The sequence below is a fragment of the Calonectris borealis genome, chromosome 1 (genome assembly GCF_964195595.1).
Source record: "Calonectris borealis chromosome 1, bCalBor7.hap1.2, whole genome shotgun sequence".
In the NCBI taxonomy this organism is placed as follows: domain Eukaryota; kingdom Metazoa; phylum Chordata; class Aves; order Procellariiformes; family Procellariidae; genus Calonectris; species Calonectris borealis.
In genome coordinates this window covers 202,601,551-202,668,545 of record NC_134312.1, presented here as the reverse complement: position 1 = coordinate 202,668,545, position 66,995 = coordinate 202,601,551, and the positions used below count along the sequence as shown (strand labels likewise).

The 66,995-nt window shown below is 39.5% G+C and overlaps 2 protein-coding genes across 10 annotated transcripts; both read left to right on the top strand.

The window, feature by feature from the left end:
• Nucleotides 1–8,558: 8,558 nt before the first annotated feature.
• On the top strand, nt 8,559–42,320 carry CUL5 (cullin 5). 7 transcript variants are annotated; one of them, XM_075140042.1, is made up of 21 exons: nt 8,564–8,874; nt 15,612–15,721; nt 18,040–18,139; nt 19,506–19,682; nt 22,770–22,911; nt 23,997–24,142; nt 24,219–24,299; nt 25,499–25,592; nt 28,970–29,100; nt 29,869–29,976; nt 30,583–30,647; nt 32,807–32,939; nt 33,469–33,600; nt 34,250–34,373; nt 35,118–35,293; nt 35,412–35,573; nt 36,276–36,394; nt 37,701–37,824; nt 38,632–39,615; nt 40,081–40,185; nt 41,721–42,320. In XM_075140042.1, exons 1-19 carry the CDS (start codon nt 8,851–8,853, stop codon nt 38,824–38,826), a joined length of 2,343 nt encoding a protein of 780 aa, XP_074996143.1. In that variant the 5' UTR covers nt 8,564–8,850; the 3' UTR covers nt 38,827–39,615; nt 40,081–40,185; nt 41,721–42,320. The 7 variants fall into 7 exon arrangements, with proteins under 7 accessions (XP_074996145.1, XP_074996147.1, XP_074996143.1 ...); XM_075140041.1 differs by having other exon boundaries at nt 40,084–42,320; XM_075140040.1 differs by having other exon boundaries at nt 40,081–42,320.
• Nucleotides 40,095–66,307, top strand: ACAT1 (acetyl-CoA acetyltransferase 1). 3 transcript variants are annotated; one of them, XM_075140049.1, is made up of 13 exons: nt 40,095–40,185; nt 45,761–45,894; nt 50,467–50,514; nt 53,662–53,779; nt 54,740–54,835; nt 56,146–56,246; nt 58,645–58,788; nt 61,739–61,889; nt 62,467–62,562; nt 63,243–63,356; nt 63,760–63,824; nt 64,454–64,611; nt 65,924–66,307. In XM_075140049.1, exons 5-13 carry the CDS (start codon nt 54,772–54,774, stop codon nt 66,042–66,044), a joined length of 1,014 nt encoding a protein of 337 aa, XP_074996150.1. In that variant the 5' UTR covers nt 40,095–40,185; nt 45,761–45,894; nt 50,467–50,514; nt 53,662–53,779; nt 54,740–54,771; the 3' UTR covers nt 66,045–66,307. The 3 variants fall into 3 exon arrangements, with proteins under 3 accessions (XP_074996150.1, XP_074996149.1, XP_074996151.1); XM_075140050.1 differs by lacking the exons at nt 40,095–40,185; nt 45,761–45,894 and adding exons at nt 48,551–48,648; nt 49,293–49,381; XM_075140048.1 differs by lacking the exons at nt 40,095–40,185; nt 45,761–45,894 and adding an exon at nt 48,538–48,648.
• Nucleotides 66,308–66,995: the final 688 nt, after the last annotated feature.

Genomic DNA, 66,995 nt, shown 5'->3' with positions numbered 1-66,995 from the left:
GTATCTCAGAAGATCTTCTCTTAGTCGTTTAAGAGGACAGAATGGGCCAATGAATAAATCGGTGGCTGGGGAATAAACAGACCCAAAGTCTACCACTGGTTCACTGTGTGTTTCTGAGCAAGACATTTACATTTTCTGTGCCTCATCTTCTGTATCTCAAAAGTAGAGATGATCGTTCTTCCTCGAACTCACAAAGACTGCTGAGACCCAATCTGACTGTATGATCTGCAGTCTGGACTCTTTTCTCTGTGTGCTACCTGTTGTAGAGTGTTTAGCACCATGGGATGTGGATACTGGTTTCTTCTGCCATACCAAAAAAAAAAAAAAATTAAAACAGCTTTATAAGTACCAGGTATTGCTCTTACTATGAATCTACATTGCATTACACGTTTCATTACTTTCAGGTTTAAATCTTTTGTCTCATACTTTTCTTCCTGAATACTCTGGAGCCAATGAGCTTTTCTTTCTCTATCAAAAAAATTGTGTGTGTCGGGGGGAAAGGGACTGGGAGAAGAGGGTAGTGGAGGGGAGGTATGCACAGAGAAATAAACAATCATCAGAACAGAGCCTTAATGATATCTGCTGTCAATGTTGTACATGTAGCGTCACATTTATTACACTGGGAATAGAGCTTTTAACCAGATTAAGCTGTGTAAGGAACTGGTACTGTCAATGCAACTAGAGAAGTTCACTGCATTTTAAAGTACTGTGCACATAGTTGTCTTATTTGTAATTCCTAAAAATGTAGATTAACATGTACATTCAAACATTATCTATCTTGATGATATATTAAACCACTACTGTACCTTCTCACTACACACTTGCGGTTAATAGAAATGTCTGATAAATAGATGATGTGCTGAAATACCTCATTTTGTTTTCAGATGCTTTGCAGTACAGTATATAAGTAACAGCTTGAATAGGCTGTAGAACGGATTATAGTTCAGTGCATGTATATTCTTTTTTTCTCCCAAGGAAGGGCAAATATGACGCTTACTATTGATACCAGAAGGAAATTTCCAGAAATTACAGAAATTAGAGAAATCTCATTTGGCAGCCAAATTAATAAGTAGAAATTCTTTATTAAGAAAACCCCACAACTTTTGCAAATTAAAGTTCAGTAAATCCCAGTTAGGAAAAGGAAAAGCTGTTGAAATAGTAAACTGTTTGTATTTGGATTCATAGGCCTGGCAAATGAATGGATATGAAGTGTTGTTTTGGAATCCTAAAATGTTTAAATTTTCATTGCTTTTATTTTAAGTTTGATAAAGAAGAATAAAAACTTTCCTCTACTCATTTAAATATTTTACACATGAATTCTTCAGATATTTTGGCTTGCTTATAATTGCATCTGTCCTGTGTAAGAAGCAGAACCTAGCCGTGCACCCTAGGAATCAACCAAGGAAAAAATTTTGAGGTAGCATATGTTCATACTATTCATTTATGCCTTCGGTATGGAATAGACTTGCCAATCTAACTTCAAGCCAGATGACTCAATTCCTGGTGACTGTCCTGTGCTCACAGAAAATAATACAGGCTTGACTGAGCACCCAAGTACACTGCAGTTGACCTGTGCCCACAGCCAAACAGTGACTGGCACCCAAGCTGCCTCACTTAAAGCAAAGACAGGTGGATGCTCCATGCTCACAGATACGTCAGTCTCAGTGTTTCAGCTCCCTTATAGAATACATGCTTCATTGCCCTCTTTTTACATAATTATCATCCAGGGAGAGCGCTTTCCCCCCAGCTGTGGACCCCAGCACATGACATCAGCTCCTCCAAGCCTCCACCCTTGCCTTTTGCCCAGAGCTAGCACAGCAATCTCAGCAGCCTTTATTCAGCCTTGGAGAGAAAGAAGGAGGGCTGAGGGTTTGTTTTCTACATGGGCATGGAACCATACCACAAACATGCTGGACTGTTTAAGAAATCATTAAATATCAAAACACAACTGTCAATAGCAAACATTTGCATTGCTCATTTCCCAGTGTCCAAAGACAATCTTTTAAATAAGTGAATGAAATTAAAAGAGGAATCTGTAAAATATATATCTCTCTAAAAAGCCTAATGGATAGGATTGCACGACAAAATAAACAGATTCTAAAAAAAAAGTCCAAATATTTGTGAAATGATCCTTTGCTCTAGTACTTAACTGTATGCGGTAGCACTCACAATGCCTAGGTTTCTTAAGGATAATGATGGTATCATTGAAGGTATTTAAAACTAGAAGAATTCAACCAAAAATTCATCTGCCTGATCCTCAGAGAAAAAAAAAGACCATATCTCATGAATGCATGTATACTTATTTCCCAGCTCATTTCTAGTAGTAATTCATTTGGGTTTAGTGCTATGTTGCGTGAGGCTCCCTTCTGAAAACCGACTACCTACATATGCTGTCATTTTACTCAGCAATATTTCTTCCTCTGTGAAGCGAATACAGCTGTGGAAAAGCTGAATTTTACTTTTGAGTATGGCAGAGTTGTTTATCGCGTTTCACTGAAAGGGCAAATCTGATGAAAGTAATGCGACTGAGATGTGCCAGTTGAGCATAATATAAAGACTATGAAGTTGTACAGGCTCCTGAAGACAATTTGCCTTGCATTATAGTTAATTAGTGGGAGTGTAGCATACATGAAAAGAAAACTAAGTTGGTTCTACGAACCCAAAAATATTTTGCTAAGCAGAACTTGTGACGTGGAAGAGCCGGCTCTATAGGCACAGGACTCCACAGAGCAATCATTTTTCTTCATAGAGTTGCTGCTCCCACAAGCAACCAGTGGAACAGCAAACACATGGCTAAAATGCTTCCAGGGAAAGAACTTGATAGCACAAATCCCCCAAAATACAATATTCATACTGTGGGCTTTTTACTTCTGGGGAGACAGGGAACAGTTGTTCGGCAGCCAACGCCATCGTAGCACTTGCACAGCATCTCCTCCCATGACTGCCCATCGCCCACAGAGGTCAGACAGGAATGGGGAGTAGCAGGCTCTTTATGTAGGGGTACGTGAATCTTCATTTAAACTCAAATTGAGGAATCCAAGATCCCAATCCCAAGCTGCTAGAATGGATCACCACATTCGAAAGTATTTCATTCACTCCTTTCTCAGAGAAAGTCACGTTTTAGGCTAGGCCTGAGCTACTCAGGGGTGGGCACTCAGTGTGTAATCTGCTGAGAGACTACTACTCCGTGGGAACCGTGCTGTAAACCAGCTGACACCAACCTTCAGCAGCCTCACAGGCTACAAGGGCAGCCCAAACTAAGAATAACCCTGATTACCTTCACAGGCTGCTAAAGGCCCACCTTGCAGCTAAAGAGCTTCTAAAGAAATTTAAGAGTAGAAGTAACAAAAAGAAAATGTATGCATTTTAAATAAAATTAATGCTTAGGTAAACAAGCTGAAGTTTCAGCTATAGTTCAATTACTGTGATTCCTCATTGCTGCGGCTTCAAATCTGCTTGTGTGCAAACTGATTTTTCCTGCTCCATGAAAATTGTGGAGGGACGGACTGAGCCTGCTGTAGCAATAAACTGAGCCTCCTGTAGCAATAAATTCAGTCACCAGGGAAATAAATGCACAAGATAAGGATGGAAAGGAAGACACAGGTCATTTCTTCCATCCCTGCACAGCCCCAGGGGAGCAGTGAGACTAACCACTGCCAGAGCCCTTAAGATCCTACAGGAATTTCCATCACTGTTATGGGACTTGCAGGATGAAGGAAAGTGCCGAAGACTCGGAGTCGGCACAGAGATCATAGAATCATAGAACAGTTTGGGTTGGAAGGGACCTTTAAAGGTTATCTAGTCCAAGCCCCCTGCCATGGGCAAGGACAGAGGGTTGCTCAGAGCCCCATCCAACCTGACCTTGATTGTTTCCAGGGATGGGGCATTTACCACTTCTCTGGGCAACCTGTGCCAGTGTTTCCCCACCCTCATTGTAAAAAATTTCTTCCATATATCTAGTCTAAATCTACCCTCTTTTAGTTTAAAACCATTCCCCCTTGTCCTGTCGCAACAGGCCCTGCTAAAAAGTTTGTCCCCATCTTTCTTGTAAGCCCACTTTAAGTCGTGAAAGACTGCAATAAGGTCTGCCTGGAGCCTTCTCTTCTCCAGGCTGAACAGAGATGCAGATTATTGACCCCCCAACTCCAGCGGCTCCCTAAGGATCGGGAGGGCTAATCCCTAATTCTGTGGGACAGCTGCCCAAGAGGAACTATAACTATGCCGGCACTACATCTATGTTGCAGGCTTCTTCCCCTTTCACCTTCTCCCCTGCATGGTTTCTTTGCAGGAAGGAACTGCCAGAAGCCGTATTTGGCACCAAGGTCTGACAGTGAGCGGGGCGACAGTTTAAAATGTTAGTGGTAGTTGCTAAGTATTAAGGTACTAACACTGAGGGGAGGAATTGTGGAAAATATTTCAGTCATAATCTTAGTAATAAAAACCTTGCAGGGCTGGCACTGCTCTGCAGCACTTTCGAGAATTGTCCATTTTGGTTAAGTTTTCAATGCCAAGCGAATAGTTTAGCTATTTAGTCATAATTTATATTACTTTGCTATTTTAAAATAATTACTGCTTATTATTCAGGGGAAAAAGTCTCCTCTGTGCAGATCATTTTTCTCATTTCCCTGACATATACCTGGTATTACATGCATTAAAAGAGCAAGCTATGCCAGGACATAAGTTTTGAAGACTTAAGTCTCAATTCTGGTCAGTCAGACCATTGAAATTCACAGTAACGCTGTTCATTTTATTGGGATTTTTCTCTGCCCAGTTCTCTGTGGAAAACAGAGTCTGATTCTCAGAGAAACATTTAAAACAAAAGAGAGCAAAGCTTACTGAGCACTGAAAAAGAGCTGCATATGTGAACAAGTGTCAGAAAAGCAGAACATGAAATTGTAATTTTTCATGTTGTATCCTCTTTCACTCTACCATGCTTCGCAGACCAACTATAACTCCCTGAGTACACAGAGTGAATGGAACAGTAAATTTCTAGGTGTTCGGAAAAGGCTAGGAGAGGAAAAATTAGATCAGATGTAATTCCCCCCCGTGGTTCACTGCAACTCTGTGCCTGGGCATGGAACAATGGCCACACTTTGCCTAACGCATGCCACGTGCTTCTCCGCGTCCCAGGAGGAATTCGGCCTCAGCAAAAACCCTCCTGCAAGTTCTGCCTGCAAACGTCGCTCTGCACCGCCCCATGTCATCCTCAGTGTAACTCAGGGCAAAAAGTGCAAAGTTTTCCAGCAAGGAAACTGTGAGGGAATAGCACTGTTGTCTAAAAATACATCAGAGAAGAATAAACATGAGGGAGAGAGAAGTTATTTAAGCTAAAGGACAATGTTGGCGTAAGAACAAAGAGGTCATCCTGAGATGCACAGGATAGGTGGTTCTGGCGATGCTAAGATACCAAAATCTTAAACAACTTTAAGTGAAAGCAACAGTAATCTTTACTCCCACACACAGGCAATTTCTCCAGAACATTATTGTATTAACTGAAAGGGTGACATGAAGCCCGTATAGTAAGCACCAGAAATAAAAGTGTTTGGTTTCTTGTTGAAATAAAAACAAACATAGAAGTTGTTTCATGTGAAAAGTTTGGTCACTGACGGTGTTTCTTTTTGCAGCTACAGGTAGGTGTCCGTGTGTCCTTGCCCTTTTAAACGGATTGTCTTCAGAGACTCTCATGGCACGGTTTGTGCATAGGGTCATCGTGACTGTCCACGGCAGTGATAAACGAGGCTTTCCCACTGGAGGAAAAAACCCAAGTTTTAGTATCCCTACTGAATATATCTAGTTTGATTGAAGAGGAGTCTACAACTGACTAATCAACCATCACATGCTTTTTTCCATCATGGGCTAAGTGAAGATTAGAAGAAACTATGTACGTCTTATTTGTACCATGTGTTTCAGGACATTAGAATAGAACATAGCAGCGCATACTTCTCTCTGGTGCAACTCATTCAAAGTCAACAGATTTGTGCCTGGAATCAATTCACTCTGAGACATCTAGGTATTAATTTCACTGATCATCCAAATTTTAATAAGCTGTTGCTTGCAAATCAGTTTGAACCCATGGACAGCTCTGGGATTAAGTGTCATTCACTTTGTCTTTTACAATCCATGCAAAGGATATAAAACTGTAGGCCAATGTAGTACTATATACTAATCAATAATTAATATCTTCATTACCATCAGAATTTAGTAATAGTCCATTTGCAACAGAATTAAAGCAAATAAAACAAGATTATGTAAACTGTGTACTTTCAAAGCACCCTGAAGTGGTACTAAAATATCGCAAAACCTTGAGGCTCATAGACGTCTTCCCGGAAAATTAGTGCACAGATCTTTAGAAAAAAATTACAGTCATTATGTAAGCCATGCAAAATGAGATGCACGTTATTTTTAATATCAGTAAAATATCAGGCTACCGGGTACCTAAGGATACTTAGAACACACAAGACCATGGAAGGTACTCAGATACTGCTGCATGCTTGTGTACTCTTACATTTTTGTGGCAACGTTTGGTAGGTTTGCATGAAAAATGCAAATATAGAGAAATCCATCATTTCAAAACATAGCATGTTAAAGCACAGCCCCACTTCATTTAGCTTAAATGCTGGCTAAGCAAAATTTGCAATTATAACATTCTAATGATTTGCATTGTGATTTTGTACTCTAAGCTTTGCATTGAAGGGAACTGATATTAAGTTCTCTATAGTTAATTTTCTGGTTGAATGATGTCTACATTATTTCTCAAAAGCAGTTTAAAAACATCACTGAATTGTGGCATTAATAGCAAGCATATATTAAAAAAAATCAATAGATGCAATAGAAATTGAAAAGAACAGAAAATCTCAAGTAATTGGAAATAATCACATTTTAAAAGATTTTGGGGAAAAGAGGATAAATCAGTTCATGGAGCAGTGGCTCCCAGAAATGACTGCCTCCGTATCACAGCCTACAGAATATTTGCCTGTAACTCAGCTTCTCTGGTAGTTACATACCTGTAACGTAATATGCAGACTGTGGAGGCGGAGTGGCTGGCGCGCAAATATGCAATGCACACATTTTACTGACCCTGCTGGAGGCCTCGTAACTTCAGCACTGTTGTAGAATATATATGCAATATATATATGTATGTAATACAATTTGACGGTATGTAATACAATTTGATCTATATTGCATAATTATATACTATACATACAACTGTATAACTGCATGTGTTATATGTGCAATGAATACTGTATACTTAATCACAATATATAATAATGGCAAAGAAAAAAATTATAGATTAATTGAAGCATTCAGAAGCTGGAAACTTTGTCAAAATAGGTAATTATTCAGTACCTCCTTTTTACTTGTCAGTTAAGAGAAGGCCTGAATATGGCTGTCTTAATTTATTAAGCTAATAAGGCTGCAGGCCATATTTAGTCAGCATTATCAACACTTGCATAGCGTAGATTTGTTGAGTATTTTATTACACCTTTCCTAGCACTTCAGGGTCCCAATGTTCTATAATATGAATTTATTTCCCAATCACGTCCCTCGCCCAACGCCCCAGGAAAGGCGACGGGAGCACTGTCGTCCCCCGCGGCGGCTGATGCGGCCGTCCACGCAGGGGATGTGCTGCAGGCCAGGCTGAACGGAGGGCATCAACGCTCAGGTTTCCTAATCTGCAAGAACAGCTCGCTGAGATTTTCTTCAAGACACATTTTAGATGAAAGCTAAACTTTTTAATAGAAAAGTAAAATTCTGCTTTCTATAAATAAAACCTGAAAGTTTCCAAATCCCTCCTAAAAGGTACCTAAACCCAAACATTTCTTACTAAATATAAAGCTTGTGAGGTGAAAACAGTTTGGCAGGAAGAGTCACCGCTTAGCCGGACATCTGGGCGTAGGGAAGTGACCCGGCTTCGCGAAATACGGGTTCCTGCCGGTAACCGTGCGGTGCTTTCCCCCTAAGCGCGCCCACCGGCCAGGCGTGCAGGAGGCCGGCGCGGCGCCACCCGCGGCCTCGGCGGGACGGGAGGGTGAGCCGGGATGGAGGCCCACGCTCGCCAACCTCCGTCAAGTAAGAAATAGATTTATGTCTCTGCTTACAAACCACGTTATTCAGCCACGCTGAATTTGCTCCTCTGTTTAGGTGGCTCAGCTTCATGGGGGTGTGTCAGGGGCATTGGGAGGGAGAGGGAGGGGGTTTGGGCGGGGGGTGTCTGAGGCGGGGGTGGCCGCGGGGCAGCCAAGGAGAGCAGCCGCGCACAGCCGCCGCCCGCTGGCTGCCCGGCGGCCGCCCCTGTCGAAGGGGCTTTCCGCCAGGGCCCAGCCCCGCGGAGCTGTGAAGGCAAAGGCCTCGCCGCGACGGGGCGGCCGGGCCACGGCAGGGGCGAGCTCGGCAACGAGCGGGAGCGCGGGGCGGGACGGGGCGAGGCTCCCCGAGCGCGGCGCAGCGGCGGCGGCGGGCCGCCAGGGGGCGCTGCTGGCGGAGCCGGCAGCCCGAGCGCCCGCGCTTGGCGGCGGGGCCGGCTCCTCAGAGCCGCATCATGTGGGCCGGCCCCTTCCATGGAGCCGGGGCTGCTGCCGAGCGCCTCCTGCGCGGACGCCGCCATGAGGCTCTGAGGGGCGGCTGCGTGCCGAGGACCCAGCCGGTCGCGCTGCGGAGCGCCCCGAGCCTGGCGCCGGCCTCGCCCCCGGGCAGGGGAGCCCAGCGCTGCGGCCGCTGCTACTGCCGCCGCCGCGGGTCCGGCCGGGCGGGCGGGCGGCCAGGGGCCATGTAAAGCGGCAGCGGCCGGGGGGAGCCGAGCCGAGCTCGGGGAGAGGAGCCGCCGGCCGTGGAGGCCCCGCGGGGGGGATCATGGCGACGTCTAATCTCTTAAAGGTGAGAGCGGGGCCTGGCCAGGCCCAGCGTGAGGAGAGAGGCGGCGGGGGCCGGGCGGCCGGGACTGCCCCGCCGCCGGCTGGGCCCTGCGGGTGGCTGAGGCGGCCGGGCCGGGCGGCCGGCGGGGGCAGGCCGCGGGCGCCGCTCCCCGAAATTGCCGTTCCCCGGGCGCGGGGGGGCCGGCGGCCCTCCCTCAGGTGAACGGCCTTGGCGCCGCGCTGGGCGCGGGACCGCTGGCCTCGGCCCGGCCCGGCCGGTGGCCTCTTGGGTGCCAGCACCCCCCTCCCCCCGGGCTCTCCTTTCCCAAACACGCGTCGTTGGGAAACAGCGTTGCGTCGTGCTGTTAGACAGGGCACGGTGTCGTCCCTTTGTTTATTTAAGAGGACCTAGGTGTGCGGAAAATGAGTTTCAAGTTAAACAAAGAGTTGAAAAATCTCTTTGCGGTGGGCAGGTGTCGTTATTTGGGTTGCCACCGTATTCCAGCTTTTTTGTTGACTACAGTTTTTCTGCAAAGAAAAACTCCTGGAGGCCTTTCGCCTACGTTAAGCAGCTTTGCTTTTGTAGTCAGATGTTTTCAAGCACTTTCCCGGTGTTTGATGACAGATGTCAGTCGCCCCAAGCTGCTGCAGATTTGAACAGAAGTTTTCAGTGTGACAGTCCAGTATTTGAGCTCAGGACTGTCTGTCCTGATATTTGCGGCATGTGTGTGGAGAAGACTGTATGTGGCCTTTGAGGCCGTGCCAGCACACGGAAGACGGGCCTACTTTAAACAACTGTTACTAATGCCTCCAGTGTGTGTTTCTAGAACATCAGTGTAGTTAGGTTGAAAGGCCTGGGGAAGGCTGTCTGCTCAACTTTATCAGTTAGAAATTTAAAATATATATAAATACAGAAGTATACATGTGTTCAGCACTATGTATTGTAGTTAATAGTTAATTAATTATGTATTGTAGTTAAACGTGGTTCTGAAGAAGTGCTGCTTACATTTTAGCAATCTGACCTATTTTGCATGTATAGATTTGGCCCAAAACTGCTGGTTGTACTACTCTGAGACACTCAGTGTGTAGAAATGAGAAATAATTGATAGACTTGTTTCTTCCTGGTATCCAAAAAAAGGTTTTAGTATTAAAAAGATAATTTTTCTTTTTGAAATCTTTCTTGAAATTGAAATGTAATTGAAATGAATTTTAATTCATTTCTCTATATTTTTTATGCCTAAGTGGGTAGTTAGATTTTTAAGCAGATGAGACTTAAATAAAAATCTAAAATCGAAGAATCCAAGTACACTGGTGAAAAAGTAATGTCTTTTTGTGGAAGAGCGTGGTTTTAGACCAGGGCTCAGACAATTTATCTACTTGTTAATGTTTTAGTCCATCTCTGCTGTATGTTTAAGGATCTCTGGAAAGACCAGTGCATGCTTTGATGAGAAATGTGGTTGTAAAGCCCATAGTAGATAGAAGAAACATAGGCCTATGAGATTTGTCAGCATTCCACTTTAGCGGTTTTGAAAGAATAATAGGTGTACAGTAAGTGAAAATAGAGTCAAAGGCCTTGATTCTGCGAGATGACTCTTGCTGAACTGAAGCCTTTGTGTTGGCTAGTGATGTTTTTGCAACTGCCCTTTGAATCGTTAATATTTTATATTGACAACAAGATACATATGCACAGTGTGTTTTAGGAAAAATGCTACAGAGATACCTATTCTAAAATAGGCTTTTCTGGTGACTTGGAGTGTTTTTAAGCACTATAACTTACTAATTAGTGAGTTTTCTAAAGACAATAAAGTATGAATCCTGCATTATAAAAGCAAAGATTATTCAGTGATTTGACTTTGGTTTATAATGACACAATAAACCAATGCAAGAATTGGAACTAGATAAGGTCTTTTGTTCCCCAATTTTGCTCATCAGAGTGCTCTCAGAGAAGCAAACCGTTGATTCCAGGTTAGTGTTGGTTGGCAGTGTGTTTGAGGCTGTGAAACGTACTTCTGCTTTAATGTTTAGGGAAACAAAAGCAATGTCTCGGCACAGTAAAAATCCCTGGTTAAGAAAGGAGAGGTGTTAAAATCTGTAAGGTTTTTCCATATCTTTTCCAAGTAAGCCTGCATAATCAAAACTAAGTTGGGTTTAGGCAGGTCTTGGTTTTGCTAGGATAAACAGGAACTAAGAGTTTTCTCTGTTTTTTCCCCGTCCTCGTTCGAATTTCTACATAGTTGAGAAAATGAAGTGAAATATTCTTTTCTTATTCTAGTAACAGATACTAGCTGAATCCAAATCTGACTGACTGTCATAATTTTAAAGGGCATCGTTTAAACTCCACTAGTGCATAGTTTTCCTAATTGCAAATTAATTTTTTAGTGAGAAGCATATTCTCAGCCTTCTTTAAATGCGAAATTAGAATTGTACATGGACCAATTGTATATGGAATCCTGGTGAGATACAACAAATTGTAATGTGATGAAAATATCGAAGTACTTAGTGACAGACAGCCGTTATGTGGTAAGCTAGTGTGTACCCTACTTGTAGCAGACTGCTCTGCCACGTTGAGGCCATGGCTTTCCTGTAGGTGACTGAGACATTACTAGCTGAGTCTCCTAGAGTTTTTTCTCTCAACGTACATGTGACTCTGGCACTTTTAAAGTGGTGCTTTGTTTCAGGGGTGTGTTGGACTTGTAACCTGTTCACTTTGCAGTGACAAGGTAGTCTAAACCAATTCACTCACATGAAATGAAGATACATGAGTTTTTCTGCAGTTTCTGGAACAGAAAGCACCTCAGCTTATTGCAGCACAAAGAAAACCTCTAGCTGTATCCATGCTAGCAGATCTTGACACTTCTGTAGAGCTTTACTGGAGCTGCCAGCAAATGCAAGAGTCCGTCCTTGCACGATGAATTGCAACTTGAGTCTGGTGTTAGGAAGGAAGAAGCAAAGAAAGCAGCAGATTTTCCGTAGATGTAGGTAAAATGAGAACCGTTATTTTTCTTTGCATTGGTTTCAACTTTTTTTTGATCTCGCGTCTCTGTCACTGACAACTGGAAATATATCTGAAGTTTTTGAATTCTTCGACTCAAAGTACATATTTCCAGATCTGTATTTTAAGTTTGTCTGTTTCTTCCTGGCTATTTCCAATTAGGATATCCTTAAGAAGTTAGGGAATGTTGCACACTAGTTAGTTACATAGCAAAGCTTTTCCTGCGGCTACTTTTCTGCTTTGTGTAGTAACTTTGCTATAATCATTACACTGATTTTTTAGAGCTGCTGGTAGCAGAGATTAATCAGACAGTGAATTTTCAAGCTTATTTCAGTCTAGGACCTCATATTTTGTGCTTCATCCCTCTGTGAACTAGCCTTAATATATATAGTGTCTGAAAAGGGTGAAGTAGTAAAGATGAAGATGTTACTCATATGTAGATAAGATGTACAATAAGATATAGAGGATGTTGTTTTTTTACAGAACTGTTTAAAGCATCTGTCAGAGATCAGGGCTGAATTTGTAGAGTAAATATATAGAGTACACAGTAAGGAGAGCTGAATGTCTAAATAGACGTTTCAAGGTTCAGAGGGACAGTAGCGTGGAGGTCTTGTTATATTGCCTTGCCTTGTTATATTCCATGTTTATTTAGGCTCTTATACCATATTCTGTGCCTGCTTCTGCTGTTCTTTTCTTACACTTGCTTACTGTTAAGGAGAGGAATTTCGTGTATGTGATAATACCCAAAATCAGGAAAACTGGTTAGTGGAACAATTCCACTTGCATCATTGTACTAATTTTACATAATATCCACCAACATAGTCTGGGAGGCTTTTTACCTGCTAAATTATTGCGTTTATGTGCTTATGCATAGAAGTGAAGAACAGGAAAAAGTAAGTTTGAAGAGTAAAGTTGTAGTATATATTTCAGTATAGTGTGTGAAGTAGTATATATTTCAAGTAAAGTTTAGTGTTAAAATGGAACTTTAAATCTCTGTGGACAACTGTAGTGAAGTGACTTTCAAAATGTAAAATATTTCATAAGTGGAGTTATTTTTCAAAGCATTAAATTTTAAACTCCTAGAATGGTCACTTAGGGTATGGCTATCAATCATAATCCATGTTTTCTGGGAAGATTTGGTAAGTGGAGTAATTTTATTTCATCAAAGGTGTGACTTTCCCTCCTACTTACCTTTCCTTGGGATCTGTGGTTTGAGGCAACAAGATCAGAAAGAAAAGTTACCCAGGAAATACTGCTCAGAAATTGCATAGGTTTGTGGGTGGCTCAACAAAGTGGGAAATGGGTTCCTCGTGTTGTCTGGGTCACTGGTGTATGTGTGACTTTGGTAACAACTAAGAATTACCACTGTTTGACCTCCTCTTCTACTATAAAATTTGATTTTCTCATGCATTAGTAGGCGTAGAATTAATGAATGTGAATGAGACACAGTAAGTGGTATTATGCACCCTTTCTTCTTGTAATTTCAGTGCAAGAGCATAAGATTAATGGTCATGGAAATCTGAATCTATCTAGAAGATGTTGAATTGTTTATTGAAATTAAAGAATAGTTTAATTGAGTGGAATTTTTAATCCATTAATTTTATTTCCTCTTCTGCTTAATTAAGGAATAAATGAGGAAGTGTGGGGGTTAAAAAAAAAAAAGTTTTACTCCTATATATAGGAAACAAAGTTCTAAACTTCCCTAATGGCATTTTCTGTCAAGCTTTATTTGGGGAATTCTTTTTAAGTCAGTACATGTTCGTTACAAGTGGATATGCAGTTTTTACAACTGAAATGGAGTTTTACATTAGCACAAATTAGGTAATCACAACCTAAATCATATAAACACCAGTGTTTGCAATTTCTCCCTCACCCTGTTTTACAGGGAAACTAATCTTATTCACAAAGTTAGAGCATTTGGTTTTTTATCTTCAACTGTTTTCAGCAAAGGGCTGAATTGCACTTCTCCAGAATTGCAGAATAGGCTTTTTACCTTTTCCAGAAAACTTATGGGATATACTCTGAAGTTTCACCCCAAAGGAAAATTTTTAAGGAAGTTGGTTTTACTTACTTTATAATGCCTTTTCTGGAACTTCTAACTGTTCAGCAGCTGGTCTTTCAAGTTCATTATCCTGCAAAGAGGGACTGGGAACAGAAATATCTGCAAGTAGAAACTAATCTTTTTCACAGGAATAGGAAAGATTAGAGCAACTCATCAAAGTTTAGGGAGTAATTGTAAAGCTAGCTCTATGTGGGGGAAGCATGTAGTTGATGATTTTCAAAGATGATGCATTCAAATTTTTTTTTATTTATTTTTTTCTTTACAGTGGAAGAGAACAGGCAAAACTGGCTGTCTGAATTGGAAAACAATTTCTTTTTCTATTTTTTCTTTTTTATGTTGAAAGAATTCTAAACTGTATCAAACAGGGTCTGCTTCCGTGAAACCCATATTCAGTACCTACCACAGTGGTTTGATAATGCTGTGAGGCCTCCAGGTGCTGTTGCTGTAAAAATAGTTACTGTGATGCCTGTTGCATCTTTATAACTTGAAGATGAGACATCTTTGCACTTAAGAGCAGCAGGGGATACAGTTTCCAAACTGTGCTTATTCTGAATATTAAATAACAGATTTAACTGTAAATTTCCATGTAGAAATTAATCAGAGGAGATGGTTGAGAGAACATGGCATGCTGCTTGTGCTTGTTTATCTGTAGAGATGTTAGTGGCAGAACAGTGCACCTGTCAGAATTTCAATTTGCTGTATTTGAAGTGAATTGCATCAAATGTAGTATTACTAGCCGAAACAATGATCTGTTCAAAAGTAAACAGTGCCAGTGCATTGGAACATAACACTGCAGATAACCAGTAATCTTTCTTCCACAGAACTCTCAATCAACATTTTTTTTAATTGTGGGTTTTCCTTTTTAAAATGTGGAGCTGTAAGCAAATAGGATTACAACATATGCAATAGAACAGTTATTTTTCTCTCTTTTTTTTTTTTTTTTTTTAATAATGGAAGTCAGCCTGTATCCTATAGTGAGATTTTTCAGAATAATCAGAATGATATGGGAGCACTTAATTTCTTTAGTTTTCCTCTTAATTTGTATCATAAGTTTGAAAAAATTCACCTTGGATTAGATTTTTCAGCACGATGTAAATCATTTTTATCTGCACCAACTGTAGTCTCGGCCGTCAAACTGCCTATGGTCAGTTAACCCACAGGAAGGGAGTCTGTGATACATTACTCTGCTTCCTTCCTCCCTCTTTGTTGCTGATGCCAAATGCACAGTGGGGAAAAAAAAAAGGTATGTGGCAGCATCCACAGGTACTATTCCTGATTCCTGGCTGCCATTTTGGTAATGGTAATTTATTCAAGATGGGTTTGCAACTCTGCCTCGTGACTTTCATTGCATGTATCTTGGCTGGGGTGGTGAAGCTGACCGAGCATCATTCGTGTTGTCCATGTATAACTCCATTAACAGGTGAAGAACACTTGCTAGAACTTGTTGCATTGTAACTAATGTAGTGAATAAAGGAAGAAGTTGTCAATCTGCTTCTCTAAGAAACAAGTAATAGCTCTGTCACTTTTTAAAATAATACTTACTGTGAAAAGTGTTGTTCAGCTATGGTGTTGTAGCTCAAATGCTAGCTTATGAGACAACTCTGAGAAGAAGATATTTTTACGTTAACCGCAGAAACTGCAATCCTTAAAGATAACTTTAAATAAGAAACTGTTTTATTGACAATAATTTTTTTGTTCATTTTAGAATAAAGGTTCACTTCAGTTTGAAGACAAATGGGATTTCATGCGCCCTATCGTTCTGAAACTTCTTCGTCAGGAGTCTGTCACAAAACAGCAATGGTTTGATCTGTTTTCGTAAGTAATTTTTTAGTATCTTACATCCTTCTGCATAATGGGAATACCGTTATGGTACTACTTCTGATATGACAATGACTATGTGAGAACACACAGAACAAAAGTACTAGTTGAAGTTTTAAGTGGTGAGTGTGCCTACATCGCTGTAAATGTGCAAAAGTAGAGTTTTGCTGAGATTCAGATCTTTGCAAATAGGATGGAGAAAGAACAGCAGAGCTTTTGACTTCAGCTGATCATTATAGACAAGTTTTGTACCTGCACAAAGCTTTTGTTAGAATTGGGGAGAAAATGTTGTTTACTGGTTTGGCAGTAAGTTCATTGAAAGGCAGTTTGCTGAATGTTACATTATTCTGATTTGAATGGCTTTCTTCTAAAATAACTTAAGAATGCTACTGAAGTAACAGGGTAATGCAGTTTAACTGGTATAATTTGAATAGTTTTATACCCTACGAATAATATATATACTATTTTTCAGACAGTGTTTGCATTATTGTACTTTCTAAAAACCCAGCCATTTTCCTTCTTCCAAAAAGCCGGAAGTTGCTTCCTGTTAGGTGATTTTTTTTTTTTTTTCCTAAAACGTATCGTGTGACCTTTGCCAATGTAATATGGAAGTGAGTTACAACATATATATTGAAAGTATATCTAAAATAATCTTTGTCTCAACATAGTTATTTTCCCTCAAATTGTAGCTTAAATCTGCAGCGTCTCCTTCTGCTTTTTAAAATCTGTCGCAAAAGTGTTTTTTATTTAAACACAGTGTTGTTGCAGTCTGTATCTTTATTGCTCTCTTCGATAAGGACAGTGCAATGATTCTTTTTACACCCATCTTACCTGTCACACTTTTCTGCCAACCGAAAGGAAAGGTAGTTTATCATGTAATGAGTTTTAATATCTTATGATGTCACGGCTGTAGTAGTTGCCAGAAACATGGTGTAGTTAAGGTACAAATTCAGTTCTGAGTCATTGCTTTCATTTTTAATAATTAGTTCAATAAATCTGCATTGGTATTGAATTTTTCCATTTATTATTTTTCTTGTAGCTGAATTATTGAATAGAACTTAAGTAACTTTATGGCTAAATTGTGAGGATATTGAGGGAAAGGAACCCACTCTCCTAGGTGCCTATTTTTGGACAGTGCTCTTTGTTAAGCTTTTTAATAAAAATTTAAAATCTGTAGGTGTCTTCTGCCTGCCCTCTGGGTATAATTATCCAGTATTGCTTTTTTCACTGCTGTCAGGAAACAGTGGCATTTTAAATACAGTAACACCTTTTCTGCATGTGAAAGTTGTGTAAGTCTCACAAGTTAGGTAGACCTCTGTAAGTCCTGGGCCAGCACCTTTGATCTGTGTCAAAGGAACTTTTTACCTTTTAAGGTTTGCTTTTTCAGTTAAACTAAAAAAGAAGCTTTTGTATTGAAATAACTGTATTGATTTAATAGGAACAAAGTCATACATTTAGATTATATAGTTGCTTTCCTGCAAAGATGTGGCCTTATTATTGAAAGGAGGAAGAAGAACCAGAAGAAGGTAATGAGTCAAAAAAAGGCTTGCTAGGCCATATTATATATGATGTATGGTTAGGAGTGTAACTTGTTTTATTTAGTCTTTAGTATGGACGGAAAATAGGAATTAAGTTACACTTGCTGGTCTGCTAGGAAAAACAGGAATTCATTTAAATGATGATTAAAACTCCTTAATACAATTTTGCTTTGCGATGCTGTTTGGTAGCTTTTCTGCAGTGGGGTTTCAATTTAAAATGCTACCACTGTCATGAAACATTTAAGTGATCTTATTAAACTAATTAAAATGTCTTTTAAATTACCTGATGCCCCTAAGCTCACATTTCTCACAAGGAAGGTCTGTTTCTGTTGTAGTGCTTGGATTCTGAAACTGTGAGTGAAGGCTGCATATTAATGAAAGTATTTTAGAATAATATGGTCTGAGTAGTAATGCTTCTACTGGCAAGTGATTTCTGTCTTTGTCAAAGAAAAGCTTTAAAAATTGTCCTTATGCAATAAGGATTATTGAATAGATACTGAAAACAGAATGGGCTTCTGCATCTCCTTCTTGACTATAGCCTTTTCCTAGATAGGTTGCTGTTACTTCCTTCCAAGACTTTCTTACAGCTTCGTTCTCTTCTCCAAACATGTTTTCTTGCATGTGTCACTGGCATCTAGCTGTGTATTGTTTGACAACGATGGATAAAAAGTGTATTAATTTCTTAAATGTACTTAAATTATGACTGTTTAAACCTCATACATTACAGAATTAAACTTTGAGTAGCTGTTTCTAAAAGATGAATAAATTGTTTTCTAGAGATGTACATGCAGTTTGCTTGTGGGATGATAAAGGTCCAGCAAAAATCCATCAGGCTCTGAAGGAAGACATCCTTGATTTTATTAAACAGGCACAAGCAGTAAGTTTTTAACGTTTCATAACTTCTATTCATATCGTTAGGAAAATAACCAAATAGTTCTGACTTTCATTGGATCTAAATGGATTGCTTTTATGTTTGAGATTCTGTGATGTTCTGGAGATCATAATTACCCTGTGAACTTCTATTGACAAAAAGAAGACTTAGCCTTGAGCATTTGCTCATTGTTTTCTCACAGTCCTTGAAACAGGATTGGGCAATGATTTTTGTGTTATGTTAAAAAAAAAAAACAGAACAAAACACAGCATTATTTTTGTTTATCCAACAGTACTTATGGAATCTTCTTCCACTTGAAAACTTCTTGAGGCAAAATTTTCTATACGAAATTACTGTCTGAAAAAAAATGGTTTGTCTAGCTTCAGTGCTATGCTGACATGTTCATGGATGGCTTTAAAATAAGCCATATGTATGGCATACTAGAAATATCCGTGCTATCGACTCAGCAAGCTTAGCTGTCCAGTTCTATGGGCTTCCCCCCAAACATTGAAATCACCAATAGATTCAAAGGAAATTTTTGTGTTTACACAAAAAGATGTTTTCTGTAATAAGACGTTTAAAAGAGGGGGTGGTTGTGAGATTAAAAAAAAAATTCTGAAATCCCACAACAAAGGTTTGGAAAGGAGAAAATGAAAGTCTCTAAAATCTTTTTTTAGTGAAGAGGTCTACACCGCTTAAAGGAAAATAGTTTCTTATATAGGCCTTTGTATAACCAGGCATATAAAGGCTGATTTTTAAGTTCTATCAGCTTGTTTGCTTATATGCATAAATGCTATGCTGAACTGAGGCCTTCGATATGGTCTGTGTTGGCTGTTCTTTGAGGAGCACCTTCTTAGGCACTATGATAGCCATTGTACAGTATAGTTGTAGTTTCCAGGCATTAATAAAATATACATGTTAACTAGCTGTCTGGATCTAATGGAAGGTTAGTAGATGCCACTGAATTAAACTTTTCACTGTATAGAATATAACATAGTCCTTACATAGTCCTTTTTTTTTAGATATGGTTGTACCAGTACATGCCTTTGGACCAAAGGTTTTAATCTTTTTGACTTGCACATGGCTTAAAAGAAAAAAAAATGGTTCATTTGGAAAATTTAAACGTACTGACTACTTGTTTGCTATTACTTTTGTTTGCTATTTCTTTACCCTTTAGAAATGGTCCATATGCCATGGGTTGATAACTACTGCCCTAAACTAAATGGCACTTAAATATGTAGACTTTCTTATTCTGATATATCTATATATTTGAATTTTATATGGGGAGTTATTTTCAGTATAAGCAAAGTCAATCCATATTTTGTGCAGAAACTTTTTATAAATGACTTCCTCTTCTCCCTCCCTCCTCCAGAGAGTGCTGAGTCATCAAGATGATACAGCTTTACTAAAAGCATATATAGTGGAGTGGCGCAAGTTCTTCACACAGTGTGATATTTTGCCCAAGCCATTTTGTCAATTAGAGATTACTTTAATGGGCAAGCAGGGCAGCAACAAGAAGTCTAATGTAGAAGACAGTATTGTTCGAAAGGTAAGTGATAGGTACTAAGAGTTCTGTTGCACACTGTTCTACCTACAGTAATAGTATGGGTGGGATTCTGTAGCTGAAGATAAAATTGCACCAATCATGTAATACGACGCATCACTTGGCTTCAGTGTGAGGGTCAGAACAACCCTGCAACTTTTTTTTTTCTCTCCACAATAATTTCACTCTGTTTCTCCAGTTTTGCTTTGGCTATTAACAGTTTTGTTCAAGTGATTAAAGCACTTCTTTGTCAGGCTTTGGGTTTGTTTGGGGGTGTTTTTTGTTGGGTTGTTTTTTTTTTTTTTTTTTAAATTATGACTTGAATCCTGGGGTAGGAGGCAGTTGTAAATTCGCCTACTGTTTCTGTACTTGTGAGTAGCAAGTGTACTTGTATATATAAGTGAATAGTTTTTCTACTCCTAGTTTATTTCCCTAGGCCAAGATCTTAACTGGGGCACATCTCTGCATTTTACAAATGACCAATTAAATACTGTCATCTGAAGTTAAATATGGCTATTGATCTCCTAATTTCCCCTTTTTCCTCCAAACTGTCAGTCATATCAATGAAAAGATTGGACATGTAGAATCTTGTGAATATGATCTTTTTACTATTTCATATCAAACACCTAGAGAAAGTCTAAAGTTTTGAGTATGGAGTGCTCAGTGTTCTGAGTCCCATGAATAATGGTCCTTGAAATTGCTTTAGTCTTTTATTGTAAGAATAACAGAGCATATCGGTTGTAAAGTGTTAAGTCCTGTAGTTTAATGTCATTTTATCCCTTTTCATTGCAGAAAGTATCTATAGGGAAATGAAATTTCTTTAGCAGTCTTTCATTTGGTACTGAAGACCATTTTAACTGTCTCCCCATCTCCAGGATGGGAAGAACAAAATAGGTCGAATGCATTACTTTGGGCAAAGTTTTTTTTCTTCACCCTCCTATTTTGACATCTGATCCTCTATACCTCTTGAAGCAAGGAAGAGAGAACAGCAGTGAAGAGAGGGATCACCACCTCAAGTTACCTTTTTTGTTCTCATTGTTTGTTGGAGAAAGCATGTGATCTTATTAGGCTCTCCATGATCTGGCAAACTTGAACTCTTAACTCTGCTGTATGTAGAAGGCAGGAGAACTAAGAAATGAAAGAAGAAACAAGGTGGAGTGCAGAAACTAGTGAGGAGAAACTGGGAGAAAGAACTGGTGTCTAACAATTCAGATTTTGTGCAGGACTGAAGCTGATGGAGATGTGTCATATCTCTCATGCAGTCCAGTTAGGACCATCTCATGATTGGGACATCAAAGCCCAGGGTCCCCAATCTATCTTACTATTTCATATTCACTGCTGAAGGTCATTTCCTGTTTCTGGTATCAATCTCTGTAGTTTTCTAAAAACCGCCTTGTGAAAACTTTTCCCATGCTTGAGAAGTTCTTCATATAGTCACCCAAAATGATACGTGTGTTTTCCTTCAAATATCTCCATAAAACTTCCTTATCCATAATGTCTAAAAGCAGTTTGACCGTGATAAAGCTGTTAATGTGCCTGCCAGGTTGTTTGACATTATCTCACTGTTTTCTTCTCCATTTTTCACTCGTTTCACCTCTTGTAAACCAATTCTGTAATTGTACAGTGCAACCATAATGTGCATATCAGTAATGTTAAAATAATGAAAAAAGTAATTGAGGAAGCATAATCAAATAAAGCTTTGCTTTGGAATGTTCCAATGTTTTGAACAATAGTTCCCTTCTAACACATATGACTTCAGTGTCAGAAATAGAAATTTAGCTGAAATTGAGAGACAGTTATGGAGAAATTAAGAATAAAGGATGGTAAACTTAACTCTCCTGAAAGCATATCTGACTTTCATTAGGTGCTTGCTGTGTTAAAATCTAAAAGCAAGAATGGAATAAGACCATCTATCTTTACTATTAACTTTGCCATACAACTGTGTCAAGTCGTCCTAAGCTCATTTTTAGTAAGCTTATTCACAATCATGAGGTAAAGTTTCAATTGGTAAATTTTACGATTCCAACCTGCTTTCCACTCCAGTGCAGACTGGCAGTTGGCATGCTTAAATTACATTCATAGCAGTTACTACCAAGTTTGAAGATATTGCAAGTTTGAGCTTTCTTCTAAAGCAACGAAATGGCATGAGTTGGAGAGAAAAAATAAAAATTATCTTTTAAGCTTTGGCATAATCTCATTAGGTATTCAGTGGCCTATAGAAAGAACCAGATCTACTGTCTAAGGGCAAAAAAAAATGACCATGGTAACTTGAATTCTAAAACAAATTAAAATCTTTAACAAACATGTAGCACGCTTTGAGTATTTACTACTGAACAGCTGGTGGAACTTAGGTGGACATAAGTATGGCCTGGCCTGCCAGTAAGCTTTTCATGTTGTTCAGCTGCAGCACATAGGGTCTGTTAATGAGGTCTAATGCAACACATTTGCAGCAGTGCCAGTAGCAATCAGCAAAAAAAAAGATAAAAATCACACAATGGAATATGAAGGGACCCTTTGAGTGATGAGGATTTTGTTAGGAACCTCCATAACTAATTTTAAAACTTTGCAGTTCTTAGATGAGGTTTGGAGTTTTTATAAATTACATATGCATTACTTGCATATTGAACTTTCATGTTAGATAAATCCAACACCATCAGGTTTTTTTCTTTACATAACTGTGGTGTTAATTGAATTTTTGGTTTTGTTTAAGACTGAGCCTGCCAAATAGTGAACTATATTTAGATGTTTGGCTCAAAAGTACCCCCTGATATTGCAACTCCTGACACATGGAAAAGTTACTTGACTGATTACTGAGAACTGCAGAAATAATACAGAATTATGGAATTAATACCTGAATGAAATACTGCTTCCCCTAGCTGTCCAGTTACATAAAGTAAGCTTAGAATGTAAGCTGAATATTATTTCTATAACAAGTTCAGAGCAAGGTCAAGTTCTAAGGTAGTTGAACTGCTGTATATAACCTGAAAATTATAAGTTGCTTGATTTCTGTTTCTGATCTCTTGTATTTTGCACAAACTTAGGTCTGCGTGTACCTTTCTGACAGGATATTTTTTTTTTCTTCCTGATGCACAGCTCATGCTAGATACGTGGAATGAATCCATATTTTCAAATATAAAAAATAGACTTCAGGATAGTGCAATGAAGCTAGTTCATGCTGAAAGACTAGGAGAAGCTTTCGACTCTCAGCTTGTTATTGGAGTTCGAGAATCATATGGTATGTGTTGCACAGACCAATCTCTGTTGCCTCCTCACTTTAATAAATGAATTTTCATCATACAAAGTTGACAGTTACGGTGGTAGGGTTGGAATTATTATCTCAGCATTTTATATTGATTTTGTTGTTGTTGTTGATATGTGATACCAATTAAGTTCTGTTTAAAATCTTTAACTTCTAAGTGATTTAGCTACCTATCAGTTACTGCAAAATCAGTGTTTTCAAAGAGCAAACTACTTTTTGACCTTTTAGGGTTGCAGATATAACCTTATGTCTGTGCTCCTTTCCATACTGTTTCTGATTGTTCAGACAGTTTGAAGAAGAAATGCTGAACATGCTGCATCTAAGACTCCCAGTCTTTTTCTTCTTTGCAAAACAGATTGGTGGGTCTGAAACTTCTTATGACATTTCACCATTGCCTGCCTCTTCTTCAAAGCTCTGCAAGCCTGTTGAATTTAACTTGTGGCTAATACTCTTTCAGATGGCTTTATAGATGTCCAATTCTAATTTTTTTTTAAAGCATATTCCATTTAAGGACTTTATTTATTTCTCTGTAACAGTTGAGAGGAAGGTGGAATCTTTTTTCCAAATAGTGCAAAGCACTGCTGAGTAGCAGGAAGCTCACTGTCTCCTTTCTTGTAAAACAGAAAAAACCCAATGCAAAAAAAAAATGTCTAAAGTGAAGACATTGGAATTCGAAGAACAGTGTCTAAGAAAAGCTGTTTGCTCAGTCAGGCGGAGAAGTTTTCACTTTATTAGGCATTATGCTGAGCTTTTTTTTTCTTTTTTTCTCTTTTTTTTTTTTCTTTCCAATTTTGCAGTTGTACGTGTATTTCTGGTTACCATGTTTGAATGTCGAAAATGCTGGAGATGAGTACGCAGTTCTTTCCAGTTCCTTATAGTTAATCTAACTGTTTTTGGAGCAAAGATGGACAATTTTAGGGATCAGAGTGCATTTACAGGATACTTCAAATTGTTCAATGCAACCTTTTAATACAAGACTCGCTTTAATGAGAGAGATTTGCTTATTATTAGCCACATAAGTTTCCAAGACTTGAGAGTAAGTTTGGGCTTTCTTTTTGCAGTTAACCTTTGTTCTAATCCTGAAGATAAGCTTCAGATATATCGGGATAACTTTGAAAAGGCCTATTTGGATTCAACAGAGAGATTTTATAGAACACAGGCTCCTTCTTATTTACAACAAAATGGTGTACAGAATTATATGAAATATGTAAGTAAAAATTATGTTGTAACTTTGTTCTGAAAGTGTTAGTACTTAAAATGATTGCTGTTCTACTTTCGCACAGGCAGATGCTAAACTAAAAGAAGAAGAGAAAAGAGCACTACGATATTTAGAGACAAGGCGTGAATGTAACTCTGTAGAAGCAGTAAGTATAATGTGTAGAAAAATTGATGTATTTTATATTTATATAATACTACTACATTGCAGGTTTGATTTTTGTGTGTGTTATTTGGTAGCAGTAGGTTGATATGAAACTGTTGATTTTATGGTTTTTAATCATCCCATTATATTTTTTCTTGCAAAAATCTGTATTACTTTCCAGTCTGGCAATTTACAATTTCTATGGATGTTTTAATAGTAAATGTAAATCAAAAGTTCAGATTGAAGGGCAGGTTTTTACTCAAGTTGATTTTTATTCTTCCATTTTTAGTCAGGTATGATTTTTTTTTTTTCCTATGCTTAATGATGAGAATGATGTTTGAAAATAAGCTGGCCAATCTAGTAGGTGGAGGGTTTCTCGGTGCTCATTTAGAATACCTGAAAGACTTATTGTTCATTGCAATTAAAATGAGCAATAGAAATTTCATTAAAACTGTTCTAGATTTCCTCTTAGGCTGAAATATGACCATTTAATATAAAGGATGGTTTTTTCGGTTTTTCCTTCTCCCCCTTGACCAGTATTTTACACAGTTCAGATTCTGGAGGAAGATTTAACTCCAATGAATAGTTCATAATTGTCTGTGTTGAAATTACTTCAGGAAACAGATTATTTTAAATAAATGCCTTTTAAATCTGAATTTTCTGCAGTGGATCAAAATGTATTTTATGTCTTTTGTTAGGTTGTAAGTTGCTCATTTTGCACAGCTATAAATTGTAACCTGTATCAAAACCCATAACAAAAGAGAGATGGTCGTGACACGTACAAGCAGTTTCTGTTCTAGATCTAGCCATACTGTCCTGTTCAAGCCAACCAGCCTGGTCCAAATAGGGTATGCTGGAATGAGAACTATTCTTAGCTCTTAGATGTATACTTGGAAACTAAGTAGGGTAGTTGGTGTTCCAAAAGTGATGGCTCCCTTGAGAGAAAAGAGGCGACAGAAACATTAAGCTCATTACTGGTTTGGAAGAGAGTTTACCACGTTTACTAACCTACACATTTTTAAGAAATATGGTTTCCTGTACAGATTTTATTCAAACTACACAAACTTTTATGAATCAGTGGATGAATTAATTACCAACAGTTGTTGAGAAAGGCTAGATTTTGTGTCATGGCAAACTTGAGACAGATCAGACTTTGGTGTTCAGATGGCTAAATGAGCTAATTCTGTGTTTAATATATTTCAGCTAATGGAGTGCTGCGTCAATGCTCTGGTGACATCTTTTAAAGAGACTATTTTAGCTGAATGCCAAGGCATGATCAAACGAAATGAAACAGAAAGTAAGTGAAGCTTCAAGAATAGTGCAGGATGAACTCAGCATCAACTGCATAAAAATAGATTTCTTTGTAGATATATCAAATTACTGTTCTTAATAGATGGTGGCAGTGTTTCATAGATAAAATATTACTGCATGTGGGCAATTTTATCACACACAAAATGACCATCATTGGTTAGTATTTTTTAATACTGCTTCCGAAATCTGTATGTACAATACCGTAATTTGAATGACTGGGTAGCTCTCATCTTACTTGAAAGAAAAGAATATTTTGTGCTCTGTTTTCTTTATTTTTCCTACAACTTATTTTCGTTGTGTTGACCAATTCTGGTAAAGGTTGCATGTGTCTTATTTTCTATTTGAATAGTTCAGATACAAACACTCCCCCTTCATTCCACCCTCACTTCCCCCTGGAAAAAAGTGAAGCATCTCTTTACAAAGTTGTTTTTCTGAAAAGTAGGGAGAAATTTTTCTTATTCTGATTATTAGTGCAGGACCAATAGGCCAATGAACAAATTCTCTGCAAGTTTTTTATCTGGTTTTATAGCCAGTATGTCACCGTGAGTATCGAATGTTAGCTCTGCGTGCCTTTTTAAAGTTTTCAAAAATTTTTTTTAATTCTGCTGACATAAATTGAGAGGTTAGTGTGATTCAGAAGCCTTGTGTTGGTCCTGTATGATAAACCAAAGTAGGTAAGTCATTAAAATGTCATAATTCAAGTAGGGAATTTGAAAAAAATAAAAGCTGAAATCACAGGTTAATTATTTTTTTTGAAGTCTCAGTATCCTGAAGCCAAGGAATATTTACTAATGTCTATATGAAGTTTTCATTTCTATGCAAATGTGAAAACTGTTTTATGACTTAGAACAGTGTAGAAAATACTCACTTCTAAAGCTGGCATTTCAGAAAATATTTGACCTTGAAACTATGTCATACTGATCTGTTCATCTGCATGATGAACTGGCAGTTCAGCAGCATAATTTCTGGCAGTAGTCCAGAGCTAAATCTAGAAAGCCACCAGACTTCTTATGAGTATATATTACAGCCTTTGGGAGAATCCAGGAGGCTTATTTAAATGCAGAGCTTCAGAAGGGTTCCATCTATAGCATCCAAAGCATCTTTCATTAGAAACTTGTTGAAGTATTCACACAGTCTCCTTCCTTGTGGCTGCGTCTGTCCTGTGATAACTGCTTGGTTGCAAAATACTTCCATTTAATATATAAGAACTCGAGATCTCTTTCAAATCTTTTTTTTCCCTCCCCCCTGCTAGACTTACCTATGCTGTTTAAAATGTTTTAATGAAGGATGCAGGTGCAGATGATTAAAAATTTATTTTCAGACTGGAGCTATACATAGTAATATATACATCTGATAGTATCCTCTGCTGTACTTCGCTTATGCATGTCTCTTTCTGATATTATTCACCCCAAAGAATTTCATTATGTTATCTTTATTAAACAGTATCTGACAAAAAAGGGCTGGGTTTTTTGGCTATAAGCTGGGCACTACTGTAAAATACTCTATTACATTAAGTACTTAATATTTACATGCTGTGCAAAGGAAGAAAGGCATAATGTTTTCCAACTAAAAACTATCAAAGATGTCATAACTTGCAAACGCTCTTCAGAATTGGCTTAATGTGTTTTTGTTTGCTTACTGTATTGGGGATCGGAGGCCTAAATTTTATTCTTGAAATACTTCATAACAGAAATAAAAAGTAAACTTGGCTTTTGTGAATATAAAATGAAAACAGAACTTGTTTAAGTGCCTCAAGAACTACAATAAGGATTTCTTTGTCTTTCAGTGTCATAACATGTTTTGAGAGAAGTTGCAGTGAAATGTTCCTTTTGGTTTTGGTTACTTTGAAATCTCTTTGAAGAATCTGGTTTTTTTGGGTTCCTACAGTTTTAGGGATGCACCTGAAGTCTTCCTTTACCAGGTTTATTAGGAGAAACCACTGTAATTTTTTTTTCTTGAATTACTCATGCCATCACTAGGTTACAGAAACAGCTGTAGAACTCTTTAATTTTGTTTCCTTTTTTCTGCCATCTCTTCCTCCCTCTCACCCTGTTTTAAAGTAAAATGAAAAGATCCAGTAAAAGTTGAGTGAGCTTTTTGGACTTGCCCTATGTAAAACAGTGCTTCCATCACTTACAGTATATCTAAATTGCACTGAGAATACCTCTGACTCCATTTTTTTCTGGTTCCTGAAATCCCATCGTTTAGCCCATTGTGAGTTGTCTGTAGTAGCATTGCAAGTTCTTGTTGAAGGTTGTTCGTAGTTTCCATTCTTTAATTTGCATTGTTATGTTCTGAAAGGACTTTTTTCTTCTCTGCGCATTGCTTTTCTATTTGGTTCTGCAACAGTTGTTAGGATACAGAAGTTGATAACATATATTTCATCCTCAGTGGTGACAGGACCTTGGTGTTGCTGACAGACGTATTGCAGAGAAGAAAACAAAGACAGGGCCTCTGGCTTTTGTCCCCTTTCATAGTAGATCTAGCATTGAGGAACTAAGTGCATCTATCAATTTTTTTTCTATCAAAAAAAGAATCAGAGTCCATGATCAGTTTGTTCTACTTCATTAAACAGAGTCCTTTGCTGTGTTTAGTTCAAACCTCTGTGGTCTCTTTAAAACAATCTGGTGGCCTTAATCCAGGTGTTCCTTTGTGGACAGCTTTGTCGAGATGATTATTCATGTTTCAGTACCCCCCCTTTTTTTTTTTTTTTTTAGCAGTGTTGAAATACCTTCACAAAAAGTAGACAAATAAACATATCGGTTCTTAAAGTTTTTGAAGTGGTAACTTTCAGAAAAACTAAATAAACTCTTTGGGAAGACAGAAAGGAAAAAATACTGTTTACCTTAGTCAGCTTTGGTTACTTTAGAATTTGGCATGCTTTTAATTAAAACAAAACATTGTAGATGATATTGGAAGATACACAAAGACAGCTCTGTTTGGCTTTAATTTAAAAAAAAAAAGTATCTTGAATCCATACAACTTCCTGCATAAACTCCTGTAGGCTTCCAACTGAAATTGGAATCCCATTTTTGCCAGGGATTTTAAGGCAGTTGTACTGAGAACCTGGACTTAATCCAAATTGCCATTGACTTTAGGGGGTTTTATTCAAGCTTGTGATTTTATACACATAAGCAAGTATTACGTTGCAGTAAATATCTCTTTTTGCCTTCAGAAGAATCTCCTTGTGGGACCAGAATTAGAACAGTATTCAAAACATCTATCCTTTTAAGTGATGAACTGGATTATCTGTTCTTTACATATTCAGCATTCCATTGAGATATCCCTAGCAGAAATGCAGTATATTTGTTTTTTATACAGGTCTTTGACTGGTGGCGCTTTATCAGTATTTGTATCTTTCAGAGTTGCATTTAATGTTTTCACTGATGGATAAAGTTCCGAATGGCATAGAGCCTATGCTAAAAGACTTGGAAGAACATATTGTTAGTGCTGGACTTGCAGATATGGTAGCAGCTGCTGAAACTATTACTACTGTAAGTGTATTGTTTTTTAATAAAATAACAACGAAAAAACAACCTTGCAGAAGTTAAATACTCCCTAGTTGTGGGACATACATGTGAATGGAAATAATTTTGAAGATTTTATATTTAAACATCAAATTTTGATCCACTGAAAGTTTTAAATGTCTTTAGAATAATTTTTTATTCCTTACGTTTTCAGTTGTAGCTTTAAAACGTGAATCCAATTTGCAGTAAAGAAAAGATTAGAAATTAAGTGCCTGGGATATTTATACGGTAGGATTGTGTTAGAATCTTAATTAAAAAGGCATAATCAATTTTTTCAGAATTCTAACTTCCTAGTGAAATTTGAAATTTGCTTTCAATCTAAGAATGGTTGTTCAGTGTGGAAATTAAAACTTTTTTCCCCCACTGTTCTTTTTCAGCTTTTTATCATCTTTTTCTCTGGGTCTAGGAGGCCTGAGTATCTGCAGCAATTAGGATGTGCCTCTTATTGGTCCTTGAAAACTTTTTTTTTTATTACAGAATATTTGAAAGTTTTTTTTTTTTAATATGTGTGTGTGTATATATGTTTGTATATTGGAAATACTATCCTGAAAGTCTTGTGTTGAGGCTTACATGCTGTAGAGCTCTTCAGTGTAGAGAATAAAGATAAAATGCTCATTCATAGTATGCAGGCTTGAGGATACTACATTATTACGGATTAGGGAATTACATGAAAGCTCACACTGAATTCTGTGGAGCCTTGGTTTTTTATTTGATTTTTTGCCTCTTTAACTTTAGGATTCTGAGAAATACGTAGAGCAATTGCTCACGCTATTTAATCGATTTAGTAAGTTGGTTAAAGAAGCTTTTCAAGATGATCCAAGATTTCTTACTGCAAGAGATAAGGTATGTGTTTCTGTTGATCCGTTGTTTTCAGTTTAAGAATTGTTGTAATTCATATTATGACGTCTCTGAAATCTTTGTGCCCATTCACTGTTAAATCTAGAAGCTGCTCATACTCTAGTAAATACGCAGACTAAAATATTGATGAAACTTACTACCAACTGATTAGCTTTTAATTTGTGTTGTAGTCATGCATAAAGTTGCATTTGTGTTCAGCTTTTTAATGTTATAGAGCACATCAGAAGATGATCTTTGTGTTAAGCACCTTAACGTCTGATTCAGCAATATACTTATGTTTAAATGTATTACATATTTGGGTGTAGTATCATGAAGATATGCAACCTGCTCTATGCAATCCCTTCCTAAGTTGTTGTTTAGAGGAAAGTAGTATGTTAATGGAAAAGAGGAAAATGCAAAACATCAGTTAATGGGAGATTGAGTCATAGGATTTGAACTCTCATATTGAAAATCAAATCTGCAAACTTTGGGCTAATAAAAAAAATTGGATTAATTTCATGTTACAGTAATATAAAAAGAGAGATAAACCTTTGTGATTCATATGTTAAAGAGAGAAATTGAGTGAAGCACTAATAATCTGTAATTTTTCAGGCGTACAAAGCAGTTGTGAATGATGCTACAATATTTAAACTTGAATTGCCATTGAAGCAAAAGGGGTAAGCCGTATAGAATTTATATGAATCAAGGTTTTTAAATTGTTAAAGATTGAGCTTCTCTTTTAAAGTATCTTTTTGTGTTCTTTGCATTATGGAATTTCAGATTGCTTATCAACCTCTGGTGGGACACTCTTCACATGGCAGTGGATCAGTGAATAACAGCTTGTTTAAACTCAAATTTATTTGTAGTAATTGGGGATCTATTCTTTTATAGTAGAATAGTGAGTCAATTTGTTAGCTGAATTTAATAATACCTTCCTGCGTTATTAATTCCAAAAACCTGAGTTGTATAACTCTGCCGCAACTTCAGTAAAAGTCCTGGGGAAAACTGAGGCAGTAATCTTTATGGGAATAACTGTGGCTGATTAAGGTGTAACCATCCACAAGCTGTTTACCACCTCCTCTTGTGCCAGCTGTGAGTGTGACCTGTCTGGGTGTTACATTTTTGTTTCAGTGCAGGATTAACCAGATTAGTTTAAACAATTTCCAGTAGATTAAGCAGACCTGTGTGACTCAAGAAGAAAAACCATGCTTACAGTAGCCACTCTACTAACTCAGCCAAGAGAAGGTAGCAGTCAGTTAATTGATCGTTAACATTTAACACGTGATGTGCTACTTGAGTAGGAATCTGTATATATTTAGGTGGTTGGGATTGTTTATATATAATTTGTAGTCTGATTTACTATGGAAACAAAGCTTATGTAGCTGGGCTGCCAGCTTGCCTTTCCAATTACTTCTAGTTAGGGGTGGATGGGTATAAATATCTGTTCAGCATTCTGGTTTGTTTGGTTTTGGACTAATGGTAAGCCTGGACAGCCTTGCTGGTTTTATGTTGTTGGAGGAACACCTACACAAAAGACTGGATCCCTGCTTTGTATACTTTGTATAGATGTAGGCAAGGTAGAGGAGTTTTCTAGGTCTCTGCTAATGTTTTCATTTCCCCTGGGAGCATCCCAATCAATACCTCATTCAAACTGTGTTTCACTCCTAAAGCTAAACCTGCCTAGTGATTTCTTAGAAACCACCATGATGGCGATGGTCTTCTGTTCAGTGTTCTTCTTCCCAAGCTCTTTCAAGTTGTCTACGTATGCAGCCTGGTTTAAGTAAAATGAAACTTCATCCTGCTTAACTTGTGCCATTAAATTCAGCCTGAGAACATGGGATTTGGTTCAATTTTTCACTGCTGTCAGGATCTTGAAGACTCCTGTTCAGAAATACCTGGGAACACATTGATTAAGTAAGGGTTCTGTCTTGTAATAACCAAAAGACTAGTGGTCTGCTTTTACTCCAAATGGTCTTTAGGAGGGCAGAAGAGACTAGCCTGCGAGCTGCTTCATGAATTAAAAAGGACAAGTTGTCTGAACAGAGTTTTAGCACTGTCTGCACTAGTTGATGAGAAGGTGAGAGAATGAGCAAGAACACTGGATTCCTGAGAATCCCCACAGCTTGTTACCTGCTATCTTACTCGCTGCCTTTGTTTTGGGCCCTTGAGACCAGCAATCAATTTGGTGCCATCTGACTCTAGAAATAGGGTTTGGTCCTTGGCACTATTTTATTCACCAGTTTAGACACAGGTTCGGAACGCGACCTTGTGCTTGCATGCTTTTGGAGAACCACAGTCTGTCTACTGTAGCATCTTCTTGTTCAACTTTAATCTGCTTTTAATTCCAAGCTGTTTATACCTGTTATAAAATAATTTTAATGTGTTACTATGCGACAGATGTGTCAGGTTTTGCAGTCTGTGAAATGCAGTGCAGGAGGCTGTTCTTGAAACTTTCATTAGAGCATACTGACAAGATGAGTGAAATGTTTCATGCAGCAGTTGTTAATTCCTTACTGGAATACTTACTGCCATGCAACATTTAGTTGTTTCAAACTGTAGTTTGAACGTAATCTTTCATTGTTAGAGTTCTAAAATTAAAAGCAGTTGGAATGATCAACTGTAGAAGCTGCCTGAAAATGTTTGGTAGTATTTATTCTTTCAAGAAGAAAAGTGAGTTATCCCTAATTTTTTATTAGTTTAACAAGGGTATGAATTCTCCACCAGGATCCTTGCCAAGGGGATCAGGAAAGAGTGGTCTGTCTTGTTAACTGTGTGACTACTCCAGAATAGTAGGATTCTATACGGTTTGAAGATACGTTGTTCTTCTTTTATTTAGTGTTGGACTGAAAACACAGCCTGAATCCAAATGCCCTGAGCTTCTTGCTAATTACTGTGACATGTTGCTAAGAAAAACACCACTAAGCAAAAAACTAACCTCTGAAGAAATTGAAGCAAAGCTTAAAGAAGTGGTATGTTTTTGCTTTCTACTTCTCGATTATTCTGAAGAATGAATTTGTTTGTTTTATTTCCTTATGTGGGTCGAGGCCTTGATCTTCAAAAACAGTTATGCAAGGTGTAATAATAGAGAAAAGAGTTTATTATGTCAAGTGTGTGTGTGTTTAAATCTTGTAAACCATGCAGTGTTTCATGTCTGTGTCAGTTCACAAAATTAGTATGCAAATTAATGCCTATATCAGACTATAATGTATTACAGTAACTAATGTTAGTCTAGAAAATAATACAGGAGACTTTTACATACCGGTGTCAATGTCTTTTCTGATTTAAGAGAAGATTCTTGATGGTTGACAAAGAAATTGAAGGTGCAATATTATGAAAGATTCATAGCTGATGCCTGTGATAGTATTAACATGGTTGCTCTTAAGGCAATGTAAAGTAGCCTTTTTCTACCTCATAGTCTAGAGTGGCATTAGATCAGCATTCAAAGACTTGTCTGATTGACAATGCAAATAAAAATATTAAAATCTACTTTTTTGACAGCTTTTGGTACTTAAATACGTACAGAATAAAGATGTTTTCATGCGATACCACAAAGCTCACTTAACAAGACGCCTGATATTAGATATATCAGCTGATAGTGAAATTGAGGAGAATATGGTGGAATGGCTCAGAGTAAGTAGCCTGACATCTTTCTTTGTTTGGTTATGCCTCTTGCTTGTGGTATGTATTCCCACTCTTAAATTTAGATATCCTTCTTGCTTAGGTGAGTTCTATCTTAAATTGCAGGCCACTCAGGACATCTTATACTTCAATTTTATTGCAATACTTTGTGCAAATAAAACAGTTTAGCTCTTTTCTAAGAGAAATGTTGATCCTAATAGTGGCAGTGATAGATTGTAAAATATTTCACATATGATTATCTGAAGGCTTCATATATTCCATATGCAAATGAGCAAAATGCAGTGTACTAGTTGTTTAGGTATGTAAATAATTTGACATGTGTTCTAATTGTGAAATTTTATGTAGATTGGAATATTATTTGCATGCCTTAAACATCCTTCAAATCTCAGAACTCATTGATTCCTTAATGCATGCATGTGTTCTTCAGCACCTGGATTTCTTTAAAAGAATCATCATATGCCCTTAAGGGATAACTATTTATGATCCATGCAAAAAACCTTTATATTGCATTGCGGATTAACTGTTATTGTAAAGTGATGATACCTGTGCTCTTCATTTTTTTGAGTTTATTATTTTAAAAATAAAGCTTTTTGTTCATAGTTATCTGTGTCATGGTTTAGTGTTGTGTCTGTTTATACAGGAAGTAGGAATGCCAGCAGACTATGTAAACAAGCTGGCTAGAATGTTCCAGGATATCAAAGTGTCTGAAGACTTGAACCAGGCCTTCAAAGAAATGCACAAAAATAATAAACTTGCTTTACCAGGTATTGTTTTCAAATTATTTGCTATTTTTCATTTCTCTTAGTGAAAAATAATTCTGTTGAATCTTGAGTTAAAAATTATATCAGCTGCAGGTTGAACGTAGCCTTCAGGGCATTGTTACCGCTAGATTGGAAGTGTCTGTAGACTCTACTTTCTCTTACAGTTGACACTGGAGCTTTATCATTCTGTAAGTTATTGTGGGTTTTCATCATAAGCAATCTTGTAGATACAGACTCCCTACTCTTGTAGTTAAATTCCAGGCAGGGGCTTGAATTAGTATCAATCAGGTGAATGCCTGAACTACCCCCTTCTTTTATGCCCTCATTCTTCATGAGTGCTTCATGCTGTGCTTCTCCTTCACCTGCCAACAGGAGAGCTGGATGCACGCTATGAAGAGCCCAAATCACATTTCTGAGATTAAATTTCACTGATGAGAGAGACTGAGGAACATCCAGACCTGTTGTTGCTGAAAACCCTTGAGTAGTGCTTACAAGCATCAGCTATAAAGCTGCGTCAGGGCTTAAGGAGCTCTGCAGAGGCAAGCCAAAAAAACAGAGGTTTCAATCAGTGTTGCTGGCAGAAAGCCAGTGATGCATAGAGTACCTTAATGTTTAAATAGGTAGACACCCTGCTACCTTCTGAAAATTCAGTCCTCCATAATTGTATTTCGAGTAGAAACAAAAAAGGCATATTGTTTATCTATCTGTTATACCTGGAGATTCGTATAATCCAATATTGTCTTACAGCTGACTCTGTGAATATTAAAATTTTAAATGCTGGTGCCTGGTCCCGAAGTTCTGAAAAGGTGTTTGTCTCGCTGCCCACGGAATTAGAAGATCTCATCCCAGAAGTCGAAGAATTTTATAAAAAGAATCACAGTGGTAGAAAATTGCACTGGCACCACCTCATGTCCAATGGAATTGTAAGTGTATAGTTTTTGGTGTATCAATCTCAATGACTGTACTTTCTGTGTATTCATAATAGTAAGAAAGCTTGTGATCCAGAAAGGCTTGTAAGTAAAATTGTCACTCTATTCACAGATAACATTTAAGAACGAGGTTGGCCAGTATGACTTGGAGGTGACAACATTTCAGCTAGCTGTGCTGTTTGCGTGGAACCAAAGACCCAGAGAGAAAATCAGCTTTGAAAATCTTAAACTGGCAACCGAACTCCCTGATGCAGAACTTAGGAGGACTTTATGGGTATTTCCCTTTCTCTTGAAACAGATTTCTTCTTGATTTTTATACTCTGAAATACTGGATTAATATTTTTAAAGTACTGTCAGAGAACACTTTGCAACTGAAATGTGAACGCCTTTCTTGCTAATTAATCAGTTGTAATGCTGGCTCCTTGCACTGCTGTTGAGCACACACAGCCTTTACATTAACACATTCTCTCTACCTCATGTTATCTAACTTAAGCTTTTGGAAACAGCAATATCTTTTTGACCATACACTGCCTAAAGCACACACTTAAGATTGTGGTTTTTGGAGTGGGACTGGTCTAATTCTAGGAAATCAGTGGCACCTGATAATTACATGTTGCTTAAAAATAACTTCAGTGTTTGCACTTATCAGATTTTTAATTATTAGCTCAAGAATAAAGAGAGAAATCACGTAAATCAGACTTAACACCACTTCTGTAGCTGTGAGTTCATGCATTTTACTTCTTTGTATGATTTTACTTACTCTAACCCATTTCAGAAGGAGATTTGGTAAACTGTGTCCCCTCTCTGGTTTTATTAGTGTCTTCGTGTTGCCCTCTAGCAGCTTCAGACAAGGCTACATGGTTCCCTCACTACAGTCTGCACAGCAGTGAACTATGTTCTTAAAAAGTAATTGTTTTCATTGAGAAAATCTGGTGTTTTATTTTCATTCTTCCCCCCCCACCCCTTTTCTCTGTAGTCTCTTGTAGCATTTCCAAAGCTGAAACGTCAGGTTTTATTGTATGAACCTCAAGTCAATTCACCCAAAGACTTTACAGAAGGAACCCTCTTCTCGGTGAACCAGGAGTTCAGTTTAATGTAAGATGATGTTTGAAAAGTAAAATAACAATGTACTATTTTATAATTAACGGAATTCACTTTAAGTTAACCTTCATCCTTGAAAGTTTTCAAGATTCAGCTAGACATGTGCTTTGCTGCCCTGTCCTTGCTTAGTTTTAGCAATAGTCATGCTTCGAGTAGGTGGTTGGACTAGATGACCTCCAGCGGCCCCTTCAGACAAATGTTTCTATGATTCCTATTTCTGTGAAATTATATTTCTTAAACACCTAGGGATGAGGTGCAAAATTGGAGGCTTTGCTATCTTCCTGTTACTAATGAGCCAATGAAGTTTCATGTAGGAAGAACAGCATGTAAGCTGAGCACTAGTGCTGTATTGATTATTATGCACACACAGAGTTTCAAAAGCAGAGTGATAAATTAAAAAAGGATGTGAAACTGCTTCATAATATGGTACGCTGTCAAAAGCCGGGATTTTTGGTGTGGCTTTTATCAGAGAGGAGTGTCTATTTCAGTGAGAATTGCAGTGCTCTTTTACTGGTGCTTTGAAATCCTCCAGAGCATAAGATAGTATAAAGAGAGAATATCTAAATGGTATATACTACAATCAGCACGTTTTACTTTGGGTTTTGCCTCTCTCTGTTATCAATGATTATGATTAGAACTGGCTCCTTGCTAGTAACCTCAGATTCTGGGCCTCATTCTCAGTAGCAGCTGGACATTTGGATCTGTGGAGAGAGAGGGAGGTGACGAATCTGCTTCCCTGGGGCTTCGTTTCTTGCCCAGGGCCATGATGTTTGTTCCTGTCATCAGGATCATGAGCTTTGGGAAGTTGTGAGAGGGCATGACAGAAGAGACAGGCTGTACAGAAAGTTTGTGGGTGACCACTGAAGCCATCAGCTTTCTTTGTTACAATAGCTGTTATTTGTCCTTTTTTTATGCTAGACAGATATTTATTTTGATGGAAAATGAACTAGTCCAATTTCCTGAACTTTGTTGTAAAAACTTCCTCTAAACCCTAGTTTTATATAATTGAACTGAAATATATTTTTCTGAAATTTTATTCTTTAAAGTAGTGCTGGTAACTTTTCAACTTTGGACACTGTCAGTTTCAGCTGATGGATTTTTTGTAATGCTAGTATATTGTGCGGAGACGTTGGCATTGAGTTTTGATTTGTCAGCCAGCTATCTCACTGCTGCAGTGCTAATAGCCTATAAAATAACTGATATGTGATGGTACTCCTTGCTGCTGTAATTTAAGTTTAACAGTTATTCCTTAGTTGAAAACATATTTTTTGCTTATTTTCATACAATACAACTTTTTCAGAAAAAACGCTAAAGTTCAGAAAAGGGGCAAGATAAATTTGATTGGTCGATTGCAACTTACTACAGAGAGAATGCGGGAAGAGGAAAATGAAGGAATAGTCCAGCTAAGAATATTACGAACCCAGGCAAGTAAACCGCCAGAAGAATATAAAATTACCCTATTTCTTTTGTTGTATTATCACTACTGCATGCTGTCCACATTTGGATGTTGATGTATGAAATGAATACTTTTGAATCCCATTGGAACTTACTTTTGCTATTTGGCTTAGATCCGTTGTGATTACAGGATTTTGCACGTGTGTTTGTGCACTTGTAGTTATCAGCCTCCTGTTCTGACGTACCAGGTCATTGTTTTTAAAGAGGACAAAGCAGATACTAAGCAAGTGGTGAAGGCATAACTGTGTAGTGGTGGGTGGCAGCAGATGGTAAAGTTGACCGACTTGAGCCACCAATACGATCAAACAGTATTGTTGATCTTGAGATCTCTTTGACTGCTCTGTGTGAAGAGAGTAGAGTAATCGCAGGGATGGGATCACGCTTTAGTAATAGCAGTATGACTTTTTGAGAGGCCTTCTCTTTAGAGGGAAAGTTTAAGAGTACACCTTCGATGTACAAACTGCAGCTTCTTGCTTTGTGGTTGGTTGTCCTTCAGTCAGGTACTCATGCTAAATCTTTGGAGTTAACAGTTCTAAAAAAAAACCTGAATTTTTTGGGGCGTCAGAGATCATTACCTACAATGGAGTCTCAAAAATCCCATCTTACCTTCAAATTGCAGGTCTCTTCTATCAGTCAGATTAGATTCTAGGCCATGCACATTGTGAATTGTACCACCTGACTTAACATCTTGGCCATACTTCCAACAGAAGGATTAATGCCTGGTTGTATTTATGAAATCAGAAATTTTTTTTTTTTTCCCTCTTGTCCCCCACCAGGAGGCTATCATCCAAATAATGAAAATGCGGAAGAAAATTACTAATGCCCAGCTTCAGACTGAACTGGTAGAAATATTGAAAAACATGTTCTTGCCACAAAAGAAAATGATAAAAGAGCAAATTGAATGGCTTATAGAGCACAAATATATCAGAAGAGATGAGTCGGATATCAACACCTTCATATATATGGCATAATTTGAGGACTCTGCAGGATGCTGAGAACATAAATGGAAGGGTGCTTGGACAGACAGCTGCAACAGTTTGTGCTGCAGAAGGACTTGTTTTGACTTTCGTTACGTATTAAAATCCCTGCCTTACCTTACAGAGGACTATATTTTGCCAATCTCATTCAGCTAGCATGATGGCATTCCCTTCATGTTGCACACTTTTAACAGCATGCTGTTTTGTGGGAAACTTGCATTCATGAAGAGCCCATTGTGAACTTTTTAAAGTAGATTTGATTTACACCCACCAGGAAGAATACAGGTTTGGGTTTTTAGATGACCAGTACTTGCACAAGGAAAAAAAACTCAAATATTCATGCACTGAGGAACTGCTATTAGTTTTGTTTTGGGTTTGGTTTTTTTAGGGTTGGGTTTTTTTTGGGTTTTTTTTTTTGGTTTTTTTTAAATGCAACTAGGACTAGAAGTAGCACTTTCACATTTATGTTTTGGATCAACAGAGTAATGTACTGTCCACCTCTGATCCTTTTTATGTAATAACATTTGAGACACACAAACACATGCATCACAACTGATACCTGTTTGTTACAGTTAAAACCTGTTGGCTAGAGCAGTGCTTCAATCTAGTAACTGGATTTTAATAATTGACACATAAGTGATATAAAAGGAATTCCAAGTCATGGGTGATATTTTTCCTTAAGCAAGCGATCATTGTTTTTAAATTGTTTGCTGTAAACAAGTGGATATACATTATTTGTTACCTTATTTGGATGGATGATTTGCCACAATCCTTTTTGAGAAGGTAAAGCTTTCTTGAAAGATACTTCACTCTAAAAGCAGTTTTCGTGGGTGGGTCTGTTATATTGAACAGAAATATTAAGTGTATTTCCTTGTACATTTAATATTTGTATTCCAAATATTTAAGTATGACTACATATATCTGAACGCATTAAAGAGTAATTGATGCACAACTCCCCCAGAAAGAAAATAACAGAACCCTGTACTAATTCCTCATTGGTAACTTTATATATACATGCGAGGTTAATCCAATTGGATTGGTTTGTTGCTTAGAAGTCAACATCTTTATATGAAAAATAAACCCTCTGCTTTTTATTTTTAAACTGGCGGGGTAGGAAATACAATTCTAACGAAAATGGTAAAAAGCTAAGGAAAAATACCTTGTTTAGCGTATGCAGAGAGAGTGCCAAATACACATCAGGAATTTCAACTTTTTAATGTTACCTCTTCTGTTTTCAATCATCTTAAGTAGTCGTTTGGCACTGCCTGCCTCTCTGCTACTCTGAAATGTCCCAGCATGTACTGGACTGATAATATGAATCACTGGAGCAGAGTGCCTGTCTTGGGACAAAAGGTAAGTTGTGGTTTACTCAGTTCTGTATGAATATTCTTCTATAAATCGCAAGTGTGCGAATTTATTTTTTTTTTAATTAACCAGTTCAAGTACAACATCTAAAGGTCTCACCTTCTTTGATGACTGAAAGGGGGAAGAGGATACAATTAACTTTAGTCAAAAAGGAAAACCTTCCAGTAAGTAAGAGGAGGAGCTTTGCTTTCACATGGTTGCAGTAAGGTATAAAGTAAGAGTGGTTTAAAAGCAAACTACAAGAATGGCTGTTTGCACCCTTAGGCAGGCTGCATGCTCTGTTACTAATGTAAATGCCAATGTGACTGCCTGAGAACAGTGTGTACTTGAACATCTATTTGAGTAAGAAATTTTTGGTAGTGAGGGGTTCATGAACAAGAGATGGAGAGAAATCGAGACCTGGCCAATTACAATTTATTGAAATCCCACAGCTTATGTTATATGCTTTTATTGATACTCAAAAGTAGATGCTGTTTAAAAATATTGCATCTTTTATGTTGGCCCTGTAATGTTGCGATTCAGAATCAAAAGCAAGCGGTGCTCTGTGTAGCTAACCAGTAAAACTAATAGAACATTAGAAAACAAAATTCTAATAAAAATCTTTGTGCTGCAAGACTTTCAGTCTTTGTAACTTAAAAGTAAGAAGTGCTCACTTGGGATAATTGGGGGAAAAATGATAGTCTGAGCACACTCTCTTCAACATAAAAATTCCAACCCTTAACCAGAGAAGAACAGGTGTGAAATTGTCATGCAGAAAGAGCTGCAAAGGGGGTAATGCTGATTTTGAAGCCATTTATTTAGATTTGAGAGAGAAGTTTAAGAGACAGCATCTCAGATAGAACTGTTTAGGAAGCTGGAGTGTATGCAGAAAGCAACAGGTTGCTAAAAGCTGAGTAGCTGCACATTCCCTCAACTAATGAATATAAAATAAAACAACCTAAATGTTATCTATATATTTCTCAACACCTGGGATGCAGAAATATAATTGGTAATGTGCCTATGACATGGTCATTTTTCTTTAAATATATACCGGAAATGGATGTCGGGTTTTTCTATTAAATCTGAGACTCACACCAGCAAATTTGTTCAAGATGCAGAATCACGTTTAGCATTCTTCATCAGGTCACTTTCACCAATATGCACTTAAAACTAGTATCACCTGGGGCACAGGGAGATACCTGGGGTAAACTGTTCTTTTGGGGAGGGTAGAGTTCAGATCTAAATGAAAATGAACTATTCTTCACTTGCAATATGGCAACAACGCACTTTTAAGGCTGCAATTTTTAGCTATGATTATATATGTCCAAAGACCTAGCTTAAAGAGGTGCTGCATCTGAAAAACATGTTGCCACACACACTGCCACGGTGAATAGCTATGGAATGAAATCTGGTGTAGAAGAGGGTGAAAAAAATTACTCTTCATGGGTTTAATTAAGAAATACTGTTAAATCTTTCTCTGTCCCAACAACTTGATGAGGATCTCAGTTTCAATTCTGAAGTCTTCCATTTTCCTCTTTCCACAGTTGGTGTCCCTAGCTTCTATTTTTACTCATCTATCTATCATTTGTTATGACTGTACTGCGATTACATTTCCAAAAGATAATGTGACTTTCTCGTTTTCACCTTTTTAAACTTAATATAAATGTTCTGAATGTTCACATGTTGCATTTATTTGCATTGGGATGCCATTGTCCTGTAAAGTGCAAATTTTAAAAATACAATTGGCAAAAAGATTTGATAGTTTTACAGAAAGATTTGCTATCTTAAACTCAAACTGTTTTCTATTTTCATCTAAATGACTGGGATGCTATCTTTGTAATTCTTTGAGGTCATATTTGTGAAATAAACAATACATGAAAGCTTTCCTGTCATATACACTATATGTAGTCTGGAGTGTTGAGCAAACTTGAGTTCCTGAGTTGTAATATCTATCTACGTATGGTATTTACAATTTTGAATGTGTGCCACTACCAAGATAATAATGCTGTACAATTTTGAATGGTGGTAGTTTCTGTATGGCAGTCCAGCTGAACTATTTTGATGTACTGCTTAATTTTTGAATTTTATTTTTTAAGTTGTATAATTTATTTTCTTGCAAAATAAAAATGTAATATAAAAGACTACTCATTTAGCAAGGTATTTTGGTGTCTTCCCCTGCAAAATTTTTAAGTTGAATTCAGGTGCTGCTCCTGAAACATACTGCTGTGTGAAATTTGCCTGATTCCATGTCCCAAAGTCCATTATGATCAGAGTACTAAAAAAAAAAAAAAAAAAAAAAAAGAAAAAGTGAAGACTTCCAGTTGTTTTCTTGTTATGGTTTTTCAAGTTTTTTCAAGTACTTAAGGTTCTATGTAGAGTTATTTAGTCTTCCAAATTCTATTTAAAGATGAGCTGTAGTCTTTCAATTTAAATTTATCAAAGCCTGCCATGCCAGAAGTGGCTGGGGGTGCCTGACTTTCTGTTTATGGCATTTTTAAAAAGGGTTATGTCTCTGTGTAACTTACTGGGATGTGCTTGGATTGCTGAATGTTTTGGTTGATTTGTCTCTGAAATTACTTACAATGAGTGTCACTGAAAATTACTGGTGTCACCAAATGGTTGGGACCTGCAGGTATCTGATGCTGCAGTAAACAAGCAGTGATGTGGGAACAGCCGATTGCCCGAAGGAGCCCTTTTACTGTAATGGCTTTTTTTTCTCTGATTGTCCTTGCCTTTTAATGTGAATCTCTTTTTACATTTCAACTCCTTTTTTCTTTAAGTGCACCAGCTAACATCAGTGTTTTGTGCTTTCTGGTACATGCAAAAGTTAGGACTATTTGTATGGAATAAATAACTATTTTTGAGTGACTACTCAGTGCGCATGGCAATTTTCAAACTGGCAGTTCTTGTAGGCAGAACTTCGATAGCTTGCTGCCATTATTTCCAAAATTTTTTTTCCTCTCTTAGGGCAAAGCTTAGTCTTTCACAACAATGGTTCTCCAGGTGGAGTTGCTCTCTATAAATAAGCCAGTTATCACAGGATTTGCTGAGCTAAATTAACTCCTACCAGTTTAAATTGATTGCAGTTCAGGTAGAATCATTGACCGAAGTATGAAAGGCTCTAAACCTGCTTCATTCTTCTGATAAACTAAGAACTTAGCTAGCTTGCTTGCTTCCTTTGCTTTATGTGTAAACATCTCTCTCTAGGTGTAGGCATGGTGCCTCCATTTCATCCTTATTTATTCTAGTGATGGAGATCCACTATGTAACTTCAGTTGGATACTGTGCTCCAAGACCTGCGTGCAATCTGAAACACCTGTAAGGGAGAACGGTTGGGGGCTGCTGCTTCGATCTGCTGATCTGGGGCACAATCAAAGCAAATCTCATCTCCCGCGCTAAGGAAGAGCAGCACAATGTGGTTGTTTTTATAGTCTAAAAGACTGAACACAGAAAATTAGCGACTTTGAAATTAGTGCATTATAGTTGGTGGGAAGAGATGCTGAAAGAATTAAAGAAGGGAATGCATTATGGTTTTCTTTCTGCGTGCTGTTCCTGTTTTTAAGACCACAGTCTAATATTATGTATGTACAGCTCGGGATTTGCCATCTATTGCAGTTGGTGATTACTACTGAAGACATTAAGGAAATTAGAACACCTCCTGCATTTTTTGTGGCAGGCAGTTGGAACTTATCTTAAGCTGAGGTAAATATGTGGGATTTATTGCATCAAACGGGTACTCTAGATGTCAATAGGCCCTCCTGGTGTAGATGACATTCAGCCATTGCTTCTGAAGGAATGGAGGTGTGAAACGGAACTGCTGGCCAAGGTGTGTCACCTATCGCTACAACCAGCTTTGATGCCAGGAGACTCATGGGTTGCCAGCAGCTTTTGACTAGGTTCCACACCAAATGGTATGAAGGAAACCAAATTGCCATGGAGCTGGGGAGGCTACGGCTTCAGCTGGGAGAGGAGAATTCAAACATGGATGTGACTGAGACTGAGCTTTACAAAAGCAGAAAGGCAGAGAGTAAGGCAGAACTATTTTCACAGAATCCTGTAACATCAGCACTGAGACTACTTGGTAAAACCACCAGAAGATGGGTTTAAAACACTAAAAGAGGACTTGTTTCCAGGGGATTCTGGGGATGCAGATCACAGGTATCAGCAGATTCAAAGAGGGTTAGACAAATCCATGGGTAACAGATAATAATGGCAAGCATATACCCTCTAACATCACTAAACAGTGAAGGTGGATGCTGGGGAAGTCCGGAGAAAGCGCCTTGGCTCTTCTCGGCCTCAAGCAGTGGCTGTAGGGCATGCTACTGTGCTACAGTCCCTACTGAACTCTTGAATTTTCCTAAATATGAACTATCCTGAAAAATCTTGAAGTCCTCCTAGAGGAAAAGGGCTAAAGAGGGAAGGGGGGGGAGAGGGGGAAGCAGCCAATTGACTGACTAGAAGCAGCAACAGCTCCAGGGAGGGAGGAGGAAGGTGTATGAAGATCCCTGGATCAGGACCAAAGATGTAAAACGTAGGGGAGCCCCCAGCAGAGCACCCTTATCAGTGCCCGCCATCTCCTGAAGGTGTCCAAGCAGCCCCTGGCCGCTGCCTCCCCGAGGGGGATGCAGATCCCACAGGCAAACGGGTTTCTTCCCTCCTCCCCCTCCAGCTTCCTCCTGCCGCTGGTGTGAATGGCCGTTTGGCCAGGGCTAGGAGGCGGCTGGCGAGGGCATCCTGCCACCCGGTGTGGGGTCAGGGCGGGGAGGGTGTAAATAAGCAGATGTGGGGTAAAGTGCAGCCCAAACCGCCCAGAGAGGGACTGCGCCATAGTGCGTCCCAGGGCACTCGTGCGCACAAGGGAATGCTGGCTGCGATGGATTTTTGGTTTATTTGTTAAAGGAGTTCTTTCTGTATTTTTTGACACTGCACTAGAGGGTTTGTATCCTGAAATACATTTATTAACTCTCGGGAGGGGATGTTTCTTTTTTCTTTACTTAGCTTCTCTATGCACTGAAGTTCTTACGCAGCTTCACGCTAATTTAGACTAGTGTTACTTCAAGAATATGTCATCTTGTTGGAGACTTGAAGTTGCAGAACAATTAAATAATTTTATTAATTTTATTACAGTGCTATGTTCTATCTTCTAAATTCCTATACGATGTTGAAAACTGGTAAATGACCCAATAACCTTGCTTACCCTTTAGGCCAGGGATGTGATGCTCTGTGCGTTACAACAGTCGTATTTCAGCTATGTCCTAACCAGAAGACCATTGTACGTCAAGGAGTTAATGACCCACATAGGGGTTAACCTGAGAGGACACAGGTTATGTTACAGCACAGGCTATGCTGTGCTATGGCGCAGGGGCAGCTTGGCCTTCTGTACTGTCCTGTGCTGTGGGTATCCCCCAGCCACAGAAAATACTTGGCCAGCTGATTGTAACGAAGGAACCTATAGGAGCTCCCTCCTGGCACTGGCAATTACACCACCCGCATGTGCCTTTATCCCAAAAGGAAGCAGCATGTTCTCGTGTGAACATCCTTTTGTTTGACAGTAGGAATGATGACCAGAATTGTTTTCTCTCAGAAGATCCTACAAGAGCTCTGAAGACCAAAACGTTGGGGAACCTCTCCATGGACCGGATCTGCACCGTAGGCCATGCCCTGACTGGAGGTGTGCCTGATGCTGCACAGCTCGGGAGTCCCAGCGCCTGAAGGAAGGTAAGATTATCTGCACTGTCCTCTTTTTCCTTCTCGTATGAGCTCCAATAAGGGGCCTATTAACCAATATGTCTCGGAGTCCAAGTGCCTTTCTGGCTGGGATATGAACACTAGTCCTGGTGGACTAGTCCTAGCAAGCTGTATCCCAGAAAAAGGGCCTTATACTGCAGGAGTAAAGGCTAAGAGCTTTTTGTTGTTCTATATGTTTTTGGCATTACGCATTTCTGAAAAATATTCTCATCCAACCAAGTCGGATGTCTTTCCTATATGGTACATACATATTTTCAAGGTAAAATCTTCAGTTCTTCCTAAGTCAATATTTGTCCGTTCCTGTGTTATCTCTGGTTTGTACTTGAAAACTTTGGCTGTAAATCAAAGGTCTAGACTAGATTGGTCAAACTTTCAGAACATCAGCTACCGACAGTCAAGGAAGCAAAAGAGTACAAATGCTTCCATCGTCTGTGCCAGTCCCAATCAGTCTCTTACCACGTCTGGAGAATCTTTAGACATGTATGGAAAACAAGAAGTATTTTACTTTTGAGAGCAGACAGAGAGAAAAGTGAAATCCTCTCTCAAAGGGAAATGAATGAGATGTAGAACAGAAAATGAACTGAAGCAGTTTTGATGAATGTTAGTTTTACAACGTGAAGAGAAAATAATAAAAAACCAGTCAAGATAGCAAGTGGACGGTAACAAGTTGTTGAGATACTCTTGCTTTCTAGATGCTATATCCTAAGCATGTTTCTTGGCATTTGTTCCAGTTTGTGGTCCTAAGGGAAGGAAAGTGTCCTGGTTCCGGCTGGGACAGAGTTAACTTTCTTCCCAGTAGCTTGGGGGGTGTGCTGTGTTTTGGGTTTGGTGTGAAAGGAGCGTTGATGGCCCATTGATGCTTTGGCTGTTGCTGGGTGATGCTTGCACCGGGGAGGGGGAGCACAGCCGGGGTGGTGGACCCAGCTGGCCAATGGGGTGTTCTATACCATGTGACATCATGCTCAGTATAAAAACCAGGGGTGTGGGGGGGCTCGCCCCCTGTTCGTGACACGCGGTCGGTGAGCAGTTGCATTGTGCATCACCTGCTTTGTATGTTCTGTTATTGTTGTTGTTCTCATTGTTATTATTATTGTTCTACTTTGTTTTGTCTCAATTATTAAACTGTTTTTATCTCAACCCGGGAGTTTCCCTACTTGTGCCCTCCCGATTCTCTCCCCCATCCCACTGGAGTGGGGGGTGAGCGAGCGGCTGCGTGGGGTTTATTTGCTGGCTGGGGTTAAACCACGACAGAAAGGAAATGTGCAAGTAAATGCTGCCTTACCTGGCTTGTAGACATCAGCTCCAGGGGATGCAGCAGTCAGTCATGGGTTACTGTAACAGATAGTATGCTAACTCCTTCAGGAATTAAAAAAGTGGCTGAGGAGAAACAGATCAGAAACAAATACAGAACTGCTTGTCCTAGACAGTGTGCAGCACCACAATTTACAGAGAATGTCACCTTGTCTTTTGAGCCTGTTCTTTTGAGATATAAAGCTCAAGACCAGGAAGGACTAAGCTTTTCCTGGCCTAGCTCTGTGCGTGTTGGATAGGCAGAGTGGAGAGTGGCACTGTCAGGCACGCAGACAGCTGTAGAGATTTAATACTGGCCTTCATCTAGAAATCCAGATTCAGAGGCAGAGAGCATGAGCGGGGAAAGCAAAGTGCGGGGAAGACTGTGGAACCGGTATGGGCAGCCTGAGATTGAGCTGGGGTCGAGCAGGCACCAACCTTTCTGTAAAGGCAGCTGCCGAGACGGTGCTCAGCCAGGTTTAGATTCTGAGGTAACACTTCTAGGTGTTTATGCCCAGGGCTAGACAGGGAGGAGTTTAAGGAGAATTAAGTTGCTGGCTTTTGTGAAAACAGCATGCAGCTCCAGCACACGGGCACGCCAACGCCGAGGGCCCCACACTCAGAAACACTCCAGCACCTGTCCCCCTCCTCCCCCCGACCTTGTAACTGCGCAGCTATCTTTCTGATACGGGTTCCGCATGGGGACGAACTTCTGTGTAGCTTTATTTTGCTGATTTCAGCTTGACACTGACGAGAGGGTTGGGCGAGGGGCTGGGCCGAGGGTGGGCAGAGCGCAGCCTCAGCCCTGCTTCCCCTCCCCTGGGGCGGAGAGGAGGCAGCCCCGCGAGCTGGTTCTCGCCGCACGGATCTTCCACGTCCTTCCTCACTAGTTATTTTTCCACTCTGCGAGGAAACCAAGGCTGTCCCTCCCGCGCCCGAGGCTGTCCCTCCGCAGCCTCCTCCCCCCTCTTCAAGGCGGGCTGCGTTGCCGCCCCGCCCCTCCCGGTCCCTAAGCGGCGACACCGCCGACGAAAGAAACGCGCCTCTCACTGCAGAAAGGTTCCCAGAGAGGGCGGAGGTGCGGCGGCGGCGGCAAGAACTGCCAGACTCCGGCCGGACACCGCCGCACCCCGCGGGGCAGCGCTACCCAGCCGCCCGCCCTCACCCCTTCGGGGGCCGCGCGCCGCCTAACCGCAGGCGCAGGGCGGGCACCGCCCTCTCCCGGCTCAGCCCCGCTGACACTGCGGCCCGCCTTCCAGACCAACCAATGGCAGGGACGGGTTTGGCACCGCCCTCGGCCCCAGGGCCAATGGTAGCTGGGAGGGGGCGGGGCGTCGCCGTCGCAGGGGGTGAAGGTGACGAGGGGCGGCTGGCGGGAGCATGGCGGCCATGGCGATGCTGGGCTGGCGGCGCCCGGCCGCGGAGCTGCTGCGGGTGAGGCGGGCGGCGCGCGGGACGGGCCCCAGCCCTTCCCTCTCCCTCGTTGTGCAGCCCCGCCGCGGGGCCCGGAAAGACTTGGCCAAGGTCACACCCGCGTCTGCGGTGGGGAAGGCTGCGCCCCCCTCAGCTCACCTCATCCCTGTGGCGCTGCGCGGAGGGAAGGAGCCCCCGGCCCGGGAGGGAGCGGGTCCCGGGCCGCCTCCTGCGGCGGGGCTCTCGGCTGGGCGAGCGGGGGCCGGTGTCCGCCGCGGCCTGCAGGGCCGGGCGGGCCGCGCCGCCCCGGAGCCGCCTGGTCGGTGAAGGACGGCTCCCCCCCCCACCCCGCCTCGGCAGCCCTGTGCCGGGGACCGCGCTAAGCGCGGCGGGACCTTTAGCCGCGATCTTGAGAGCGGCTTTTTCCACTGCCCAAAAAGCCCCTGTGCATGGTTGCATTGAGGCACTGCCACTGTGTTGGTGGGGGTGCCTGGCTTGCCTGGAGCGCTGGGGATCCTGTCACTGGCATAGAGAGCTGTACTAGGAAGGAAAGGGCAGGTAAAGCATTGTACTGCGCTGGATTGCATCCATATTGCCCTATGCAAAGCTGAAGGTTGTGTTTTACCAGCTGTAGAAGTGTTTTGTTTTTTTTTTTTTTAAAAAAGTCTGTAATTGACACAGAGCATGAACACTACTAGCAGATGCCAGTTACACTTAGAAGACTATTGTCTGGTTCGTCCAGTTTACTACAAAGGTAAACTTCAGGTGTTGTCTAGTAAGGGCATGTTACTTTGCTAGGGTTTTCTTTTGACACTAACCCTTGAAAGCCCTGTTATTAAAACCCTGCAGGGACATAATTCATTTTCAGGGAGAAGTTTAATTTAAAACTTTCTGCTGGCTATTACAACCTGAGCTGGGGAAAAAAAAAAAGAACTAATTGAAAAGCAGTAGTAGAAAAAAAACAGTAGTAGGAAAAAAAATATCTTTTGTTAGTTGAAGGTTGTCAAATGAAGAGAGAAACAGACTGAATTTTCGTATTGTGAACACAATACCAGAAGGCATTCTTTGATTTATAAAATTGATGGTGGTTTTGTGGTGTCCTTAAGTACTTATTTTTAATTAGTATTTATTTAGCTGTCATTCAGTAATGACCAGAAGTCTCCAGTGTGCTGAAATGTTGTCTAAGAAAATGGCTAAGGAGGTGGCTTAAACCACTAATTGAAAGATCATTCTGTTAATACATGAAACAATACCTGTAGATGTATTTTTGTATCTTTACACTGCTTAAGTAGATGAAGCTAGTAGGTCGTGAATTAGCCTGTTCTTTTTTCTTGGTTTTGTTTTGTTATCATCTTTTGTGGTAGCATTCTGAATTCGTTATTCTCATTTTGTTCATGAAATGCCAATGAATTAAAGCTGTAGACACAAACTGCCACTGTTCAAAAAGCAGTGAAGTTAATGATAGAAATGAATGAACCAAAGTCCAGAGAAGCAGACAGGGAGCCTAGTAAACTTTTTCAAGATAGCACCACTCACTCGCTAGTTTAGACATAACATACATGTGTATGTAACAGACTTGGCCAAAATGAATTGGTTTTTGTTTTTAAAGCAGTATCTGTTAATTTTTCAGAAAATATTTTATCACAGATGTTATGGTAAGACTGTATACTAGACTACTCTTATTTTAAAAGGCATGTTATGATTTTTAATTCAGTATTTTTTCCAGTGTTTCTTAGATACTATTTTTTTAAATAATGACTTTATGAAAACGGTACATTACTGAAACGTTATGGCATTGGCTTTCATGATACGAAATTCTGAGGACTTTCTTATTTTCAGGCTTTGAAGTATACAAGCCGTGGTTATGCATCACAGCGTACTTTAAATGTAAGTATAAAGCACCATCAGGCTGCAATAAATCACTGTTTTAAATTTGTTTCTTAATCGCTGAAGTTTTTTAAAAAATTACCACAAAAAATCTGTGTTGAAGACAGTGTGACTTGTGCCCAAGTCACACCTTACTGCAAAATCTGGAATAAAAGTCAGATTTCTGTTTTTATTTTGCTTTGCTAATTGTTAGGTAGTGTGGGACAAAATTAGTTAGAAATGTGTCAGCTAACTTAAGCTCAATGCAACTATCTACCTGTTACTGGAAAATACAGCTGATGCCAACTAATCCCTTTGAGGTTATTTGTATGTTATCCTGCAACTTGCTGTTAGAACGTAAAAGATGGGGACAAGTGTATTACTATCACTGAAGTCAATCATGATGAAGAATGGGTTACAGAAACAGACAGACCTTCTTAGTCTTAAATAAGTATAATTTGTCTTTTTTTGTTTAATTTTTTCTAGTGTTTTCTTTCTTTGCTTGTCTCTCTAAATAAAGAACTCGTGGTGAGACCCTGTAAAGCTTTGTGTCTAACTTCAACTGAAGCCAGCACAGTTGGAGGTATTCATTGCTTCTTCTCAATAGCTGTCTGGGACAGCCAGTGGTCTGAAATGTGCATCTTCTTGGTGCCAGGTCCTCATGCTACTCTCACAGGGTTAGCAGATAGATAGCACTAAAGTTAGCAGGCTGATGTCACACTAAAGCTGAGGCAAAATAAGAGTAAATCTGTTTTGAGGGGCTACTAGGTATAGAGCTGAATGTCATACCATGTCTTAAACTACTGCTTATGCATTATGCTGGGACCCAGGCTTTTTAATATCTCCAAGATGGGGACTCCACAACTTCTCTGGGCAACCTGTTCCAGCGTTCAGTCACACTCACAGTGAAAAAGTGTTTCCTGATGTTCAGAGGGAACCTCCTATGTGTCAGTTTGTGCCCATTGCCTCTGGTCCTGTCACTCGGCACCACTGAAAAGGGCCTGGCTCCGTCCTCTTTGCACCCTCCCTTCAAGTATTAATAGACATGGATGAGGTCCCCCGGGCCTTCTCTTCTCCATGCTGAACAGTCCCAGCTCTCTCAGCCTCTCCTTGTATGTCAGATGCTCCAGTCCCTTAATCATCTTCCTGGCCCTTTGCTGGACTCTTCCAGCATGTCCATGTCTCTCTTGTACTGGGGAGCCCAGAACTGGACACAGCACTCCAGGTGTGGCCTCCCCAGTGGTGAGTAGAGGGAAAGCATCACCTCCCTTGACCTGCTGTCAATGCTCTGCCTGATGCAGCCCAGGATACCATCAGCCTTCTTTGCTGCAAGGGCCCGTTGCTGGCTTATGTTCAACCTGGTGTCCACCAGGATCCCCAGGTCCTTTTTTTCAAAGCTGCTTTCCAGCTAGGTGGCCACCTGCATGTACTGGTGCCTGGGGTTGTTCCTCCCCAGGTGCAGGACTTTGCACTGCTCCTTGATGAACTTCATGAGGTTCCTGTCAGCCCATTTCTCCAACCTATCGAGGTCCCTCTGGATGGCAGCACGACCCTCTGTTGTATCAGCCATTCCTCCCAGTTTGGTGTCACCAGCAAACCTGCAGAGGGTACACTGTCCCATCATCCAGATCATTAATGAAGATGTTAAACAGGACTGGACCCAGTATTGACCCCTGGGGTACATCGCTAGTTACTGGCTTCCAACCAGACTTTGCGCCACTGATCACCACCCCCTGGGCCCAACCGTTCCACCAGTTTTCAGTCCACCTCACTGTCTGCTTATCCAGCCCATACTTCATCAGCTTCTGTACGAGGATCTTATGGGAAACAGTGTTGAAAGCCTTACTGTAGTCTAGGCAGATGATGTCCACTGCTCTCCCCTCATCTACCAAACCAGTCATTTCACTGTAGAAGGTTATTGGGTTGTTTGAGCATGACTTCCCCTTGGTGAATCCATGCTGATGACTCCTGATGATTTTCTTCTTGTTCATGTTCCTGGAAATGGTTTTCAGGATTAGTTGTTTCATCACCTTCCCAGGGATCAAGGTGAGGCTGACCGTCTTGTAATTCCCTGGGCTCTCCTTCTTGCCCTTCTTGAAGATAGGAGTGATGCTTGCTTTCCTCCAGTCTTCAGGCACCTCTCACAATTGCCATTGCCATTCCAAGATTATTGAGAGTGACCTTACAAAGACATCAGCCAGCTCGGCAGTCGTGAGTGCATTCAAGCAGGGCCCATGGATTTATGTATGTCCAGTTTGCTTAAGTATTCCCTGACCTGATGCTCTTCCACCAAGGGTACATCTTCCTTGCTCCAGCCTTCCCCCTGGTCTTTGGGGCCTGGGATTCCTGAAGGCCAGTCTTACTAGTGAAGAGGGAGGCAAAGAAGGCATTCAGTACCTCAGCCTTTTCCATGTCCTGTGTCACCAGGTCCCCTGCCACATTCAGCAGCAGGCCCACATTTTCCCTAGACTTCCTTTTGCCTCCTAGGTGCTTATGGAAGCCCTTCTTGTTGCCTTTGACATCCCTTACCAGATTCAGTTCCAGTTGGGCTTTGGCTTTCGTAACCTCATCCCTGCGTGCTCGGATAGTGTCTCACAGGTTCCCTGTCCCTACCTCCACCTTCTGTATGCTTCCTTTTTGTGTATGAGTTTTGGTCATCTATGCAGACCTCCTGACGTTTTTACCTGACTTACTGCTTGTTGGAATGGACTGCTCTTGAGGTTGGAGGGGGTAATCCTTGAACATAAACCCGTTTTCTTCAACCCTCCTTCGCTCCAGGCCCTTTGAGACTCTTGCAAGCATCATCCATCCCAAGGCTGAGCTCAATGCACTCCAGCTGTTCTGTCACATAAAGAGCAACCCCCGCTCCTTGTCTTCTTGGCCTGACCTTCCTAAAGAGCCCGTATCCCTCCGTGGCAGCACTCCAGCCATGGGAGCTATCCCACCACGGCTCCGTGATCCCAAGGTTGTAGTCCTGCAGCTGCACATGTTTGTGCTGTATGCTGCATACATTAATAAAGATTATTTTAGTGCTCTGAAACACTTGCAGGATAAAAGGGAAGCTGTGACATGAATGAAAGAGTAAAAGTGGATAAATTTAAAAAATACTGGTATGTGTGTGCATATGTGAGAGAGACTGTGACTTTTACTTCATGCTTCTCCTCTTAGGAGGTGGTGATAGCAAGTGCTGTAAGGACACCGATTGGATCTTTCCAAGGATCTCTTTCATCATTGCCAGCCACTAAACTTGGTTCCATTGCAATTAAGGGAGCAATTGACAGAGCAGGTAAATGTAAATATTTTTTCTGTGACAAAGAAAGCCTCAAGAGACTCAGAATAGTATCAGTCTGTGTCTTTTGTTTTTAAGTTGCTTGGTAAACAAAAGGTTTTGGGTTTTTTTGCTCCTGTGGCACTCTAAGTCTTTATCCACAAATGGTATTTGTTTAAAGTTGACTGTTGGGCTTTGTTTCAATCTGAATTAAGTGCTGCTTCTAGGAACAGATCATTACTTAGGGATATCTTTGCTAGTCCAAATCCCATTGAACACGCTAATTGTCTGAGGTGGGGTTTTACAACACACCTAAGCTGATGCAAAGACTACTTGCTGCTGAAACCAGTGGCCCTTCCTTTCCCTGCCCATTTTTTACATGGGCACTTACGCTTGTAGGACACCCTTGTGAGTCTATTCATGGATTTAAATCAGCAAAAAAGTCTTTTTGGGGGGAGATGAGGGTTAATTTTCTCCAAGTTTGGCTTCTTGAAACAGCATATTACAAGAACTTGAACACCAGGGTTGTTGCAAGATGTGCAGCAGGAGAGCAGGCCTCTTCTGTCCAGTGGCAGCTAGCTGTGGCCTTGGCTCACTGCTGTCAAACCAACAAGCAAAACTGTTTCTTTGGACATGATTATGGCAGATAGAAAGTTTTGTGCATTTAACCGTCAGTGTAAATTGAGCTGCTCAGAGGACTAGTGAGGCTTGCAAATGTTTGCTTTAGCTAGCTAACTTGTTCTGCAGGGTAACAAGGGAATTCTGTTCTGTGGGGGTCACCAGTTCGCCGTGTTCCATGAATATGAGAGTAGAGATCTGGGATGCACCCAACAGAGGTCTGTGTGCTGCTTTTAGCACACAGGTTGCGCATGACACGTTTCATCAGTCTTTGGTAGAAAACTTCAATGGGAAGGTTCGTACAAGGGAGTTACGTCTTCCATGCAAAGAATCCTGAATTGAAACAATTTTGTTTTATAGGTATCCCTGCAGAAGAAGTGAAGGAAGCGTATATGGGTAATGTCTTGCAGGCTGGTCAAGGACAAGCTCCAGCAAGACAAGCAGTCCTGGGTGCAGGTATTCATTCTCTTGATACTGGGGTTAAAGGTTCTCTCTCTTTATGTAGACAGCGTAGATTACTGAGCTATGAGTTAAAGCAGAGTGGTGCCCAGCCTTTTGTCAAGACAGTCTGTGTAGGCTTTTTTCCCTGTGGTGGGTGAAGGGTGCGTGTTGTACACGTGTAAGTGAGCCTAATTGTGCATCCTCAGGAATCAATTTTCGTATGCACGATGGATGTTACTGCCTACGGTGTTTGCAGAACCTGGAGAAGATGATACTGGAGACCAGGCTGCTACTTCCAGAGCACTTTACGCTAATGATGGATGCTGCTTTTTGAATCTTTCATAAATAGACCTTTTTTCTTCAATGTATCATTACTCTTAAGCCTTATTGGATAAGGGGTCACTGAGTTTCCTTGAACTGCAGATAAGAGTATGTCATTACACTCATCTTCTCATGGAGTCTGGAGCTGTCACTGGAAGGATTCACTCTATAATGTTAACTGCAGCATGAATGTTATTGGAGTGCAGGAATTATTTTCTTCTCCCTTTTGCTGTGGGGATGGGATTCCATACCTTAGTGTGACTCTAGGAAAGTCTATGGGTCAAGGAAGAACTGGATACTTTCTTGGCTCTGTCCCTGTACTTTTTTGAAAGAGAAGGAACTGCTTCCTCCTCCACGAATATGGCTCTTTTCTTTCCCCTGGCTAGTTTCCCCATCTCACTGCTGGTAGCAGAGCCATAATACTAGAGAGTAAACCTAGGATAGAAGCAGTGATGCAGGTCTTGAGCCAAGCTGCACACAGCAGAGCCCAAAGCTATTGTAATGAATACCCAATAACAATAATAACTCAGTAATAATGATACGTATGAATGACGCTGACACCTAGCACTTTTGGTCTTGTTCGGTATGGCATGTGTTTAGAGTCCCTATACTTCTGGGGCCTGTCTTGTTGCCAGTTGCTAAATTCTACAGCTTGTTTATGCCTTTGCAAAAAGTCTTGAACGCTTCTTAGAGACAGGGATCAGGGTGTCAGGAGGAGGAATAGTTCTGGAGTAGCTTCTCTGATCTTCTGTCTCTCTGATTCTTCACTTGCTTGCTCCCTTACCACGAGTCTGTTGTTGGAAGGGGAGAAAACAGCAAGAGTCTCCAAGAAGGATAGTAACTAGGGGTGAGGATAGATAAATTTCCCTGGCAGGATAGATAGTGCAAGCTGGACACCCTGGGCCTAGATAAAAATTGGTCCCATATGAAATACTGCTGGGACACCAATAAAGTGTTAGTCTACCCTTTAAATAACAGTTGTTTGTACAACTTCTTTGACTCAGGTCTACCAATCCGCACTCCTACTACAACTGTCAATAAAGTCTGTGCTTCGGGAATGAAATCGATCATGATGGCAGCACAAAGCCTGATGTGTGGGAGTCAGGTATGTGATTTTTATTGCTATTTTACAGAAAATCTAATGTTGTAGGTCCTGTCCTACTAATGACTGTGCTCTTTGATTTGGGACTGTGTTTTACCTTGGGATAATAAAGCTAATTAGCAAGGTTTTGTTTGGCTTATGCAACCTTAATTTTATAGTCACTTAAGTGTGTTTTGGTTTAAAACAGAAAAAAATTGAAGTATTATAGTTAGGAAATTGTCAGATGTATTTTATAGACTATATTTTTTCTATATTTTATATAGAATTTTCTATGTTTTATATAGAAATTTTTATAGACTTAGTTTTTGCTGAAACACATTTAATCTTGACTTTCAGACACTTTAAACACTTAAATGAGTTAAATATACATATTAAAGCAATGTTGTTTCCAAGTACATTAAAAATGTTTCAGGCTTTTTTTTATTGTTTTAGAAAAAGTGGAATTTATTGTTGCTGCATAAGAGATTTAATTGAAGAGAGCTTGATGGAGGGGAATTGCTCATCTCTGTCAACTCTGTTCTAAGATTCTCTGTATGATGGGGAAAATAGTATCACTTAATGGGAGGATGGGAGAATACACCATCTTCAGCAAGCTGTTAAATGCTATGCAGCAAAGAATATGGGGGAAGTGTGAATGCGAAGACAGACATTTCAATTTTGTTTTTATTTCCATACTCAAAGCATGTTGGCAACATCTCCCCTTCTCTGAAGTGAAAATATTGTCAGTTCAATATATATTTTTGGCTTACAAAGTAAGTGGCTCATTAGTGAGAAATGTACTTACTTTTTTTTTTTTTAGAACAAAAGTAAAATATTTAAGTTTTGTTGTCCCTTCTGTGAAGATAACAGTATAGCTGAGTTAAGCAACTACTTACTGCTTTGGCCTTGTTCTACAGAGAACGGAACTTTGTCCAGTGCCTACTGAAGTCGGTGGAAGTCTTGTCACTGGACTTTGAACCAGGCCCAGCATGTCTGTGTTAACAGCTACATTTAGATTTAGTAATTTATATCCGATGACTTCATGAGAGTGGTTGTGCATTTGGTTGGTTTGACAGGTTCAGGCCATGAGCTCTGAAGAGAACTGGAGTTTTCAGCTGAACTAATCATACATGCTGTGCGGCCAGTCTAAGCAAAAGCAGAGACTCAGACAGTTATTAGTCTCTTAGAGCTATAAATTACGGGGTTTTTTGGTATTTGTTTTTCCTGTCTGTGGACTGTGAGGTGGCTGTGGTATGAAAGTCAGTGATGGTTCCCAGTGGCTTGAGTCAGCATACATCATCATATAAACAATTGTATTAACTCTGTCTACAAGTCTTTCACTTTATGGGATTGAAATGCCAGGGACTGTTGTTCCTCTGACCTATTGCTGCTTCCATATCTCAACTGCCTTTCCGATTTATCTGCCTTTCCAGTTTGTCTCCAGCCTTCTTTCTTTTCTTTATTACTTCATGTCACTGTTCCTGGATATAGTTCGTAATCTATTCTGAACGAAACCATTATTTTTTTGAGTCTTAATTTAAAGAAACCAAAAAAGCTTTCATCTTTTTCTTATTGCTGTTTTGATGTAAAATCTTTTTGAATTTATATTAACAGCACTATTGAACTCTCAAAGACTCACACTGCTGTGTGTGTATTTTTCTTACATTTATCCGTATTCCAAATGTGCCATTAAGCACAACTGTGTCTATTCTTCACATCCTGAAATCCTAGGGATTTTGGGGGTATAGCCTGATGAACAGCAGGTATACTTATCGTCCTTATAGCTTTGTTGTTTGTAGGTTTTCTGTTTGTTTGCTTTGTCTCAGCTTGAAAAGTATACTAATCCATAAATGCCCATAGTGATTCAGCTTAATTCAAGTTCAGTAATCATTAATTATTAACAGCTCTTTTTTTACTGGCCTTTTCAAATTATAAAACCATATTATAAGTCTTCTCTCTTTATGTAGTAAGGTGAAACAACATTATGTACAACAGCAGGTACTCTGTCTCTTCTTATTGGTCTCTTAGATTCTGACTGTTGCTTGTTCCATAGGGATATGGAGCTGCGAATGAAGAACAAAAATGAGAAATTTACAGAAAAAGAAACTGTTTAAAGTAAAATTTATAATTTGATCTCGGAAGCTTTTGAAGTAAAAGTGCAAGAGACTGACATGGCTCTTGCAGCTTTCTAAAAGTGCATACAAGACAAAGTCTAGCTGTTCTGTCAGGATGGATTAACTGTCTTCAGCTGTTGTTCCTGCTGTTTGCTTTTTAAATGCATAAATTTTTTTTTTCTCTTTCTCTAAGACTCCTCAGAAATATAAAATGTCCATGCTTAAGCTTTTGGTAATATTTGTTCCTACAAGAAGTCATAGAGAACATACTGCATTATTAATAATTTTAACTTTTTTCCTTTGAGCAGGATGTAATGGTTGCTGGTGGAATGGAGAGCATGTCTAATGTTCCCTACACAATGAGCAGAGGATCAACGCCTTATGGAGGAGTAAAGCTGGAAGACCTGATAGTAAAAGATGGGCTGACAGATGCTTATAACCATATCCATATGGTAAATATTCCTGCACGGTACTAAAGTATCAACCATAGACTTGATGCAGCTTTGAAGAGCTTGCTTATAATTATTATGAAACTGCTTCATCTAGAAAACCTAGAAATGAGGAATAACATTAATAGAGGAGGAAAAAGTTTCCATTTCCAGGCTTCCTGTAGTAATTGTAATGGAGGGGCTAGGCAGAAGACCAAAACAGAATAGCAAATTGTGTGTTAATATTTATCGGTCTCTGATTGAAGTCTGAATAGCCTAGAGCAGGGATTTAAAAAAAAAAATTCTGCTGCTGATAGATTGCTGTTACTTTATCTGTGGGAGAGAGCAATCTTTGATGTCTTTGAGGGTACCTGCTCTGTATGGTTCAGCAGGCTGTCACGTTTATTTTCCCTCCCCCAATGTACATATCTCATATTTTCTGTTGGAAGGTTTGAGTCAGCTGATATGCTTACTCATCAGCATGGTAACTTAAATTGGACAAACAGCTGCAAACTTAGGAGAGGTTTGGAAAACAACTGATATGAAGATAGTGAAGAACAACCGTTGGGGAAGAACAGTTTGAAAAGAGAATGACTGCTTTCAGTTTACGAATATTTCTGACCTTTGCCTATGGTAATTCACAGTTGTAGGGCATTATTGATTGGTCAGTTAGTGTTCTTGCTGGTGTACAGGAAAATACGTCACGAAGAGTATTCTACTGTGATCCATATATTTGATACAGGCGTGTCTTGGTTTCGGCTGGGATAGAGTTATTTTCTTCCTAGTAGCTGCTATAGTGCTGTGTTTTGGATTTAGGATGAGAATTGTGTTGATAACACAGTGATGTTTTAGTTGTTGCTAAGTCGTGCTTACATAGTCAAGGACTTTTCGGCTTCCCATGCTCTACCAGGTGCACAAGAAGCTGTCAGGGAGCATAGCCGGGGCAGCTGACCCAACTGGCCAACGGGGTATTCCATACCATATGACGCCATGCTCAGTATATACGCGGAGGGGGAGTTGGCTGGGGAGCAGTGACCGTTGCTTAGGGTCTGGCTGGACATCGGTTGGTGGGTGGTGAGCAGTTGCATTGTGCATCACTTATTTTGTATATTCTATCGTCATCATCATCATTATTATTATTATTATTTTCCCTTCCTTTTTCTGTTCTATTAAACTGTCTTTATCTCAATCCATGAATTTTACTTTTTTTCTATTCTCTCCCCATCCCGCTGTGGGTTAAACCGGGTTAAACCACGACAGTCCTTTTTGGTGCCAGCGTGGGGCCCGAAGGGTTGAGATAACGACACATCTGACCCAAGCGGGTTAGAACAAATTTGTGATAAGCATTCATTATATCAGTTTAGTAGTCACTGGTTACAATGTTGGTTTATTTGCTCTCAGAGTTGTTGGATTTGTTCTCAGAGTTGTGTTATGTAACACCTTACTTGCTGTATATACTGCTTACTAGTATTTATGTGCTGTTTATCACCTCTGGGAGTTGGATTAAGGTGATCGCTTTGCTGTACTGTGTAACATTGGCTTATGGTACGATAAAGTTATTGGTTGTGAGATTGTACTCAGCACTGCTGTCATCCCTGTACTTCGGGAGCTCTCTCTTGGAAACTGTTAATAATTACATTTTTTACCTCTTCTCCTCAGAACGCCTATCTACGGGGGAGACAGCTTCCTTCACCTTCCCCTTCTCCTCCAGGCTGATTACAATAGCTCTTGAGAATTTTGAATATCCTTGGGATGTTCAAACCAGCATGTTTCTATTGCTATGTCTCCTGAATGTGTTTCAGGCCTTGTTTAACGCTATCCCAGCCAAAACCAGGACAAGACCTCACTGCTTCTGTGTGTGATTTATTCTTTTTGCAGTATAGTGCACTCTGCTTAGACTATTGGTTGAAATCCACTCCCACATTTCAGCTAAAATGGATTTTGATTGTGAGGATTTTTGTAGGAATGTAAATAGTGGTTTTGCTAGTTCCTGTATGTGGGGAAAAACTCTAGGAGTTGGTTATAATACACAAAGTTTTAATAGATTGGGACAATATTTCAGAACCTTTTGTGTTTATTATAACAGCTGTACGTTGCTTGGAAAACCTTAACGGTCTGTGTGAGAATATACAGGAAGGCCCATCCGGCGGCTTTAGGAACTTACTCTTGTCTATGTTTTGGCAATAGACAAGTTGCTGGTGCTATGAAGCTTTATCTGCATAGAAATGAACTTGCTTGTTTGAAGAACTGGAGGAACATAGTACTAAAGGGTTTTGTGTTGATTCATTGAGTTTTCTACAGAAATGAGAGGTGGAACAAAACCTGTTCAAGAACAAATCTTTCAGGTTGACTGAATGAGTATCCTTGGTTTTTATTTTGTCACCAGGTATTTAGACAGTGTTGGTAATGAATTATGATTGTACAATTATGATTATGATTGAACTACATATAAAATGATTTGATTGTTTCATTCTACTTATTTCATTCCAGTTATTAGGCAAAAGGTATACATACCCTTATTTGTACAGGTTTTAGAGTATCAGATTCCAAAGGCTAAATAAGCTCTGTGTGTTGACCTGTTCTTGTAACCTTTGGAACAGACAAGCTAACAATGGAATGAAAACAGTAGTAAGATGATGTGAACATACTGTTCTGTGGCTGAACAAGGTCTCTGAAGACATTAACCCTAAGCACTTTAAAACTTACTTTTGCATGCAATTTTTTAACTTAAATAAGCCTTGTAATTAATGCTCCTTCATGGCTTTAATAATCTGGATCCAGAAAATGTTTGCTAAATCTGAAGTTCATATTCCAAAACCAGAAGTTATTATTTGATCATGACTGTGTAAATTAGACACGGACACTAAATATTAGTCACATTCAATTCTGGCAATCTGCTGGTTGATTTTTTCAACTACATTTGTAGTTCACATCTCCAGAAATACCAAACCTAATGTGCCTGGTTTTCTCCAAGGGCAACTGTGCTGAGAATACTGCGAAGAAGTTTACTATTTCACGAGAGGAACAAGACACTTATGCCATAGGCTCTTACACTAAGAGCAAAACAGCCTGGGATTCAGGAATATTGAAAAATGAAATCGTTCCTGTCACTATTTCAAAAAAAGGTATGATGGAAAGGTGTGATAAAATGAATTGTGTTTCTCATTGAAAGCTGTAACATTGTCTGTGTGCAGTGCAAATTGTGTTGTTTAAACATGTAGATATCAGGAACGCTAATTTTAGATTAGCGAAGAATTTTCTGTTACGCAGACCTTTTGGTGAACAGCAGTCAGTGACTGTGATCTGTTTTTGTTTTTTAATTTTTCTTTCATGTTACATACCATATCTTCTTCCTTTTTTATGTAAGTGGAAGACTAGCTGTTGAATTTAGCTAGTCTGGCTAGATGGCTTGAGGACCTCTGTGTTTTAATTTCCCTATTAATTACCTTAAAGATATATTCTTTGTCCCTTTCATTCATCCACCAGGAAGTATAAATGGATTTGCTGTGAATAAATTGGATTAAGGAATATTTTTTTTTTTCAGTTTTCATAAGCACATTTCTTGACATGCATTTTACATGCGTCTGCATTTTTTAACTGAAGTAAGTTGTTTAAATAAGGCAGCATTTAATCAAAGTACTGTGTTAGAATGTCTTAAGAATGGACGGTACTATAAAATACTAAACCAAATCTGAATTTCAGGAAAGCCAGATACAGAAGTGAAAGAAGATGAAGAATACAAACGTGTCGATTTTAGTAAAGTTCCAAACCTGAAAGCTGTTTTCCAGAAAGAAAATGGTAAATATTGTTAAATTAACTGCTTAATTTTCTACCAAGTGCAAGGATACTTTGTTATAGTGAAGAGTCTGTTCACAAGAGTTTAAATGCCCATCAGTAGTGCCTTAATTTTAAATGTCTGCTAAGATAAAGAAACATGCTTCACAACAGCATGAACTGGCTTGGATTAAAAGATGGTCCAAGAACCTTAAACCAGTGAAAACCTCTGTTTTGGACATTTGCTATAAAAGAATGAAACAGGTTGGTTTCAACTTAGCAATTGCCTCGGTCTCTGCCAAGTATAAGCTCTTGTTTCAGTGGGAGCTGGAGTGCCTTTACATAGTTACCTGTTACTTCCCTGAATCTGTAATTGATAAATCTTTCTGGTTAAATCAAAGTTGCCACTCATCCACACCCTTTTTAAGCTGGAATTCTGTGTTAATGCCAGCCATGCAGCTGACATAGAAGGCATGATCTAAACCCCCACTTGGATACAGATACAAATACATGTGATTGTACTTGTTCAATCAAACTGATTTAAAAAGACAACTCATTTTTAGTTAACTCAGTGCAACAGATACCACGATATTGTTGAGACCTTATGTTCAAGGTAAAAAAAAGGTAAAAAAAATTATTAACAGGATATACCTGAGCTATATCACACTTCCCCCTCTGTTTAAACAATGCTTTACCTTTTCTAGGAACAGTTACAGCTGCTAATGCCAGTACTCTGAATGATGGAGCAGCTGCTCTGGTGCTGATGACTACAGAGGCAGCCAAGAGACTGAAAGTCAAACCATTGGCACGGATAGTAGGTAAGATTGGTCTTGTCTTTTCTTTGAGCACAGTCCTGGAAAATACTCCCATGATACGCTCTCAGACTGGGAGTCCTGTTTGGCCCGTTATCTGACGTTCATGGAACAGAAAAGGTGAGCCCTTAGGCATCATGGCTGCCATCTTCTCGATACAGCCCTTGGAATTTCAAGTGTCGTACCAGCAGGCTTTTGATCATAAACAGTTTTCTATATGGAATAATATTAAAAATATGAAAATTTGTTATTATGTAGCTCACTTAAAGCACTAAACATTAAATGTATCTATTTCATGGACCATTATATTCAGAATTTTTCTATCTTGGCTGGGTTTGCTGCTTGCATGAATAAAAATCATGTATGGTAAAAACAAAAGGTCTTTAAAGAGCTTTTGCGATTTTTACAGCTTTTGCAGATGCTGCTGTTGATCCCATTGACTTCCCAATTGCGCCTGCACATGCTGTTCCCAAGGTAGGAATAAAACCGAGTGATTTGTGAAAAACAACAAACTTCCCTAGCACTGGATCGTTGGTTCATCCCTCAGTGGATCTTCCTGTAATTAGGATCGAAATTATAATTATGTCATAAATACAAAGAACACATGTTTTTCAGAGGATCAAAGCTAGAATGCAGATTTTCAGAGTAACAAATCTTTCACTCCCACTTTGAAAGAGAATATTGTTCTATACTGCTTTCACCAACTTTGGGCTTGTTTACACTTTTGAAGCTTTGCAGCTAGTATGGCTAAAAGGCAAAATAAATATGGTTATACAAGTAGAGACTAGTTCAAAAAGGAAGTGAAGACAAGTGTATGGCTTGAGGCAATACGGTATCAGTTAAAATGCACTTACCGTAGCAGCGGTCTTAGTGTAAGTGTGATGAAAACATATTCTTGGCATTCTCCATTTCTTCTTTTGTGAAAACTCAAGTTTGTGCTTCAGTACCTCAATTTTGCTTTTTCCCATCAAAGAGGTTCCAAAATGTGAACTTGGACCAGACTACAGGCAGCCTGAGTCACCGACTTCAAATAGACCTAATTATTTCTACAATTACCTTCCTAATTTTTTCATAGTAGTAATTGTTTTTATTATTATTTCTAGATTCTAAGTGAGACAGGCCTGAAAAAAGAAGATATTGCAATGTGGGAGATCAACGAAGCGTTCAGTGTTGTGGTGCTGGCCAATATTAAAATGCTGGGTATTGATCCACAAAAAGTAAATATTAACGGAGGTGCCGTCTCTCTTGGACATCCAATAGGGTAAGTAAAATAAGCACGGGTTTTTCTTCTGCACAGAGGCATTGTTGCTGCTAACACATTTACCTTTATTCTCACATTTAATGCAAGCAGGAAGGGTAATAGAAGTTCGCTGTCAAGTAGAGAGTGACTTAATTCAGGTGTTAAATTTCAGGGTACCTTGAAAAGATCACGATCCCATTTTTCTCTTCACAGTTAGTTATCACCTACTTTTATAAAGAGCTTGCTTGTTACCATAGCTATATGGATTTATGAAGTATTAAAACCAAATCACTATTAACATGACAGAATAAACAATAATAATTAATCAAGTAGTTAAGCTAATAAAATTTATGGGTAAACTTATGAAAATAGCAAAAATGTGGTACAGGGACTTTTATTTTTCTTACATGAGCAAAGTGAAATTCCAGGTCTTGGTAAAGCATTTTTGGCAGTGAATCCAAAAGTCTCCAAGCACCTAATGCAGCAGACAGGGATAGTCTGGGGGGGGGGGGGGGTTGGTGGGTCTTTTGTTTGAAGTTCTGTCATCTGGTTAGAGGAGTCAGATCACCTGCTGTGTTCCCCAACAGCTGTAACTTTCTCATGACTTAAGTATATACCATTAATCCTCCCTAAGCGTGATCGTGCTGCACAGACCAGGTCTATGAGGAAAAACCCATCTCAAAACCTCTAAGTAAATACAGATGTGAAGCAACCACGTTGTACATCAGGAACAAGTAGGAGTACTTCATGGTTCATAAAAAGCTCTAATCAAGGCATAATCCCTCAAGACATGCTGACATCTCCTTTGCAGTGTCAGTTTCTTCTGATAAGGGAATATGATTTTTTGTCTTAAAAGTTAATTTCGACAGTCTAATGACAGAATTTAAATGTCTGATTTTGCACATTAGGTGGATCAAAGTAGCATACCGCAGTACATCAAGTTGTAAGGAAATAAGAAACTTTGAAATTCATCGTTACTATTGATTTGTTTTTTGTGGTAGGTTTGTTACCTTCTTTGAAAAAGCTTTGCTACATGTAGAGATACTTCATAATACACAGACTTACTTAGAGGTGATTTCCTTTTCCAGCAGAAACTTCAGATAAACACGGAGTTTTTGTTTGTGTATGTATAAGAATCTTTCTGTTAAGTACTGTAGCTAGAGAAAAATAGCCTGTATTGCATCTAAATGTAGATGAAAGGGTTGGTTTGGTCTTTTTGGTGGTGGTTTTTTCCCCTCCGGTGAATCAGTACTGAATCTGCCAACTATCCTGTGTGGGTCAAATTAAGAATTTCTTTTGAACTAAGCTATATACATTTTTTTCTTTTATTTAGAATGTCTGGAGCAAGAATTGTTGTTCACATGGCCCATGTGTTGAAACAAGGACAATATGGTCTTGCAGGAATTTGCAATGGAGGAGGAGGTGCTTCTGCAATATTGATAGAGAAGTTGTAGGTCCAAATAGTGTTGGAAACAAGCCTAAACACTCTCTGATCAAAACAATGGGTGGTACCTGTTACATCTTATTTATCAATAAGTAAGCGGATGAATTCCTTAACTGCTATTCTAAAATTTCTTAAAACATCATTGATTACTGATGCAGACAACCAGGCTTTTATTACTTTGACTCAATGCAAGTTTTTATACAGTACAAATAAAAAATGTCAAATTATGATAATGTCTTGAGACCTGAGAATAAAGAATGTTTGTTAAGTGTGGCTCCTCTGTCACTGACGTATGGTTTCTCAAATGCCACTGAAAATGAATTCTCTTGGTAACTCACGTAGTGCTGCTGCTAGAAGCAGCTAGTTTCTTACAGTTTTGTTGCTTAATTTTCTGTTTTAAGGTTACTAATTACTAAGTGATTTTCATTGAAAAAATAACTTTACTCAAAGGTTGGTATTCTACGGTTGTGTACCTCGAAGCCAAGTCAAATGCAAAAAAGAAGCCTTTCTGTAGCACTCGCCTGCTCTGGCTTGGGGTGTAGTATCCAAGTAAACTAGAAGAGGTGGTGGTGTAACTTACACATGCCAGTACTAATATGGCCTCAAAATGCTCCTGCTCCTTTTTTGTTCATTTAAACCTCTGTGATGTAGACTGCCATCAATATGCTTTTAAGTAGAGACAGATTCCGGACCAAAAGAATGCAACTGCTGTTGCAGTTGCCACTGGGAGCTTCTTCACTGGGAAGCTGCCCAATACCTGGCTGCGCTCTTGAATTCACAGCTAAGTCTTCAGGAAGAGAGGGTTAAGCATTCTTATTGCAAGCACGGGGAGACAGGAAAATACTTCCCTGGAATGAATCTTGCTCAAGACTTCAGGGAGACATTCATGCAGTTTTTTCGGCAGGCTTTTTACCAGAGGGCAAAAACTGGCTATTTCACGAGTATAAAACCTATTCCCACC

Excerpts from the sequence above, each read along its gene's own strand:
- CUL5 (XM_075140041.1), top strand. The coding sequence starts at position 8,851 with ATGGCGACGTCTAATCTCTTAAAG. Across the intron at positions 35,574-36,275 it reads AACTTAGGAGGACTTTATGG|TCTCTTGTAGCATTTCCAAA; the intron begins GTATTTCCCTTT and ends TTTTCTCTGTAG. Across the intron at positions 36,395-37,700 it reads AACCAGGAGTTCAGTTTAAT|AAAAAACGCTAAAGTTCAGA; the intron begins GTAAGATGATGT and ends CAACTTTTTCAG.
- ACAT1 (XM_075140048.1), top strand. The coding sequence starts at position 48,595 with ATGGCGGCCATGGCGATGCTGGGCTGGCGGCGCCCGGCCGCGGAGCTG. Across the intron at positions 53,780-54,739 it reads GGGAGCAATTGACAGAGCAG|GTATCCCTGCAGAAGAAGTG; the intron begins GTAAATGTAAAT and ends TTTGTTTTATAG. Across the intron at positions 63,825-64,453 it reads CTGCACATGCTGTTCCCAAG|ATTCTAAGTGAGACAGGCCT; the intron begins GTAGGAATAAAA and ends TATTATTTCTAG.